This window comes from Silurus aristotelis (genome assembly GCF_946808225.1).
Source record: "Silurus aristotelis genome assembly, chromosome: 9".
In the NCBI taxonomy this organism is placed as follows: Eukaryota; Metazoa; Chordata; class Actinopteri; order Siluriformes; family Siluridae; genus Silurus; species Silurus aristotelis.
In genome coordinates, this window is record NC_139582.1 from 8,483,575 (window position 1) to 8,555,663 (window position 72,089).

General features: G+C 35.2%; 3 protein-coding genes across 3 annotated transcripts in view; 2 read left to right on the forward strand and 1 right to left on the reverse strand.

Annotated features, from left to right (window-relative positions):
- Positions 1–19,220: 19,220 nt before the first annotated feature.
- Positions 19,221–21,782, forward strand: ddx28 (DEAD (Asp-Glu-Ala-Asp) box polypeptide 28). The gene has a single exon (XM_083549781.1). The coding sequence runs from the start codon at positions 19,593–19,595 to the stop codon at positions 21,291–21,293; it is 1,701 nt and encodes a 566-aa protein (XP_083405907.1). The 5' UTR covers positions 19,221–19,592; the 3' UTR covers positions 21,294–21,782.
- Positions 21,783–23,857: 2,075 nt separating this feature from the next.
- galr1b (galanin receptor 1b) lies at positions 23,858–51,837 on the reverse strand. Its single transcript, XM_083550233.1, has 3 exons — positions 51,011–51,837; positions 47,719–47,784; positions 23,858–26,581 (listed from the first exon to the last, which is right to left on the reverse strand). The coding sequence occupies exons 1-3, from the start codon at positions 51,650–51,652 to the stop codon at positions 26,264–26,266; spliced, it is 1,026 nt and encodes a 341-aa protein (XP_083406359.1). The 5' UTR covers positions 51,653–51,837; the 3' UTR covers positions 23,858–26,263.
- A 19,508-nt stretch (positions 51,838–71,345) lies between these two features.
- The window catches only part of LOC310731562 (chymotrypsin A-like), a gene marked incomplete at its 3' end in the record, with an annotated part of 5,057 nt that continues 4,313 nt past the window's right edge, over positions 71,346–72,089 (forward strand). The window contains 3 exon segments of the mRNA XM_083551220.1: positions 71,346–71,522; positions 71,622–71,725; positions 71,903–71,982. Coding sequence (XP_083407346.1) covers positions 71,471–71,522; positions 71,622–71,725; positions 71,903–71,982 — 236 coding nt within the window. The 5' untranslated portion in view covers positions 71,346–71,470.

Consider the following 72,089-nt stretch of genomic DNA (forward strand, 5'->3'; position numbering starts at 1 on the left):
TATGGGGAAAAGTGGAGAGCGAGGTTGGCTCGATGGCGTGTGGGTGGCAGTCTCAACACTGTGACATTTTTCATCCTTTAGCAAACTTTTAATCACATAGCTCTAACCGCTCTAACCACTGCAGTGTTCTGAATGTAAACAGCATTTATCGAATGTTCCCTTTTTGTCCTCAAAAATATTTCAAACTGGTAGTGTAGCCGCTAATAAACACTTTGCTGTATGATGTTTCTGGGGTAAAAATCATCTGGGGGTGTTGTGATGTGTCCCAACCCAAAGTTGATCTTTTTCAATAATAGAAAAATCACTGTGTTTAATTCTTTGAATAGGAATGACAACATATTTTTTATCTGTTTATAGTTAAATGTATGATGTGGCTTCTTTTTTTTTTAAATACTTTTTGGTTGTGATTAACATGTTTAACCACATTTAGGTCCTTGTAATTACCTGAAAATTTAAATGCTGTGATCACACAAATATTGTTTATGTTTTTGGCTAAAAATAGCTCCATGGTTTCACTTGTTTAAATGAAAGCAGAAAAAGTCTAATGCTTTTGTAAGCATTTGTTAACATTTATATCTGGACTGTCATTCAGCTTAAATATAAATGCATGCACCGTGACCAACAGAACATCTGCTATCTCAATTCTAGAAAGTTTGAGGGAAGTGAAACTGTCAACATTTTAAACAGAATACATTAATAGATTGGATCTTTATTGGTTTAATTGCTCCCTATTGTAACACTGCCAGATGCTGAATTACCAGTAGGATTTGTCACACTGATGGTCCACTGATGTACCACACAAAATACAATAGAAAATGCGTCATATTTCCCTCTCGGCTTAAAGACTTTGTAATAAAAAAGTGCAATTTCACTAAAATAACCTCAGACTTTCCTCACTGCTGTTGGCTAATTCAATTTAAATCAACTAATTCAACTACACTTCCCTTCAGCAAGGTATTAGAAATGCATGCATGGTGATGAAACATTTAAATATATATTTTAATTACGGTTCAATGAGAAACTGCAGCATAGTTTTATTTCATAGAGATTATGTCCAATGAAAAACAATTAGCATTCAATTTCCTTATCCTTTAGCAATTTGACCACATTCTTAAAGTGTTCTCATATAATCATCTCGGCTATTAGCCTGACTTTTCAATATTGGAGCTGACAATGTTTTTGTAGTACACTATTTTCAAAATGGTATTCGCAATGGTATTGCAGGCATAAAATAAATAATCTGTAATGATTTGTAATGCAGACCATCCAGCTTCAGTTCAACAAAAACTAATATACACTCACTTTAATAGAAACTGCAGCAGTGTAATGCATTCACTTACTGCAACATTCACAACAAACATCATAATGGGGAAAAATGGCATCTTCTTTTTTTTATTATACAGTGGCATAGTTGTTGGTGTCAGAGAGTCACAATTTCTAGAGTTTGTACAGGTGCGAAAAAACAACAACAAACAACATAAAAAACAGAAAATTCAGTGATCATTATTATAAATTCAATCAGCATCATTACTGCAGGTGTGAGCATCAATTCTGCACACATTCTATGGTAACCCAAATAACCACTCTTTACAACAACAGTGAGCAAAAATGCATCTCATGTATAACACCCCAACATTTCATCATTTCATTTAATCTTCTCCCGCTTATCCGTAATTCGGGTCGCGGGGGCAGCAGTCTAAGCAAATTCCCCAGACACTTCTCAGTGTCCAGGGATCGGGCTGTCAAGGCCCCCGCCTTCGACTGCTGCCCAATCCTCTCAGCACCGGTCCCTTACGGTCCCTCCTGCAGGTGGTGAGCCCACGGGAAGGCGACCCCACGTCGCTCCGACGTCACGGTCCTTGATTTATTTTTCTCGTAAGGGTCCCCTGGAGTATAGAGGGTTAAGGGCCTTGCTCAAGGGCCCAAGAATGGCAGCTTGGCGATACCGGGGCTTGAACCCCCGACCTTCCGATCGGTAACCCAGCACCTTAACCGCTGGAGCCAGCACTCCCCCCCTAACACCCCAACATGTCACATGTTAAGGCAGAGGTGCCCAAAACCGTTCCAGTGAAGGGCCAAATATCAAACTTGATTGAAGGCTGTGGGCCAAAAATTAATTTTGAATTAATTAAAATTTAAGAATTAATATAATGTAAATTTTGTTATTTGCTTAACTAATAGAGTATAATTTTCAGAGTTCTAGCTCAGTGAAACTTTAGTAGAATAAGAACCAATCACATTTATTGTACCTTTTCTTCTTCTTCCTCTTCTTCCTCTTCTTCCTCTTCTTCCTCTATTTCTTCTTCTTCTTCTTCTTCTTCTTCTTCTTTCTGCTTCTGCCAAAGCGAATCCGTCTCCATACCCCCTGTCCTCTACATCTGCCTCTTTCAAACCAAGTACCTGCATGTCTTCCCTCACCACATCCATAAACCTCCTTTTTAGCCTTCCTCTTTTCCTCCTTCCTGGTGGCTCCATCCTCAGCATTCTCCTACCAATATACCCCATGCCCCTTCTCTGCACATATCCAAACCATCTCAATCTCGCCTCCCTCACCTTGTCTCCAAACACGTCCTACATGTGCTGTTTCTCTAATAAACTCATTTCTAATCCTGTCCATTCTTGTCACTCCCAATAAAAAACTCAACATCTTCAGCTCTGCTACCTCCAGCTCCACCTCTTTTACTCAATGCCACTCTCTCTAAACCATACAACATTGGTAGGTCTCACCACAGTTCTATAAACTTTCCCTTTCACTCTTGCAGATACCCTTATCACAAATCACTCCTGCTATCACTTTTCTCCACCCACTCCACCCTGCCGGCACTCTTTCCTTTACTTCTCTAACACACTCTGAATTACTTTACACTGTTGACCCCAGGTACGTAAACTCATCCACCTTCTCCACCTCTTCTCCCTGCTACCGCACCACTCCACTGCTCTCCCTCGCATTCACACACATGTACTTTGTCTTACTCCTACTGACTTTCATTCCCCTTCTCTCCAGCGCGTACCTCCAGCTCTCCAGGCTCTCCCTACTCTCACCTTAAATCACAAAATTATCCGCAAGCATCATAGTCCATGGAGACTTCTGTCTGAACTCGTCCTTCAACCTGACCATCACCACTGCAAACAGGAAAGGGTTTAGAGCCGATCCTTGATGCAGTCCAACCTCCACCTTAAACCAGTTTCCCACCGCACACTTCCTGTACCACCCTCACATACTTCTCTGACACACCTGACTTTCTCATACAATAATCCCATTTATTGTACAATAGAGTTTATTAAGTTTTTCCAAAAGGCAATTCCCAAACCCAGCCAACCCCCCCCCCCCCCCCTTTCTTCCTCTTCTCATATATGGCATGGTGGGCCAAATTAAAGGTGTCCCCTGGCAATCTTTTACCCATGGGCCCTAGTTTGGTTGTCTTTGTACTAAGGCTAATGGGCCACAACAACAGAAGTCCACACCAAAAATGTTTGTTCTATTTATTTATTGATTTAAAGCCAAAATGAAAAAAGATAACTGTATAATTAAACTTAGTTAACCAAGTCATTTAATTAACCATACTTTTAGAAAAAAAAAAACTATAAGTATTGGAATGAGTAATGTTAGGATGTGGTATTGCAATTAAGCTAGTCCCAAAAGGAATGACTTCTTTGTAACCCTATTGGAGGAAAACTTTGGTGGTTTTTCGATTAACGAGTGCAAGTCAGCAATCAGATCTGCCATAACAAGCTCAAACCAATCCATGAGCCCTCATTACTGTGCTCTGGCAAGCGGATTAGAGTGGCCAGTGTGAGTGTGTGTGGCTGTGACCTTGACAGGCAGAACAGTCTGTTTGTGGACATGAACAGCAGAAAACACATTATAGCATCTCTGCATTTTAGCTTCTGGTTTCCAAGGTTGTGTTTATTTAGTTATGATCTTCTAGTTCGTGGATGACCCACAGTTACCGGGCTTATAACTGGTATTACAATGACAATTATTGGCATTAATTTATTAATTAATTCCCTCTTGTTTTACTCTTCTTTTTTTTTTTTCTTTAATCCCATGCAGCATGATAAAGTAGACTTGATAATTGTTAAATGCTACATCATGCTTTTTAGATGAAACTGCTAAAGTATTCTTGCTCATAGCTTCATCCTCTATTAAATACACTGCAAGCTATAAGTAAAGTAAATAATGAAACACATTTTGTGTGTTGTAGGAGTGATCTGGCTTGACTTAAAGCTGAATTACTGATACCATTCCAAACTTCATTGCTAGCATGTCTGATGTGTTTTATTGCTTTCATACCAAAGCAATTTTTTAAAAAAGATATTAGATTTTTACCCATTGATACAATATATGGACAAAAATCGTAGGACACTGGACTTTTCCAGCTGAATGTGGAATTGGATGATCGAAAAGCACATGAATTTTATTATCGGGTGTCCATAGACTTTTCAACACATAATGTAGTTACATGTAAAGTTATTTCCTGCTCAGAGCTATAAACAGTTATTCCCTTACCAGTTTGTGTTTTTTACTCTCTTGAAATTAACAAAAATAATAATAGAGTATAAAAGATACAAAGATAAAGTATTCTGTCTTGAAGACTTGAAAACTTCTTCCAAAAATGTGAAATAAATGTTTTCTTAAAGAAAGCTTCATCATTTCAATAATATTTTTTTTAAAACCATTTTAGCCATAAATAATAGAGAGCATCCATTATGCAAATTCTTGTTAAGTTGTTACTATAGTAACAATAACATATTAGTATGAGTAAACTAGTAATGTGATTTGAATTACAGCTGGAACTCCTGTCTGATCTGCTGTAATAGTAAATTAATCAACACCTTTCTAACCAGTGAGAATTTACCCAGCAAGCACATGCCTTCTTTTGTAACACTCATTTGTCTGAATGAGCCATAAGGGAAAACTGGCAAAGAACCTGGAACAAAGATGCAGACACATACACACACAGTGTGTGCCTTACATAAAAGCCTGTTTGGTCGTGGAGATAGCTTGATAAAGGCATTTTGCAGAGGCAGGAGTCCGAGTGTCAGGAGTCCGAGTGTCAGTGAGTGTGTAGGGGTGTCTGATGAAGAGATATGGCAAATCTTTTTTTTTTCCTATTCTCTCTTCTCTCAGCCTTTGAAACGAAGCTTTTATGTAGTAATCCAGCAGGCATGATTGCTGAGAAACACACACAGCCATTGTGCACCTAAAGTGAAAATGCAGCTCTGAACCCACGGCAGAAATGGAAAACACTAAAAGCATCATTGTCTCTATAGGTATTAGGTGCATTGTGTCCATCAACTAGCTACTCCTGACCTTAGCTTCTAAAGAGCTATTACAGCTTAATAGGTCTCTAGAGTTTAAAAAGAAACAGAATGAGTTCAAGGGCACCCTGGCATCTTCTTTGTCCCTCATGCTGCCTTCCTTTATTTTCAAATCACTTTGTTGTAGGGCTTGCTGCTTTCAATCTTTATAATAAAGCAGACAAACTTTTCACAGACGATTTTTGACGCATATGGACAAAAAGAGCATTACAATCTCTAAACATTGTCAAAATTTTGAAAGCTTATTTAATCATCTGCAAAAGTCTTTTTTTTTTACTTTCTAACTACAAACTGATATACATTGCAGGCTGCAAGTCAATGGGCCATAGCTCAATTGTAGTTGTTTTTGCTTAATGTTTGAACAAATTTAAATGTTGTCAACGACTATTGTTCACTCAAGTGGAGAGTGCAGCCATGAGAAAGCACAACTGTATTTATACACAGTCTGCTCATTTTAGGGGATTTGTTTCCTGACAAGCCAAGTGTATCATTGCATTGTTCATGCACAATAGAACATCTTTCTCTTATCTTCATTAATATAATGACCAAAGTCAATCTGTCAATGCCATGAAAGCACTATTTTTTATTGATGGAAAAACTGATGGACTTCTAATGGAATGTCTGGTGAGCTTAAAACTATAATTCATGTGGCAAACTTTCTGACTGATTCACAACAGCAGCTCACTTTTAGCATTCATTCATTCATTCATTCAAGGGATCTAGCACAGTGGTGTTAGCTCTATTTGTATCTGTGTTGTGCTCAAAGTATTCATATTTGTTTCTTTTCAAGTATTCAGATTAGTAAGGTTTTGACAAAACAAAGAGAAATAATAAAACTACCAAGTAGTGCTTCTTCTATTTGAATCTGTGTTTGTGTCCATTTATTTAATTGTATTTGTGCTTGCATTTGCATCCATTTATCTAATAAACCTAAATAATGTAATGATAATGTATAATATAATTGAAACCACAGTGGATGGATTTGCTGTCTGTTGCAGGAGGTGAAAATACATCATACATCCTGGAAACACATATACATACACACACACACACACACACACACACACACACACACACACACACACACACATACACATACACATACACATAAGCATACACATACACATACACACACATACACAGACACATTCATTTACACCTCTGGGCTAATTAATTCACCAATCCATGCTTCATGAATGGATGAATGAATAAATGAATGAATGAATGAATAAACAAACAGAACCACATAAAAATTGAAGACTGGGAAATAATAAATATCTTGTAAAAAATAAAAATTATCGAGAATGTGTATAAAAAAGAAAAAAGAAATTGACCATCTCATCTCAACAAAGCTGTGACTAGGGAAATTAATTTTAAAATGAGAAATCTTTTATTTAATTCCTCACATGACAAATTGGTCTTAATGCTCAATAACAATATCAGTTTTGTCCTAATAATGGTGATTAGTTTTCTCAGAGTAGCATCTGCAAATAAATTTCTCCTCTGTGATAAAAACCTTGAACATGCAGCTTATAAATGGATAGAATAATACTGATATCTGTCCTTTCCGTCACTTACGGCAAAATGAAGACATTATTAAATTATGACTTTAATCACAGAAAATGATATAATGACATTGTGGCATATTTTAATATTAACTGGGTGTTTATATTGACTGCAGCTGTCATTACAATGGCAAAGTTTTTTTACAAAGTGAAAGGAAATAAGCACATGCTATTGTAGATAAACTTGTTATTGACAATTAGTTTTTCAACAGCACTACAAAACAGCATGGCCTTTTTTAATATATCATTCTTATCATTTAAAAATTCATCGACTTTTGAGGTAAACAGTTTCAGCTGCAATAAAAGAAAAGAACTACAGGCTAAATAAAATATGTAGCGATATCTGTGTAGGCATGTAAATATATATATACATTTCTATCACTTCCATCATTCTATATTCAGTAGCTGTTTGATCTAAGTCTTGGTTGTGGAGGGCCCAGAGACTTTCCGGGAAATACTTTTTTGCTTTTTTCCATAGAGTATATTATATGGCCAAATGTATATGGAAGACTATTTTTGGTCCATCATTTACTAGTATACTATCCTCGAATCATCTGTAAATGCTTTCCAGTAGATTTTTGAGTGACCATGCTTTTATGACCATTAGTGAGATCATGTACTGATGTGTGAGGAGATCTAGCATGTAGTCTGCATTCCAGTTTATCCAATTGGTGTTTACTAAGAATGAGGTCAGAGCTCTGTGCAGAACACTCAAGTTGTTCCACACCAAATTTGGCAAACAATGATTTTATCACTTCATTTATCAATGCTGGAACAAATCTAGGCCACTTAGTTGTTTATGGGAAGTGACCTGAGAAACTGGAGGAAACTCAGAGGCGAAGAATTTGCCAACTGACATTAACCAATGTTCAGAATTAAACCTGAGATTTGATCAAATTTGAATTTAATGATGGGTATTAGGGATGTGCATCTCCATAACTGAGGCCGATGTGATTCTCTAAGCATAGTTAATGATAAAGTAAAGATACATATGAAGCAGCCAAAGATGTGGTGCGATACGATTAACCCCTATTACGAAGCAGTGCAATCAGATTTGGAGGTGAAACTCATACATTAGCCACAGCGGATTAAACAGTGCATCTCATCTCTCTAAGCAATCCCAACTCCCATGCGCACTGTTCTTTCCTGCAATTCCAAGTCGCAGGTCACTTTTCTTGCAGATCTCCAGATCTTATTAAAAGTTTTAGTATATCATTTATAAAATTGAATTTCACTTCATATAAATAAATTAGTTTCAACCGCAAATATGTTAAAAAACGATGCATCGTGATACAAATGCCAACTTGTATCTGATGCACACTTTTTGATGCATCGCAACATTAACTTTTTTATGCCGATGCACCGATGCGAATTGGTGAATGTTACCGTCCCTGATGGGTATAAGAATAATGGAATATGCCATTTACGTTTACAGTTATGGCATTTGGAAGATATCCTTCTTTAGAGCAACTAACCCATACAACCATTTTTTAAACACATGTCCTTGCTCTATAAGAAAAAATATCAGTACATATCAGTACATTTCAACTACCTTAGAATTGCAGGCTACCTTCAAGAAAATGCAAACACAAATGGACATACCTGTGTATATAAAGAATTTTTCAACAGCAACTCCTGCAGCTAAACTCAAAATTAAGACTTCCCGAATCAGTTTTTTTTTTTTTTACAGAAGTACTAAGTTATTAGATAGATAGACAGACAGAGAGACAGACAGACAGATAGATAGATAGATAGATAGATAGATAGATAGATAGATAGATAGATAGATAGATAGATAGATAGATAGATAGATAGATAGAAAGATAAATAGATAGATATCATAAACACTATCAGAAGCACTGACCTTCATTTACAACTTAAATTCTAATATTTGTTCCATGAAATTGTATTCATTTATTCCCAACAGTTTATTCTCTTCATTGCGTACCGTTTCTCTTGGCTGCACTGCTTCCAGTACGTGTATGTGGATGTTAGATTTTTTGTCCAATCAGATTTTCGAGAACTATTTGCTGCCATATCAATTTAATCTGCCGTGGGCCTTTAGATTCGTTAGTGCTGGCCAATGTACCTTAGTCTATATAAAAAATAAATATGTTTCTTTAACCAATTAGATTTCCTATTCGCCTCACAGGGCAGCTAGCTACCTCTGATTGGTTGGTCAGAGTGAAACTGTCTGTGTGTCTGTCTGTGTGTCTGTCTGTGTGTCTGTCTGTGTGTCATCCATCCATCTATCCAAAAGGAGTTATAAAGTCCTGTTTTTGATCACTCTGTGCTTTATATACATTTGCAGTCTAGTAATCAATTAGAATGTCACATGTTTTATGTGTGGAAGGCTATGTATGAAAAAGGCTGACATTTTGTACCACACTGTCATCATTTTCTCCCAAAATCATACATTTTTTTTCATCATTGCTCTCAAATGTATTAGTCTAACCAACATGTCTCACTCTCCAGTTACTTTACACTTACATTACACTGTAATGGATCATAATATTTTGGCAGCAGCAACAAAAAATAGAGAAAAATGCATCAAAATGTGTTTTCAGCAGATGTGACAAAAAAAAAAAAAAAAAAAAAAAAAAAAGATTGGGGGAAAAAAGTCATATATGGGAGATATGGAGCTTATCCATTAGCCACCTCACAGGCCTTTCTGATGTCATTTTCATTTGAAGAGAACACCCAAGGATACATCCCAGAAGAGAATTTCCTGCTTAGATGTTTCTTTTTCATGCCTAAAGAGATTTGAATACTTTTTATGCCCCTTGGACACACTGTATAATAATAATAGTTGGAATATAATTGTTTTTTGTTCAATATACCTATAAATGCTAACATATACAAATCACACTAGTGTACTTTTCTTCCAGTTACTTAAACATGCATGTTGAAATGTGAATTTCGCTTTGATATTATATATATATATATATATATATATATATATATATATATATATATATATATATATATATATATATATATATATATATATATATATATATTATATTATTATATCATATATATTATTTACATATTATAATTAGATGGGGTATAAAATGTAAACTGCAAGTTTTTACAAATCTAAATTAGTATACATGTAGTAAATGAGGTAAACTTTCAATATTCAAATAAAGTTCCAACTTCTTTGAGATTTGTTCCACACTGTTGCATGTGCTGCATTGAGTTCATTACTGAAAGTATGAGATTTATTTGTGGTATGCCTGGCAATTAAAAGCAGTGAAATGCAAAGAGAAGAGAGGAGAAGAAAATTGAAGAACTTAGCATAAGCCCATGAGAGCCAGTGCATCCGCAGCAGTTTATAAACAGGCCACTCTAAAACTAAAAACCCCTGTTCAAAAATAAGAGTTGGAATATTTATGAAGTGTATTCAATGCTATTGAGAAACTCTTGAATTCAAACTGCACCATCTACCACATCTACTGTGGAGTGATGGCTTTAACATCAGAAGGAGACAGATAATAACTGTTGAAAATTGTGAAGGTCACAAACAAATGCTTCCACACACATATAAGTAAATTCTGTGTACATGTGGTAATAAAGTGGGATAATCTTGATTCAAGGCCATACACAATATTTTTGTAGTCTGCCAAAGCCTGTTGTACATAAGCATGTTTGAAAGATTTATTATTATTTGTATTTATTTGTAACTTAAAAAAAAAAACTTTCAGTTAAACAAATAAGTATGAAGTCTCAGGTGTCACAGTAGTTATGAATAAAATCACTAGAAAAAAAAAATTTTTTGACAGAATTTTTAAGGCAATGTCACAGTTACAGTGACATTTAATTTAATACATGGTTCCCTAATCTCCGTTCAAAATGACAAGTCTATACAATATGACTTTCCATTAACATCCTAAAACTGAGTTTGTGTCTGCAAGGCTGAAAATTCAAGCTCACAGCCAGCCAGAGAACCAGTGCTCAGTGCCCTCAGAGCAAGACTATTAACTCTCAGATGCTCAGCTACTCTGTATATGCTTGATTGCGTGTTGCCTAGTGCGAGCTGGTGCCTCAGCAGGTAGTGTAGGTGACTTGAATTTAAAGGTTCTCTTTAAATACTTAGAGTTGCTATTTCTGCAGAGGCTAGTATGGAATCTAAGTCAAATAGAATCAAAATCCAATATACACAAGCCTGGGAAAAAAAGCTGAATTTTATTAGAAGTTACAATGGAAGTTCGAACTGAAGTGATTTAGGGTCATTATGGGTATACAAGTGGGACCATCCACAGTATTCTTTAGGGTATCCATGTGACACCACCCACAGCAACCTCACGGCAGGCTTTAGGCTATTTATCTGGTGCAATTCTTAGAAGCAGAAGCAGCAGGGAGTGATCCTAAAGTGAATGAAGCTTCGAATAGCAGTAGAACATTAGTATAAAACAAGCATTTCTGGAGGGCAGAGGAAGTCAGGATCAGGCAACATTATTCAACCAATCAGCACCTACACGTATACCTATTCTGCTTTATAAAGGATTGTGAGCAGTCTTGCTATGACAGCAAAATTGTCAAAGGTTAAAAGGTCAAAGGATTTCTCTCCTTCCCAGTGAAAAGCTACTTAACTAACCAAAATACGGTTTAACAAGCCTTAAACACTGCGACTATGTCTGTCTAATTAAAATTGAAAGGCTGCTTCTGAGCTGATGGACTTTGTTGGAAAAATGTGTCAAATTATCTCACTGGCACTGTTTACCAAATCTGATTTTTAATCGGCTTATCCATTGCTAATCGTTTGTTTACTGTTGGATGTAGTGCCTTTCTAACCCCTCGAGTAGGCCATTCAAGAGCTGAATGTAATTACTTGGATGTACAAGTTGCAGTTGGAGGAGCCAACCACAGACCCTTGATTCAAGTCCACAATGTTCACATTTTGAAAGTGTATTCTAGCATAAACATTTCTAAACACAATGTTCGCTTCCTGTTTTAATAGCTGCCATGTACACAATTTGAGTGGTGTAAACTGTCATGACGATGAGATGACTTCACCCATAAAGGCTTACCAAGACCAGTATAAGATACAGAATTGCTGCTGGGACTGAACCACCTGGAAACTTGATAAAAAGAAGTGGTTCCAGTTTAGGCACCATTTCCTTAAAAAGCACCTGCATTTTGTTGGACGTAAACTGCTATCTAAGGATTTTGAAGGACCTAAGAGAGACATGCTCATCGTGTGATTGATTCTCAGCCATCTGCTCCCATCTCAGTCTCAGCAGCATAAAGCGCCATTCATATGAAGATCATCCTGTGCTTACATAATTGTATTTACATGGATGCAGGAAAAAGAAAAAATAAGATTTTATGTTAAAAAAGCAGCCAGTTCAAGCTAAATAATGTGTCTGCATGGCCCATGTAATGAACAGTTTTTTTGTCCAGGTTGAATTTTCACCTCTTGCCCTCTTACCCATCTGTTACCGGTCTTGAGATTAGTAAGAGATCCATGTCTGAACAGGATCAATTTGTTAATGAAGATGAATGAATAAATTAACACAGTTCTGAGCTGTTCTTTACTGTTTATTATTTACTGATTAATGATATCAGAGGTATTTATGCAGTGATGAAGGAATAGCAGGTGGGGCATGAGTGAGATAGAATATACTGTACCAAAAAAGAAATATTTATATGGGTGTTTCAGACATGCTAACCTTTAGAGATTTTGCGTAGGAGCTCTGCAACTTACACCAGAATGCAAAAATACACAAGTGTAATTATATTTCTGTAATGAAAACACTATCAGCAAATTTAAATATAAAGAATTTGGAATGGATAGTTACTTCCTCTCATCTCATAGATGTGTAAGATAAAAAAAAAGGATGTGGTGCTTTTAGGGAATATGCTTTTGGCTTATGCTCCATGCACATCTCAACTGTGTTTTTTTACAAAATGTACACATCATTTTTTGTATTTGTAATCAACCTAACTTTGATGATTATTTAGCTACAAGGAGATGAATTTGTTAGTATGAATCTGTTGGTCTACACTCTATGCTTTTCATCTTTGACCTTCAATCCAAGTCCAATCCAAGTTGCACTAAATAAACAACAGAAATCTTATCCTAATACCTTACCTAGTGTCAAGTATACATCAAGAATACGCTGTATACTTTAAAGCCTCTTATTCTGCAGTTTAAACTCCTGACCCTCTGCAGTAAAGTAAAAAACTCTGAAACCTGATCCCATTCTGGCTAGCAAAATCTGTTCAATTTGATTTCTTTTAAGAAACACATCTTTATTAAAAGCTGAACTGTAAAACAATTCCGTCCTCCTGTATAGATTCAGTTCCGCTGCTCTCTTCTGCCAGCTGGCTTTCTGAAAAAAGATTAAGCCTGAGTTTTCTCAGGTGAATGATTATATTCAGCTCACTTTCTCCTAAAGCCTTCTTAGCATGTCTCAATTCTCGAGGTCTTGACATGTGCATCGACCCAACAAAATTGTGCTTCAATATCCTTTAGCATGGTTAAATTTCCAGTGATTACTATAGGTATACAAGCTTTATAGGGATAAGGAGGATTGTGTACTTAAGTCAATTAAGTCCAATAATGAAGTCTGTTCACTCAGCAGTACATATACAGTACACACCACAACGTTTGGACACACCTTCTCATTCAAAGAGTTTGCTTTATTTTCATGACTATGAAAATTGTAGAGTCACACTGAAGGCATCAAAACTATGAATTAACACATGTGGAATTATATACATAAAAAAGTGTGAACTGAAAATATGTCATATTGTAGGTTCTTCAAAGTAGCCACCTTTTGCTTAGATTACTGCTTTGCACACTCTTGGCATTCTCTTGATGCCTACTTTGAAGAACCTACAATATGACATATTTTCAGTTCACTTTTTTGGTATGCATATAATTCCACATGTGTTAATTCATAGTTTTGATGCCTTCAGTGTGAATCTACAATTTTCATAGTCATGAAAATAAAGAAAACTCTTTGAATGAGCTGGTGTGTCCAAACTTTTGGTCTGTACTGTATATATAATATATATATAAACTTTTGGTCTGTACTGTATATAATATATATATATACAGTACAGACCAAAAGTTTGGACACACAAGGTGTGTCCAAACTTTTGGTCTGTACTGTATGTCAGTTTTGTAAGCATTTTTGGGGTTTTGTTAATGATTTATATGGTTATTTATATGGAGCACTGTATTGCTGTTTAGAGGGACTTTTTTGAAGGTGATGGTGTGTAAATGTAGATAAACAAAGTACATACTTGTAAACAAAGCTAGTCTCAAAGCTTTTTGATACCACCTCATATACATTTGACCTTAAGAGCACTTAAAAAAAATATATATATATTTTTATTAATTGATTTTTTAAATGTGGTCTTACATTCACCAAACCAAAAAAACTATTTATATAAAGACTACTAAAATGGTTGATAGCCTGATAACACCAACAAATCGACATATACTGATCATTTTAAATCCCATACCAAAGACTATTTCCCAATTCCCATATTTAACTATTTCAAAGAGATTAATAATTTGATCAAAAGAACTGGGCACTAACTTGGGGAGTTCCATTACTGAAAGAGTAGTCTGCTGAAACTGAACTAAAAGGCCATCGGGTGAATCCTGTGTGAACAGTAAGTGTCAGGGAAATTACCTCATCTAATTCCTGTTTAATTGAATTTGATACAAATTGATTACAGTCAATCCAAGTTTATTCCGTTATTATATACTATATGGCACTCAAAGGTGTTTAGTGGGTTTGAGGTCAGGGGTTTTTGCAGGACACTCAAGATCTTCCACTTCAGTCCTGGCAAACCAAGTCAACATCTACTGGTCTCTTGGTTTAATTGAAAAGAAATTGTAATGCTACAACATAAAAAATATTGTTTAATATTTTGCAGAGGAGTAAAGAGTACCTGAAAATCATACTGCAAAAAAGTTAAAAGTCACCAATTCCAATATGATTTTAGAAAAAATCTAATTTTAATAGTACTTTTGTATTTTACTTATATTAAATGTAAATTCACAGATTCACAGCACTAGTCTACAACACCAAGAAATGTTAGTGAAAAGAGAAAAACAGTTTAATTTCCTAAAATACAAATCAAATTGTACACCCCAATACTGTATAAACTAAGATCAACACAACATCGCCTCTTCTGCAGAATAAAAAAGCCACAGCAGATAAAGCTGTGTTGCAAAATGTAAGTGGTAACAGTAATTGTCAATTAAAATACAGTGGAGCAAAAAAAATTCTTTACAATAAATAAATCTTTCACAGTTTTATTAATCTTGAACTAAAGCAACGTAATGTCTTTTGATGCACAGCTCACAAGTACAGTGACATACTGATTTAATTTGAATTCATTTCAGTGATTACATTTTTTATTTAAATTTAACAAACAATTACAAATTTGGAGCTAAAACAAACAACCAGCACACAAAAGGAAAAATTATGACGTAAATAATTTTCAGATGAATGTGTATTTTCCAGAACAGTTTCGGACGATTATGTTGTCAGTTGCAAAATACTTTTGATTTCCAGTTCTCATTCATCTCCCACACTAGTTTGCAGTGATGATTGGAAAACAATTTTAGAGAGGGTACTTGCTAAATTGGGATTAATACTCACTTTAAGGCTTTACTTTTAAACTTCCTATCCCTATTCCATAATAGCAATCTTAACCATCACTTTTATTTTTCTATAAGCTCTTGGCTCCAGTGTTAAAGGGGAATGAATTAGATGCAGATATATCACGCAGACTATTCCATTTCCCCTGCTTATTTAGTCCAAGCAATCTGAAGCCTTGCTATTCCTCTAAAGCATTAAATCCATCCGAACTCTCAGGCGTGATTGAAATTTATCATAGCATCAGAGAAGATTTTTCTGCCATAAGTATAGTTAATATGCCTCCCACTCACATACAAACTTAAGTAAAGGACATATGATTGTCTTAGTTCATCAAGTATTTGTGTCAATGAGCATATCATTGCCATCAGAATGACAATTCCTTTTGTTTTTGTTCACAAACAAGATCAAAATGTTTAGTTATGTTGTCAGTATGACGGCGCACGGTTTCAGTATTTCTTGATATGATATACAGCAATTTAAATTGCACAAAGTTTTATTTCTTCTGTATGACATCTATGAATTTCAACAGCACAAATGTATTTATATTGATTGCAAGAAACAGGACAGATTTCACCTTTTTACTGTACTGTAATGATGTTCTTTTAACCATTTTGCTATCAATGACTTATGAATAATGAATAATGAGTCAAAGCCTAAATGTTTTGGGGGTTAAAACTATTGATGTGAAAACTATTATAATATATTTAGGTCAACATGAAAATAGCATGAAAACATGAAAATAGCGTGATCACCAGAGCAACCAGCAGTTCTACAGTGCAATACAATGCAGACTGCAACCCAGTGCAAAAAATTAACATATGACTTAAATGTTTGAGCTTAAAGAAATAGACTCTAATACAAAATAATTAACTTTTTTGACTCATATTGTCTGCTGTTTCATTTGAATGAGTACTTAAAGATTTTCAGAAACTAATAATACTGCAGGAAAAAGGTATATAGCCTGTATATGTAACACACACACACACACACACACACACACACACACACACACACACACAGAATATGATGTAAAGTTTTATCTTCTTACTAATAATTCATTAATATTTTACTCTCTTTTCACATTACTTCACTGTTCCTTTCTCCAAACCAGACCTTGGTGTGATTTCATCAGACATCAGATCCCTTGTAAAGAGTGAAACATTTTCATGTACTGTAGAAAATAAGGTTTCCTGAGCTGCAGCTCCTTAACCACTTCCTAATGTAATCAGTATACCGTAGTAGACTTACTGAAGGAACTAGATTAAAAAGGCAAACTGTAATTTTATAAAATGAACATTGTCACCAAAAGAGATAATTATCACTGAGTGGATCATGGAGCGATAATTTCTTTTCATTTCTTTCCAATCTAGCAGAGCTGCTGTTCAGAATAGCACTTTAAAAAAAAAATGTCCATGTCATTACATCAGACTTCAAATTCCGAGTATACAGCGAGGACATTTTTTTGATGTTGAGCATAAAAGATTTCTGAACAACATTGTAGAAAATGTGCAAACTTTGTATGGATAGTTTTTTTTTTCTGTACACAAAAATTAGTGAATTATATCCTATTTCCCTAACAAAGCAAAATCTCCTGCTTGTCTCAGCACAAAATTCATCATTTATAAAAGAAAGTGAGTTTTTTTCTTTCTCATTGTGTGAATCCCTGAGCCACTTCTTTTTTTTAATTTTTTTTTTAATTTTAATTTTTTTACACATGTTGGGATTTTGATTCAAATCAGGCTGGTATATTCAGTCCAGCTTCTAGAAGGATCTAGAAGAGCACCTAAATATTTAAGAAATTATAGTTAAGTGAATTTACTTGCTATAATATTATCTTTGGACTGAATAAAAGTCATTTCTCCTGTTGCTTGCTATGATGTATAACGGCCAGACTATTACATAATTGAGATTGGAGTGAAGCATGCATACACAAATACTCCTGTGAAAAATTACAAGAGGCAATGCATAAGACCAGCACAAGGTTATCTGTGTATTATCATCCCAAGGCAGCTATTAGACATTTTATATATGCATTTTAGAGTCTAGTTTACCCCAATTGGTAACCAACACAACATTTTTTATACATATTCAGACAAACACTCATTTAATTTAATGGGACATTTGGGATACTGCTGTGCCTTTCTTTTAAAATGAAAAAATAACTTCTTTACTGTGTCTGCAAAGAAAACAGATGAGTTTCTTGGGTGAATATTGCAAATACTGTCACTGCAAATATAAATTGCATAATTTGTCAGTGCTTAACATATTGCCAGGTAACACAAATGAGCAGCTGAACTTTAGACAATTTGTTGATGTTAATCTATAAATTCACTTAGTGAAATGAGTGGCATGATGGTGCAGAACGCAACATTGTCACCTCACAGTCTCAGGTTTAATTGCGAGCCTGGTTTAGAGTCTGTGACCAGTGCTTCTCTGGGTTTTTCTGTTTTCTCCCAAAAATTCACAACTTCCTACGCTGAACTGATGAATGAGTGAAATAAATGCAGTTATGACCTGCGTTCACATATGTGACCCACATTCAAATGTTCTGCAATGCACTGTACAGTATTCCCACTTATACTCTTCTACTGCTAAACTCATCCTGCCATTTCTCAGAGTTAAAGAAGGCATGCATCAACAATCTTCTCTGTTCTATCACCTATGTGGTACAAGGAACTTTCCCCTAGAAAACTATAAAGATCTACCTTTTATAGAACTACATAAATTAGCACAAAAAACTTTCAATGATATTCTTACTATATTACCTTTCCAACAGAGGGTTTGGACTGACTGTACTCTTAGACCATTACCTATTGAACAAGTATCATTATACTGTATTTGTATATCGTTTTTCTCAGTTGCTTTAGTGTTTCTTAGATCAAAAATGAAATTACTTGTTCAACCTTCACATTATTTAGTCACTTGTGCACATCATAAAAGCATTTCTTGTTGCTTTGTTCAAATTGTGAATGCTTTTGGTACATTTATTTTATTAATTGTGTACAACTGTCTGCTGTTTCCTACATTATCAGTTGATTATGTCGTGTTGATCAAAATATAATATACTTATTTCACCTGAATTGTTTAAACCCCCAAAACATCTCTGCATCTGTTTATTGTATGTCATTGTATGCAAAATGTTTAAACCTGTTGTCAGAATCTGTCACGTAAAATTTCTATTAAACTTTTTCTTTGGTATGTTTCTTGAATTGATGAATTGGGCAGATGAGTCTTGAATGTCACTAATGAAGGCGAGTGAACAGCATCAGATCAACCAATAATCAAGTTGTTCTCTAAAATATGTCAAAGGTGAATCTCGTGAACCTTCAATTGGCGTGCTTATACAGACAGAGCAAAACACAGAATTACAATTTCTGAAAATGGATGAACAACCAAGAAGAAACTGTGCGCCGTCATACTGACAACATGACTAAACATTTTGACGATCTTGTTTGTAAACAATGACAAAAGGACTTCTTATTCTGATATCAATTAAATAAATGCTCCAAAGCAAATGAGACAAAACTGTAATCAATAAATAATTACAAAATATCATTATTATTCTGTGTTTAATAGGATAGCATATTTATATATTAATAAAGATATAAGCTTAAGACATATTAAATTATTTATTTCAGGATATATGCGTTAATTTATAATAATAATAATTAACCTTTCAACTGTCAACTGCGTCTTTTATACGCGCCATGCCCTGACCGTCTGTAGGGACGTATTACGTCATTAAACAGCGACGGCACTCGTGGTTAACTCGGTTAAATCCTAACTGTCTCCTTCCTCCCTATATAAGTGCACTTCATAGGTTACGACGTGATGTCATTTTTGGGCAGAATGAAGGGCACTAGGTGTGGATTTGGATTTTTTTTCTACCGATTCATGTGAATACTGTTTGGTGGATGAGTGGATGGTGAGCGGTGAATAAATATGGCTGTTTACCGCTGAGAACTCGCCTCGCATTGGAGATCAAGTGAATAGTTGAGTGTTAGCTTGCTGGTGTTCTGAAATGTCACGTTAAATCTTCCTTAGCTAGCCGATTTAGTGTGAACGACCTGTCAGAATGCACAGCGTGAAGTCCACGTGCTTTGGCTTGCTCGCTTCCAGGCAGCTGTTCAGCCCAAATACTTTCATTTCCGGTTCTGGCCGTGGTGCGGTTTGTGTGCAGGATTTATTCTGTAGTATTGGTGGACGCAGGACATCGTCGGCGACGTCTGAGCCGGTGATAATCCGCGTCCCGAGGCGCCTGCAGAACCGCTTAGACAGCGTGAAGCAGGTGAAACGCAAAACCCTTGCTCAGGTGGGCACTGTAAAAGCTGGTAGGCTTCTGATCAAGAGCAAAAACCCCACGCTGAATCAGTCTGTCAGTTACACCCTGGGCAAGTTTGAAGAGCCAGTCCTCACGTCAAAGGGATGGAATAATAACAAATCATTCGGGGACTACTTTATCATCAACAGCACCCAGAGTGCTCCTCCGTTCCTCCCTGAGTTGAAAGAGGAGAATAAACAGGATGGAAGTGAACAAAGAAGAACCTTCAGTCATCTCCGTCTTTCCCCAGAGCTGGTTGAGATACTGCAAATTCACAATATCATTCATCCTACGATTGTGCAGTTGCAGACCATACCCAAACTGCTCCGGGGTCACAACATCCTGTGTGCTGCTGAGACAGGCAGCGGGAAAACGCTTGCCTATCTTCTGCCCATTATCCAAAAATTGCATGCGGAGATGCCTCAGATGGAGTACGGGTCAGAACAGAAGACACAAGCGGTGGTTCTCGTGCCTTCGAGAGAGCTGGCTGAGCAGGTGACCTCAGTGGCCAGGACTATGAGCCAACCGTTTGGGTTCAAGGTTAAAGTCGTAGGTGGAGGAAGAGGAGTCGGGAGCATCAAAGCAGCTTTTAGCTATGGTCAGCCTCACGTTCTGGTTGCTACACCTGGCGCTTTGCTCAAGGCGCTCTGGAGACGCTTTTTGGATTTGAGTGCACTGCGGTTTATTGTAATAGATGAGGCGGATACAATGTTTGACTCCAGCTTTGTAGACATGCTCGAGAAGATCCTTCGGCAAACCCAGGTCGCTGCAAACCCCTCAGAGATAACTGGACATCCTCGAAAAGCACAGCTGGTGGTTGTGGGCGCTACTTTCCCTGGAGGGGTTGGCGAGCTCCTGGGTAAAATGACTGACCTGGGGAACCTGCTGACGGTTAAGAGCCGGATGTTGCATTATTTAATGCCACATGTCAAGCAGACCTTCATAAAAGTAAGAGGCACTGAGAAGGTTCTGGAGCTTCACCAAGCCTTGAAGGAGGCAGAGCCTGAACAGAAAGGTGTTTTGGTGTTCTGCAATTCGGCTGCCACGGTCAACTGGCTTGGTTACACACTGGAAGAGATGGGCTTTCGTCATGTACGTCTTCAGGGAGAAATGCCTGCCTCGATGAGGGAAGGAATCTTTCAGAGCTTCCAGAAAGGCCATGTAGATGTTTTGGTTTGTACCGATATTGCTTCCAGAGGACTCGACACGCATAGAGTGGGGTTGGTCATTAATTATGACTTCCCAGAATCCCATACAGACTACATCCACCGAGCAGGCCGTGTAGGCAGGGCAGGTTCCCCAAGTGGCGGACATGTTCTGAGTTTCATCACTCATCCCCGGGATGTGGAGCTTGTGCAGAGCATCGAGACAGCAGCCAGGAGACGAATGTGTTTACCAGGAATGGAGACAGAGATTCAGAAACCAGTCAAAACATTACCCCAGGAAAGCAAATGATCTCAAAATAACTAATTTCTACTGCTTGTTCATTTGATAGGTAAAATGTGTAATATATTGGAGTGCAGATGCACCACTATAATTCTGCTGGGTTATGAGAATAATATACCTCTTGTAAAGTAAATGCATAAAAATGTATTCCAAGATGTAAAAAAAAAAAAAGGCATTGATGGTCTGTTTTGTAACAAGAGGATGGAAAAGATCTTTCTAATGCAGTCTCCAAATCACAGTATACTACATGCTCATTTATTTTAAATGTTAATCGTACATAAAGAAACATCTCAAACACAGCAAATGTTTTGTGGCTAGAAATGTAATTCCTTTGCCTGTAATGTCCCAAAGGGTGTACAAACTTTTGCACATAATTCTATTTAGCAAATGTGATTTGTAATATTTAGATGAATAAGAAATACAGATTTATTTATTTTTTATTTTTATTTTTTATTTTTTTTTATATGAGTTGAATAAAAAAGCAAAATGATTGTGATAGAACAGTGTGGTGTTGCTCATTTACATCTGAAGACATTGAGGTTATTTATAGTGTTACAAGGTTACAGCAGGATACAAGGACCATTTTCCTACCTGTTTGTATTGATCTTTTTCATGAAGTTGTAGAAATTCTTCTCAGCAATGCAATTTAGGTTACTTGGAATTTTTTAATATTAATTTGTATTAGTCATCATTTGCTGCATTATTTTTTTATTTCCTTTTTTTTTTTTTGGGGGGGGATAAAAGGCTTTGATACATGACTAATGCTGACAATTGTCTATGTATAGCAGGGCATTGCCGAAATAGTGAGGCTCTCATTTCAAGAATGCAAGAAAATATTTGGGCAAAAACAAGATTTCCTGCTTTGCTAAAATCTGGCGCGTGTGTGTAGAGTTTTTTCTTTTACATGGTTTCCACTTTCCTACCCAGATTCTAAAACACCCCATGTTTTAGTTTGATGATCTGGGACCGACTGGCATAATTTGTGTAACACTCACTACTCTGACCATGATAAAACAGTTACTGAAAAGAAACACTATGTTAAAATCTGAGAATTTTGGATTATAAAATATCAATAAACATTACAACTGTAATTACAAAATTACATGGAAGTGATAGTTCAGTAGTTAATTCTCGCTCAGTGGATTACTTATTGGAAGGTCGGGGATTTAAGCTGCGGTATCACCAAGCTGCCACTCTTGGGCCCTTGAGCAAGGCCCTTAACCCTCTGTGCTCCAGCACTTTTCACTCTGACCCTAATTTCCTAAAATCTCTAAGGTATGCGAAGGAAGAATATTACTGTGTTGTAATGTACGTGATCAGCAGAGAGCCGTTATTATTTTATAAAATTCTGCTTTATTAATTCTAGGACAATTTGTATTAAGTGATGATTTCCCACCTTTGAGGCTGCAGTGAACCTGCATATGAATATTTATAATTTTCTCCCACTTTTTTCAATTAGGTTTAAATAAAACCTTTTATTAAAAAATATATAAATGTAGAAAATCTGGATTTCTGGATTCCAGCCCAGTAGTGTTTCCAGCTTTTATTCACGTTCATTCTTAATGTTTTTAGAGAGTGTGACGTTTACTGCGACTCTACTATATAAGCAGTTTTGTTTGAAATAATGACTGTAGTGACGAGAGAGGGATGAAGGATGAGTGCACAGTCTGCCACCCACTGTTTATTATCACAGAATAACAGCAGGGTTGCCATGGAATAGGCCTATATTTAAAGTGACAGTGCATGACGATGAAGGAGCTTTTTGGAAACCTCACTCACAGGCAAAATAAACAGAGATAAACTCTGATGTACTTCGTTCCAAGCCAGTATCGTGCTCAGTCATGGCTTCTAAACAAGTCTTATTTGCCTTCAGCTGTGGAGTAACGATGAAATAAAGCAGCCATTGTGCTTACATTTTGCTAACTATTAAACTGCCATTAAATCATTCCACATTTTTAGGGACGCAAAGAGTTCTCTGCTTGCTGTCAGGTTTCTGTCTCGTTGCTTCCAGGTCTGTTTCGTATCCGTTCCACATCAAAGCAGGAGATACCCAGACGGAGTCTGAGGTGCAGGCTAAAAAAGCCTTTTGGTGAAGGGATCTGCTTTATTTAAGCCCACTAGTCTTCTTGCCTTTTACAAGTTTGTCTCATTCTTTGAATGCTTAAATATTATATACTGTATATATATTTATATATATACACAAAACAAATTTGTGATTACAGTTTATAATTTTAGTTTTTAATTATAGTCAATATAGTGTGTTTAAATTAAAAAAGTTCATTAAAAGGACATTTGTAACAATGAAATAGCACTTGTGGTTCAGTGACTACATACTTCTGTGTATGATATGATTGTATACATATTACACAGATTTTCCATGCTTTAATGCCATGTATTCTGGCAAAGACAAATTATACATGAAAATACTCTTTATACATTATCTACATAATTACCTTGTAGTGTTCATATATGTAAATTAGTTGAAAAAAATAAATAAATGCAAGTTCTGTGTTGGATCACATGGCAACTAGAGACATAAAAAGATGACAGATATAAGCATCTCTGTTTTGTTGTTTTAATTGAAATTTTTTCTCAGTTGCTTTTGGAGCATTTCTCAAATCATCCTTAATATTTGCAATTCAGCAAGTGCATTCTCAAAACAATTTGTACAAACAGCACAACACATTTGTTTTCTTGCAAAAGTCTGTACTTTTCTTAAAATCCTTTTTTCATCTCTCAAAAGTAAGTATTTGTGTCAATGAACTTGTTATTCTCATCAGAATGAAAAGTCCCTTTGTCATTGTTCAAAAATAAAATCATCAAAATGTTTAGTCATGTTGTCAGTATGATGGCGCACAGTTTCAGTATATCTTGAAATAAACTACGGTTTAAATTACACTGATTAAAATTGCACAAAACTTACATTTCTTCTGTATGGCATCTATACATTTTAGCAGCACAAATTTATTTATTTGATTTATATTAATTGCAAAAGACCGGACAGGATTCCCACTTTTACTGTACTGTAATAACGTCTGTTCATTTCTTGGTTGTTCATCCATTGTCAGAATTGTAAATTTGTGTTTTGCTCTGTCACCAAATGAAGGTTCACAAGATTCAACTTTGACCTATTTTAGAGAACTAGTTGATCATTGGTTGATCTGATGCTGTTTGCTTGCCTTCATTAGTGACATTCAAAATTAATTTGCACCATTCATCAATTCAATTCACATTTACAAAAAAAAAGGTTTAATAGAGATTTTAGATGACAGATTCAATGAACTGATGCTAAGATGTTTTGGGGGTTAAGACTATTATGGTGAAAATAGTATAATATATTTTGATCAATATGACAAACAACTGATAATGTAGGAAACAGCAGACAAATTGTACACAATCGATTAAATGAATGTACCAGAATATTCACAATTTGATCAAAGCAACAGCAGTCAGATTTTGTACATTTTCAATCATTGTATTCCAAACCATAGTTTATATCAAGAAAATGCTAAAACTGTGCACCATCATATTGACAACATTATTAAACATTCAGATGATTTTGTTTGTGAACAATAACAAAAGAAAACTTATAGTCTGATGGGAATGACATGTTCATTGACACAAATACTTACTTTTAAGAAATGAACTAAGGATTTTGAGAAAAGTACAGGCTTTTGCAAGAAATTCAATGTTTTGTGCTGTTTGTACAAATTGTTTTATGAATGCACTTCCTGGTTTGCAAATATTAAGTATAATTTGAGAAATGCTCCTAAGCAAATGAGAAAAACTGTAAATCAACCCAAGAACTATTCTTTCTCTAAAATAGGTCAAATCTCGTAAACCTTCAGTTGGTGACCGTATAAAGGCAAAACACAGAATTACAATTTCTGCAAATTGTGGGAGAGTGGGAGTGGGAGAGAGGGGAGTGGTAGCTCAGTGGTTAAGGTGCTGGGTTGCTTATTAGAAGGTCAAGGGTTCAAGCTGCCACTCTAGGGCCCTTGAGCTCTATATCGTGGCTAACGTGTGCTCTGACCCCAGCTTCCAAAAAAGCTGGGCTATGTGAAGAAAATAATTTTACTGTGCTGTAATTGTGCATTTTCAACCTTTGTAATCCAAACCGTAGTTTACATCGGAAATGCTGAAACTGTGCTCTGTCATACTGACAACATGACTAAACATTTTTAATATCTTGTTCATGAACAATAATAAAAGGATTTGTTATTCTGATGGCAGAATGTTCATTGACATTAATACTTACTATTAAAAGATGAACTAACGATTTTGAGAAAAATACATCCTTTTGCAATCCATTGCGTGGTGCTGTGTATACAAATTGTTTTGAGAAATGTATTTACTGAGTGATTCATGAAATGCTCCAAAGCAAATGAGAAAATCTATAAAACTATTTTTCCCCCCCAAGAGATGTTCATTTTTAAACCCAACATTTTTTATTGTATATGTATTAGTGTGTGGACATTACCTAATAAACATTATTAAGGAAATTGTGTTACTGTCTATTCATTTTTTTTTGTTGATGATGGCAGACTAAACATTACACAAAACAGTGTTAACAAGTCAGTTAGCAAATTATGGCACACAAACATCGTAGAGTAGCATATTCAAATTAAGTTTCACTGTGAAAAAAATATTAACACTGCAGTCACTATTCACTGAGCCACACCAACATGAAAGTTTCTTTTTCAGTTATGTAATTAAAGTGTCACTGCTCTGGACATGTAAGCCTCTCTTGAAAATGTCTATGCTTTCAGCTATCAAGACTTCTTAGGAATAGGTAACTGTGGAATGTTTTCAGTGGATATATTTACAGCCTGCGGATGTGCAAGTCGTAGACGCACTGCTGTATTTTCAGCTTGAATAGCATTAAGAGATTGAACGTGAATTGAATGATGAATTGAAGACCATTTTTAGGTGAAACAGCAGCTCAGTTTTAACTTCACAGAGCTCGTCAGTCCTTTCTCTCACACATTGGTGGTGGAGTGTGTGGTGGAGAAATTCTCCATTCTGAGCCGTGCTATTTTCTTCACCGGCGGGGGCGAGTAGAAGAGATGGCAGGTGAAGACCTGCCGACAAGCCTTCCGGAAGTTCTCAGAGAGGAAGGCGTAGAGAATAGGGTTGACACAGGAGTTTCCGTAGGCCAAGCAGTGTGACATGATGCGGAATGCAAAGGAGGCATCGTTCAGGGGGAACTCTCCAAACTCCACCCACATGGCAATGATATGGTGTGGCATCCAGCAGAAGAGGAATGCTGCGACAACCAGCAGCACTGTCTGGGCTGTCTGAGAGAGAGAGAGAGAATGAACCCACTGTAACACAATATATTCACATAGTATAAACTACATAGTTGCATGTCTGGGTTTTACATATAGCGTAGCATTATGTAGAAGACAAAGCTCTATTAATGAAACCTCCAATTTTTACTTGTAACCTTACGTATAACCCTTTTTGAAAGGTTATAGAGTTCTATGCAGGGTTCCCTCTAAGAAATAAACCATAGAACCCCAAATGGTGTTAGATGAATGCATACACGCAATCACATTACTGTACTGGACTGTGTTAGATCTTAAAATGGCCACTTTAAGGATTCTTTGAATGATTAATGGTTTAAGTGAAGAATTTTGCTTTACCTCTGATGTAGCCTTTCAAATTATATGACCTACTCTATGAAGTGTTTTCACAGAGAAATAAATCAGTGAAAACACATTGCACACACTGGAACAACACTTCCTGTAGCTGGCTACCAGGCGCAATCCTGGGAATAAAACATGGTAAAAGAAGTAACCAAAAACCCAATGCTGACTCTGGTTGGCTCCAGAGATCATGTGTGTAGATGAGATGGAAAAAATTGTACAAAAGGTCCAGCATTATTACAACACTCCACTGATCTGGGCTTTATAGCAGATTGGCCAGAGTGAATACTTTGCTTGGTAAAAGATACATGAAAGACCCACAGAATTTTCAAAAAGAATTCAAAGCATATGCTAATATGTGTCTTGCAAAAAAAATGTAAAGAACAAAAAGGAAAAGAAATGAATGCTTTCTGTATGCACTGTATAACCTCTGTGTGTTTCTTCAACTCATAAACCATAGGTAGCCTTATGGGTGCTAGATGTATGCTGGCAAATAATTCAATGAATCTCTTGATAAGTAAAGGCTCCAGCTTTCTTACATAATCACTGATGTTTATGTGTTAAATAAAAAAATGTTTGGATGGTTATAACATTAAGGTTTATTAGCTGTTACTGCTGATTTTATATAAAACTTTTATTGGTTTCCCACAATGTTAGTCATTACATGTGACATACTAGGTCAATGAGAAAAACCTTGGTGTAACAAGCATCAATGAGATTTTATCTGAAAATTAATCTATGTAGCCACTCTTCCTTTATATACAAGGTTTAATGAAAAACAAAACACTAATGCATTCCTATGGGAAAAGCCAATGCCAAAACTGTACCCTCACCACAGATGGATAAAGCTAAATCCCAAAAAGCTATTAATAGCAAAATATGTGCCTTACAATGACAAATGACTCACTGGAAACTAACACAGAATTGGCTTAATTAGTGAAATAAATCAGCACTGGAGATGACTAACAATTTGTTCCACAGTGTTTTTTGTCTTCTGTGTTTATTATTCAAAGAAAATGAACCTTTAGTAGATTGGCAGCTGTTGGCAGTGTTTGCGAGCACTTTGTCACTTGAGCACGTATACCCAAGCTCGTTCTTATGCAAATATAAATGTGACCATATTATAAACAGGACTCAGGAGGAAAAAAAGACAGAGAGGAAAACAGTAGGAGAGAGAGAGAGAGAGAGAGAGAGAGAGAGAGAGAGAGAGAGAGAGAGATGACATTATAGGTAAGATGAGCTTGGAAAATGTGCCTTTTAATATTTTATAAAGATTTTTTTTTTAATGTTTAGAAAACAATTAACTCTGCCATTAGAGCACTAGATTTGGGCGAGACGAGTCTTAGACAGTAAAAAGTTTGACACAATTGGAACTTTAGCACTTGATTTTTTTTATTTTCCCCCTTTAAAGAAAATAAACATTCTTGTTTTTGATGTCTCTGTGAGCTGCTTTTTACATATTGGATGAAAATAAAATTAAAATGTTCAGATCCATCTGAAATTAAATTTTGATACAATATAAAAACAAATAACTTAAAAACAATTGTTTAAGGCAAAAGAGTAAAAAAGCGGGCAAGTAGAACACGAAAGCAAAGCAATAGAAGCATGAAAAGGATCCAACTACTGATCCCACGCAATCTGTTTAATTCTGTGTTTGTCAAATCGTCAGCTCTAGTGACGATTTGGCATTCCCACAATGTTTTTGGTTCTATGAAGTAATGTTTTTCATCCCAATACTGGTGACACTGACAAATGAACAGCCTAAATGCATGGTGCAATGACTTCACTGATATGTTGTATCTCCAATCTGAAAGGTAATGATGAATTTACTCTGGGATAGGACTGTATTTATTTATGTTCTCTAGATGTTTATCACAAGTTAGTTTTGTATGATATGCAAAAAAACATCTTGGAAATGAATGACCATTTTTACTGGGAAAAAATACAATAATAAAACACCTGACACCAACCATAAATCAGGCTTGTAGCTTTTGGTTTAAATATACAAATATTGTAAGCATTATGTAGAGAGGAAAAAATAGTGTCTCTAAAAATTAGGACAATAAATCTTTATAAAATTTTGTAGGCAAGTATAAGTTTATTGTAGTTAAATTTATAATTTTGTTTCAGTAACATAACCAATGTTAAAGTCAATGAGATTATGGATTAAAAAGATCACACAGAAAAAAAACACACACAAGAGAGTGTGGATGTCCCCTGTATTCTCAAAATTTAGAGATTATGTAAAATAAGTACTGTATTGCATCTCAAATATATTGTGAATAATCAACATTAGATTCACATCAGCTGGTTATGAACTGTAATAAATCTATCCCAGTTGTAGCAGGACATGCTACATCTTAACACTTGACATTAAGAAAAATATCTGGTTATTTACTGTTTATATCAGGTAAAAAAAATTCTGATTTACCATCAAGTTTAATTACGTCTATGTCAACGTGTACTAACAGTGATGTGATAATTTTGACCATCTACACTTTAGATCTTTATATATTTCTACCAGGCATAAGATTATGACATTATAACATTATGAGCGGTGAAGTGAATAACACTGATTATTATTTCCTCAAAAATTATGTGTTATAGGCAGAAAAAATAGGCACGCATAAGGATTTGTCCGAGTTTGACAAGAGCCAAATTGTGATGGCTAGTTCTTGTGGGTTGTTTCCCCGGTCTGCAGTGGTCAGTATCTATCAAAAGTGGCCCAAGGAAGGAACAGTGGTAAACCGGTGACAGATTCATAGGCAGCAAAGACTGGCCTGTGTGTTCTAATTCAACAGACGAGCTAAATGCTGCTTAAATTGCTGAAGAAGTTATTGCTGTTAATGCATTAATGGGTAAGGACTGTTTAGTCAGCGAAAGGGGGACCAACACAATATTAGGCAGGTGGTCATAATGTTATGCCTGTTCTGTGGCGATAAAGTTATGCCTGGTCATGTATATAGTCGCAAATTGTGTTCATGAAATTTATAAATTAGATAGATAAAATGTCTTATTAATTATGAATTAAAATCATAACAAGCATAAAACAGTACTTTAAGAACATATTGTATTCTCTAATAACAAATAGACAGCATAAGCAAAGTCAATAGGTTCAGTAACCATACCTGTATATTTTGTTGGTTAAATCAAAAGTGTGATAATAAAATGTGAAAAAAAGACCCTAAAGAATTAAACACACTAGTGTATGCTGTTACATGTAATACTCTATAAAGAAATGGTGGTGTTATTAATTAAAGAATTACACGTCATATATGCTTTATTACATCTCATTTTAAATCTTCACCTCTAACTGGTAAAAAAGCTCTGACATTAGAGACTCCTTTAATAAAATAATCACCTGTTCATCATCAAATTTAAAAAGATCTAATATAACTAACATACATTTATAAAGTGGGGGGCTAATCCAACTCCCTTATACAGCTGCAATACATTTTACTTTGTGTTGCAGATTATCCCATCGTGCAGACGCTACCGTTGTCTCAGAGCCAGAACAAATAGACTGAAAAAAAAGCTTCCTTCCCGTGGCTGTTTCTGCACTGAACAGCTAAAATGGCGTTAACAATCACCACTGCACTGTCACTTTTCTTCTGTGTTTTGCACTATTTTGCACCACTTTAAAATCATGCATCCTTGCACCACCCAAAAACTCAATCATTACACTTCTGTATGTCCATCCATATTTACTCTGTTTATTCTGTGTATGTATATATATATATATATATATATATATATATATATATATATATATATATATATATATATATATATATATATATATATATATATATATATATAAATATATACAGTATATATATTTATAATGACATTACTTTTGTACAGCTATATCTGTCATACCACTTCATACTGTATCATACTTATATAAAAACCACACTATATATACCCTTATTCAGTTATATGTACATATTACTACACCTTCTGTATAACCTCATACCCTTATTTATTACACTGCCACTTGTAAATAAGCTATCTATGCACTTCTGGTTAGATGCTAACTGCATTTCATTGGCTCTGTACATGTACCCTGCACAATGACAATAAAGTTGAATCTAATCTAATTATTAGTATTAATATTTTGATAAATAGACATCAATACATGGAAATTACTGTATCTACAATTATCCACAACAAACGAACCAACAACTGTATGTGAAATAAAGTAAAAGTCAGTTTATTATGCTTAGATGGCATACATTTAGTGCACTTACACATGAACATCATGTGACTAATAAATAAAATTACTAAATTGTATAATGGGATATTTATCAAATATTTGTTTGCCATTGTAGTGATATTCATTGAATATAAATATTCATATAATGAATAGCAAATAGACCTAGTTACATGACGCTCACATAATCACATTTTTCTGTAAGTACTGCAAGGCCTCGCAGGATACTTTGGATGAAAAGTGAAACTTGCATCTGACATTTACCAATCATGATTGTCTGTGGCATGTAAAATGTGTGTGTGTGTGTGTGTGTGTGTGTGTGTTTGCAAGACCTATGATTAGAAAAGGAACATATTGTATTTTAATGCAAAACATGACATTTTAGGGGGATATACTGTATGCACTCCTAGGGATGTCTATATTCAGATATTAATCTGCACATAACAGAAGTGTGCATGCTAGTCCCTTTGCTGATACCCCAAACTTGATAAGTAAAGTTTTGCTATATATTCTGAATATAAATGAGACTCTGCTCTGGGCAATTCACATTTATTAGTCATTTTGATACTGTTTGCTGAGTAATGATGGTCTCACAGAAATTAAAAATAAATAGTCTCTAAACTATTTATTATTTATTGTTTTCTTATTTTGTTCTTTTTTTTATTGTGTTTTATTTTAAATAATTTCATTACACACCTTTAAATGATTTCATTACACCATTTCTAATTCTTTTGTATTAAATTTTTTTTTATCTACCGTATATTTCATTTGAAGTATATTTCAGAACAGAATTTGAGCTAATCTGTGTAAAAAAAAAAAAAAAAAGTTTATTGTAATTATTATAATAATCATAATAATCATAAACATTTGTACTGTATGTTGGTTTGTGTAACTGTAACAGAGTTTAACCTTCAGCTTTATTTAGCAGGTTTGACTTAAAAAAGATAATAATTTTACAATTAAATGTTAATATTAGTCCAAAAAGCTTCTACATTGTCATATGCTGGAATGAAACAATTTTAAGCCGAACAGTGTAAAATATTTTAATAAATAGCGTACAAGCGAAGAGTTGGGCATGCCAGGTTTAACCACGTGAGATAACTGTCATTTATGGGTGCATGAATTTATAGTCTTGGCTAGAAAGAAACGCCATTCAGAGTATTGGTAAATCTAAAATAATTACTTTTAAAATGCTGGTTATCAGGAAAGTGATGTGGATGCTAAACAAATCAAACCTTGCACTGATTTGATTTTGTCAGCTTTAAAAGTCTTATGCTTAATCATGTACTAGCACATTTATATTCACCAATTTGAAAAACATAAAAAGCTGCTGCTTTTTTTCTAGATTATTGCATACTAAAAACACCTCCAGTTGTTTTGCCTGAATTATTAGTTATTAGCTGTAATGCAGTTGTTGATGTAATTGCCTACATTTTCTTCTAGCTACCACCAGTATCATTTTTAAAAGAAGTGCTCTCTTCAACATGCTTTTCTTTTACATTTGACCATATTTCTATATCCTCACTATGGTTCTTTACAATTAACAAAGGCAGCACCAGTGTAACCTTCACCTTGATTTGTATAAAACTGCAGATGCAATTTGAAACACAAGAGAATCTATTTGAATGAATATGCAATAAGCTCAATATAGTCATGTTAAATTCATTGTTGTTTTGTAACCTTTTTTAAGGTTACAGCAAGTTTCATTTTAGTCAGCTAGTTTTAGTCAAAGTTGTACAAGGACTGTATAATGTAAGTCAATTAAATACCTTGAGCTAACATCATAATTTCTGTCAGTGAACTGTTTCTTTTGTAGACATGACACTACAAAGTAATTCTAGATGGTTTTAGGGGCCGTGCAGCTTACCAGACAACTACATGGATTCTTTGTTAATGAGACACCTTAACCTTGTGAATGTCAAGCCAATTCTCAGTTCTTGTCACAGAATACATAAAGAAGATGTGAAAATTTATGCTGGAGCTCTTAGTTCTCATTCTCCATACTGGAGCCCCCCTGGAGACACGACTTACTGTACATTGTAGCTTATAAACAATCTGTACCAATGTTCAGTCATCACATCAGCAAAACTCACGAGCTCTTAGGCATTATCAGGGTGTTAGATATTTGTCTATAGGGCAAGCACTCTTAGTATTCCACTCAATGCTACTTTCATCACTAGGCTGATGACAGCAAATGTAGACACATTCAAATGAGAGCTTTTCCTGACAGGAGCACAAATGACTGTCCTTTTGAGAGAGCAGAACAAAAGCACGAGCATGGCCTGGTCATTTCTAAATGACTACTGAGATTGTCAGGACACCTTGTGTGAAAAGTACCATTATCTGATAACCAAGGTTTTGTGTCAGCTCTTTTTTTACTCATGCCAGGGCAAGGTAATTTATCCATGTCAGTCAGTTGAAAAATAATTCACTAGCCCTGGAATATTTCGTTATATAGTATATAACTATAATATATCATATTATTAAGGTTTTCAGTAAATCTGTCTCTGTTACATTATAGCTACTTTAAAGTAAGTCATTTGTTTTGCAGAGCATTAAATGCAACTATAACTGCATTTAAAAGTGGTAAATGTTTATTAATATTAAATAAATGTTGTAATCATATGTAAATTGATGTGTTATAAGAGTAAAAATTTACTTTTATAAGAAAATAGCATCATATTTGCTAATGGACTATTTTACTCTAGCAGCATGGCCTATGGCTTATGAGTGCATTCCTTACACAGTATAAAAAAACTTAAAAAAGTATATATTTAGCAAATAATAGTATATAAAATATGGGTTTGCATAAATCAAAATTTACCAACAACCAGTAACTGTTATAAAACCCTAATTCTCAACCACCACCACGGCCTTCCTATATGGCCGACCCAGACTCTTACTCAAACTTACTTGTAAGTTTGTTTTACATAACATTAGTATATTCTGATATTTATATTTACTGTATAATATACTGTATCATACTGTATGAAATCAGATTATATATCTGATCATATACCATGCTTGGTCTGAATACTCAAGTCTGATTGGCTGGAGGGTGTGTCTTCAACCATTCAACACACAAGAATTTATTATATTTATTTCCTTTTTATTTATTTTTTATCTCTGTTCTAAATCTGAACATGCTTTTTTTTTTTTTTTATCTGTAACCACAGCAACATAAACGGTTGATATGGAACAGATGCAGATAATTCACACACAAGCTCGCTCTCTCTCTCTCTCTCTCTCTCTCTCTCTCTCTCTCTCTCTCTCTCTCTCTCTCTCTCTCTCTCTCTCTCTCTCTTTCTTTCTGTATCTAATTATTTTTTATTAAAAGTAATTCAAATTACTGTAATCATATCACACTACTGTATTTCTGTGTATGATTTACACCAGGCAGAATTCAAGATCTAATGACCCCTATAACAAATAAAAATTAACCATTATTTTTGGATCAATGACAGCTTTATTTAGTCTATTCTGACAAATGAACATGGCATAAGCATGTAATGCATTCATATCATTTAATGCACCCCTAGCTGTATATTATCTTTTATATATCATATAATATTTCGAACTTTCGAAAACATAATTTTCAGGAGAAAAAAAACCCTGAAGACAGTTACGGGCATTTGTGAAATTTTATGGAAATTCCACATTGAAATTTTACACTTTGGTTGCCCTTGATGGCTGTCCTACTGTGAGTGCCTTTCATATGTTAATGTATGAGAATGTGAGGGGGGGGCATGCTTTGTTCTCAGACCACAGGGCAAAAATGGCAAAAAGGTCGCTCTATTCTGTAGGCAAAGCAGATAACGCTGTGTAATACAAGAGTAGGCTTTAGTCATCTTATTATACCATAAATCACATAAGGGTTAAGTTCTAATTAAATCACTATATTATGCCACATGGTATAATCTCATAGTATATACATTTTAATTAACATTTTAGTGAGTTTAGTGCTTGGTCAAAACTCCACCTATATTACACTTTTATCAGAGAGCAACTTTTATTAATTTTATTAGAAATCATTCGTGGTCATTCAGAAACTTAAAGCAAAATTATTTTTATGTTATTTCATGTTAATCTGAATTGGCAAAATATATGAAGACACTTTGTGAAGTCTTACATTTTCACAGGCATTAAACATGCATGGTGGGTCACAGTGCCAGTAATTACTGTCAGCCTTTCCAAATAAGAATGCATGCGTATTACAATAATCTTCACTTTATCAGAGGTGTCTGGGCCAGTTTTAGGCCATCTGCCCACTAAGTGCACTGACTCCCCTCCCACTCTGGGTCGATATTCAAGACCTTTTTGAAGCATCTCTATTTTCTACTCCTTTACACCTACTCATGCTCCTAGTATGCTGGGCTTTAAAGAGGGAAACTTCTGTATTTGCACACAGGTGATGGCAAAAAAAACCCTTTTTTGATTATACATACTAAAAGCCTCATGGTATAATAAATGACTACAATGTTCTATAATGCTTTTTATTAGGGTTCATGAATTGAACGCAACACCAAAAATTGATTGTTATTTTTACACACAAAAAAGTGTAAAATCCTAGCAGTGTTAAACAGCAGTGTATCAATTTATTTATTTGTTATGTTTTATCTGCATCATATTACTCACAATTAACACATTATTAATACATTTGTTTGGCTATCATTGATAAAGGGAGCACAAAAAAAGCATAAGAAAAATGCACTGAATGGCTGCAGCTGATTTCTTTTCAGCCTAGAGTGTAGCTTTTCGGTGAACAGTCATGACTTGAAAAACTGACTACATTTGCTCATTATTTAGGCTGATATTGACTGTTGTATTGTATCTTCAACAGAAATTAAGAATTCTCACATAAAATACAGCTGTACTTCATGCTCCCAGTGGAATTTATAAATGCTTTAGGAGGAAAAAATAGATAGACCAAACACACTGTTTGCACAAAATTCTAATTCACATCGATGGGATCTCATGATATTAAGATTTACTTAACCTAATTTTTTTAATACTTGAAGCATTTATAGCCTTCAAATATGACAACTAGCTGTCACCAGTACAACCAGCAAGTGTGACAGGAATGTTGTACAAACAATGTAGATAGCATGTTAGGGGAACTTCCTCTGATAGTTGGTTTACCGAAAACTGATAATAGCTTTAGCAAATCCTGCCATTTAATGTACAAACAGAGAGAACAATGCTGGGTTGTTATCTCATACTGAATCCAGTATGAAAACCATATTTGTATAGCGTTGCATGCCCTATTTAGCATCATCCTGTTTTCTGTTTCATATGTGTTTTTTGAATATCCCATTCCACACTTAGTCCACATTTGTTGTTACAAAAACCTCCACTCTTCTGGGAAGATGTTTCACTTACATTTTGGAATGTGGGGGTTAAACTTTGCTTGTTCCGCCACAAGGGTGTTAGTAAATTTAGGTACTGATGTACTGATGTACACCCGCTAGTGGGTGGGATCAGTGGTGGCAAAGGTACACACATCCTTCTTTTAAGTAGAAGTACAGATACTCATGTTTTAAAATACTTGAGTAAAAGTACTAAAAGTACCGATTATACTCTTTTACTTAAGTTAAAGTAAAGAAGTTTGAGCTTAAGTAAAAAGTACCTGTTTTAGTGTCACACTGGTATCTGGACCTCACATAATATTAGAGCTTTTAATTGATTAAAATATTTAATCGTGATTAATCGCACGATTGTCTTGAGTTAATTAATTGCAACATAATCACACATTTTTATCTGTTCTAAATGTACCTTGAATTAATACTTTCCAATTTTTTGTACTCTAATCAACATTGACAAATATTAATGCTTTAAGCAAATGTATGTTTATTATTCGTAAAACCAAACTCAAAATAGAGCATGATGACAATATTCTTGTAAATGTTTAAAAGTAATTATGGTGTATTAAATTAGGTAAATTATCAGGACACTAAACAGAACCTTTACAATGTTTCCACACATTTTTTATATCTGAGTAAAGAAAGGACGTTGTGGATAATCGTGTGTTGCACTGAAGGTTTAATTTCGCCCCTTTTATATTTATTTATATATATATTTTTAATAAAAATGGTCAAACAGAAATACGCGCTGCGCTGCATTAATCGCGCGTTAATGAAACCAGTGCCCTTAAAATGAATTTGCATTTTGACAGCCTTGATAAAAAAAAATTATACAAAATAAATACAGAATTTTGTTACCTAATGTATGTATCCAGGCTGAACATCCACTATATAGACTTTCTGTCTTGCTCATTGTTATGTTCATAAACTAGTCTACGTCTGTGGTGTGTGAGAGCCAGGGAATTATACACCAGTGGTAGATTGAAAAAGTTGTGCAATGACAGGAAATCGTTTGATAGGCTGAAAACAGCGTGCAATGAGAAGAAAAAGAAATTGACATTTTACTTAATAGATTAAAGTAACGAGTCTGGTTTGAAAATCTAAGAAGTGAAAGTACAGATATTTGTGTAAAAATGTATTATTTAAATAAATAGTGATGTAAAGTAATGAAAAACTAAAAAAAGGTACAAAAAAACTACTTTAGTACAGTAACAAAGTATTTGTACTTCGATATATTAGCATATACAGCAAGTGAACACTATGTCCTCAAAGTTAATGTCAAGATGACGGGGTCGGAGCATCTCCCTAACTGCAGCTCTTCGTTCGAGTTCTACAGTGGTCGGTACCTATCAAAAGTCGTCCAAGGAAGGAACAGTGGTGAACTGGCAACAGGGTCATGGGTGGCCAAGGCTCATTTATGTGGGGAGCAAAGGCTGGCCCGTGTGGTTCGATCCAACAGACAAGCTCCTGTAGCTCAAATTGATGAAGAAGTTAATGCTGTTAATGCTCGATAGTTCAGGACTGTTTTAGCAGCAAAAGGGGAACCAACACAATATTAGGTAGGTGGTCATGATCTTATGCCTTATGTAAACCATAATAATAGAGTTTTCTTTGTGCACAGAGGCATTGTCATCCTGGAACAGGTTTGGGTCTCCTAGTTTAAGTAAAGGCAAAATGTTATGATACCGCATCCAAAGACATCCTATACAATTGTGGGCCCATCTTTCATCTTTCTATCAATTCAAGTTTCACTTTAAAGAGGTAAAGAGTATTGCAAAGTATAACACAAACATCATCTGAAATTTCCAACCAGCAAAAAGGAATGAATATCTGTCAACTAGAACAAGAGGATGAAGGCAGAAAATGCGGGTCTCATGCTTGCACTATCGTCAAACCTCACTTAGGCTTTTCACCTGCATCTTGAAGGCACCACTGCTTTTTTTAACAGTCTGACTAGATTTTTCTTTACTCTTGCAATTTGCAAATGTTGGTACATGAGAGGAAGATGGCTGTAAATCTCAGTTTACTTGCCATTATATGATCATTTACATCAATACCTGAGCAGTAAATCAGCCTCTGACAACTTTGATATGTATGAATGGAATAAAGGACTGAGTTCAGGCACTGTAATTTAATAGAATAGTCATTTCTAACATAATCTATGTATTGACCCTTTGACAGCTAAACCAAAACACTAAGACCACCTTAAACCCTCCCCTTCTCTGTCCCATGCTCATTCGAGTCCTTGCCTTTTTGCCTTACAGTTTAATTTTAGCTATTCTCCTATTCTGCTTATTTTTGCAACAGTGCAACTATATTTGCAATACTTACAGTTGCCAGCAAAGATGATTTTAGGTGCTGCAAAAATTTTATCAGAAAGGCACACTTGCAATTTATCCCGAAATCCGGACAGTTACATAACCATGCAGATTAAATGTAATCCACAGTTTAACTGAGTTAAAGCGACCTGGGGAAGGACAGTATCTATATTAAATTTAAACAGCAGCACAGAGAGTAAAAAATATACTAAAGAAATTTACATTATAGATGACATATAAGGAAAAAATAGTAAAAAAAAAAAGGAAATAAAGAAGAAACAGATACAGTAAGTGTGTAATATGGTAATGCAGTATATTGTTTTGTGTAAGCACTGTAAACGTCACTGATACGCCAGACTTTAGGTAAAATGAAGTGACATCGAAGTTGGTCAAGTTCAAATATATTCTAAAAGGTCTTAAAATGGTTAGACTGTAAAAAGAATCTACATATGTACTAAAACATCTCTTCACACAACACTTCCTATTAGACAAAATAATATATGATGGTCCTATCAACTAGGTTTATTGGGGATTTTCGTTGTTGAATGTTAATGCAACCTGGATAAACATTACATAAAATGTTTTCAGAATATCTAATAAAGTGATTGATGTCTTTGGAACCAAAAGTGTTGGAGAATTGTAATCTGTAATATTTTGGCTCAGCAGAACAACAGAGGTGAACTAGAAAATTTATTTTTACAAAAAGTGTATATATGTGAAATTTGATATGAATTTTGTCTGCAAACAACAACAACAAAAGAAAAAAACAAGCCTGACTTCAAAGCAAAATGTTCACTGGATTGCTTTTATGTTAATCAATCGACATGGAAAACAATCAAATGTGAATTGTCTTTTCAAGAGCTAAATGCTGTTTTTGAACAGTGAATCTAATTCCTGTTGCATTGTGCTGCACAGCTCTAAGCTGTACTCTGGATCATGGCAGTAGCTGGAGAAGAGGAGGAGGGCCTGAGTATCATTTTAAATCATTTAAACCCTTAATTATCAAACTTTTCAGAATTATTAGTAAAACATAATAAAAGTGCTCAAATGAATAGTAACTTCTAAACAGGCGAAACAATACTAATGTTTTGATGACGACAACAGTTACTCTATCATTGTGTCACTTTTGTGTTTTACAGAAAATTAACAGCATAGGGATATTGTGACAGGTTACCACTTTAAAACGGATCAATTGTTCTGTAGTTTTGTTTAATATTTACTAAAATTTTCAGAGATTAACAGACATTAAAATGTTGTACATTTTAACCATTTACATGACAGATCATTTTATTTTATTTTATTTCATGTTTTTACTTATAACAGCTATAAACACCCATTCTATCACTATCTGATTTTCTTGTCATGTTACTAAGAAACAGTTGAATGTGAAGTCCTGTTGGTGGAAAGATGGTGGAAAACTGAACATGGTATCCTTTACCTTCACAATTTTTGCTGAGGTTCCCCACATAAATGTTGAATAAATGTTTCCTTAGAAAAAACTGCACCATATCAGTGATAGCATTTCATGTATAGTATCAATATTAATGCAACACGTAATATATTAGAAAGAGAACATTAATATAAATCTGTCATTTACCTTGCAGCCAAATCTAATTAGAATCAAAAAATGAACTTTGATTTGGTATAAAAAAATATTAATATTAATATAGTGGGAGATATATTTCTAAAAAGTTTTTTAACTCTTTTCTCATAATGCGCTTCTTAGTAACAGTTTTAACTAGAATAAACACATACTTCTCTGTACAATTCTGTCTAAACATTCTCGTTAACAACTTTCTTTCCATTTGAGTAGATTACTCAACAGACCAGAAGAGATAATGAAAATGAATAACTGATAAAAGTTTGAAAACCCCTTCGCTGAGTTAATGTGTTGAACCCTGTAGATAATCTCTGGTATGATGAGGTACCATTATCTAAATAATTTACATTACTGCATGTGACTGGAATAGCTGCAATTGAAAATATCCTACAGAAGCCGTGTTGCTACGTGTCCAGAAAAAATCTTACTGAACTTTGACCAGATTTTTTAAAAACATATAATGCCACAGTATTTATCCAAAAGATAAAATGCTGTGGTCTATTAAATATATAAAGTGTATTATTTTTTAACAAAGGTATTATCATACATACATACTGACTATAGACTATATTGAAAAGAATTCATCTTCAACTTGAAAGTATTTTTTTTATTTCAAATTGTTTTTTATTTTTGCTAATGGACCATTTAAAACATGTCACAACTTGGCTAGATTTGTCAATCTACTAGAATGAGTGTGAAAAAAGTTTTGTTAACTCAGTGACCTTCTCTAAATGCTTATGTATTTTAATATCCTCAATTTCTTTTCATATCATGAAAGCAAGGAGAAAGGTTTTACTAATTAATTCAGAAACATTTTGAGTCACAATATTTAAGAGAACAAATTGAGAGCAGTAAAATTGTCTGCTCTCTTACGTACTGAACATTAGGACAGGTCACTGAATAATTAACCTTATGTTTTTCTTGCAAGAAATACTCTATGAACAAAATATTTCACAGCAGTTAACTCTAATCTAATTTTCTATGTGAAAGTCCTGGTTTTTAGATAAATATATAATATATAGGTAGAAGATGGATGTTATAAACTGGATAAAATGGCAGACAGGTCACAAAATCCATGAACATTAGAGCATGTAGAGCTGAGGTGGATCTCAGATACTGTTATCAGTAAAATACAGAATTGTATGGTGATTATACAGTAGTTGGTCAGCAGTGATTCAGTGAGTCTGTATTATAGTGTGAGGTGCACTAAAGACATTTTGGATGTCATTGTCATTTTATCAAAAAAACACATTGAAGTAATCTGCAGCTATAAAATGACAGACTATTGCTTAGTTTTTTGTTGTTTTGCTCTATTTATCAGCTCCAATTTACAGCGCCCATCAGTGGACAGGCATCAAAATAAGGCCTTTGACAGAATAATACACTGTAGACAATATTTTTTTTTTATGTAAGAAGGCATATTTATAAGTGAAAGAGCAATTAGAGTAAAAGTGACTGATTTTTTTTTATTATATAAATTATAAAAAATAAAGTTAGTTAAGACACTAGTCAATCATGGGTGACTTCTTACCTAATTGTCATGAACATTAAAGAATAGAAACAACTAGTCTCTAGTCTCCGTGTGTCCCAATGGAACATGAATTCTTATTTTTCTATTATCATTTATTCTTTTTACTTGACTCTAGTGTCAGAGTGACAAATCAGAGGCCCTATGGAGCTGAGAAAAGGTCAAGGTAACACATAATTGCAGATAAATAAAGAAGCCTTTTAAGTAATTAGTACAAATGAAGGGCAGGGGGGGATCTGAAATCAGTTCAGTTTTACTTAACTGAATCATTGGTTAGAATGCTGGTTAACAAAGAAATTAATGTAGTCAAACAAATATGAATGCAGCAATTCATCTTATTCCTAATATAATGCACAATCAATCTGCCCCCCCCCCCCCCCCTTATTTTTTTACAAACCTCTCTGTACACAGTGGTAGAAAGTCTCTGCTAATATGTTTAATTTTTTTTTTTATCTTACCATGTCATGTCAAATGTTTTTCTATACCTAAAGCTAATAAAGTTTTTAATTTGGTTAGTACAACCACTCTTCCAAATATCTTGATCTAAATTAGGAAATTATTTGTTACATTTGAACAGTTTTATTTAGTTGTCCAGTGTAACAGGTGGCTAAACGTGACTGCATTAGCATTTAAGCACCTTGTCACCTGCTTCATGGAAATAAGCAAAGGCATATGATGTTGAAAGCTGAACTTTTTTGTGTAGACATTATTGTGTATGATAGACATCATTAACCTCTATAACTCAAAAATCCTCTCAGACATCCTGTCAGGTTAGCTTGTGGAAACTAGCTTCTACAAGGCAGTGGAGTGAGTGAAGTGCATTATCGAAAGAAATCAACTAAATCATTTACTAAAAACTTTTAGGAAATTATATATTATGGTACTTTTAACCTGTCCATTATTGTCTGTTTTTGTCATGTATAAAATATATATTTTCTGGTACACAGCCAATTCAGTACATACAAAGCAGCCCTAAATGAATAATTAGAATTAGCACACTTGAGCACAATATATTTTGTTCTTGAAGGGTGGTTTGTTAAGAGTAATACATTTGTCAAACAGAACAGATAGCCAAGAGTTAAAGTGGTGGCTGGGATAGAGGGTCCTAAAGCAGCCATACATGAATTACATGGTCCTCTTGAAAAATATTGAGGAATGTGGGTGTTACACATATGGCTGAAGAGGGAACAGTATATCAAGACTGTGAGTGGACTGTGTTTTTTGGTAATTCAATGGAACTGCCTGGCTTTGTTTCTGCTGAATGAATTCTTCTTCTTTGACACCACAACCCTGGATACTGAACTTAGTTTCTTCTTTACTTGATATTTTAACCTTGTTATTGGATGTGTTGCTATTGCTAGTAATTGTAAATGTAGTATCTACATTAGTACTGAAACACTGACAATGATCAGCTTACTGGTTACCCTGTGTAACCTGTGCTCAGGCTTGTAGCTCATTATAAATCCCACATGGTTGCTATCGGTCCAATCCAATTGCTTTCGAAAGCATAATTAAACAAGCATATTATGTCTGTTTCTTATTAGTAAGATTATTAAAATAAAGGTTTAGACTATCAAAAATTCTCACATAGAGCCCTTACTCTTGGCTAGTGTGTTGATTTATTGGACACACAAGGTGTAGTTTTTATTTATGAGATTTTATTGGCATACTTTATTATTTTTTGCCAAGTCTTTATAGTACTTAATTTTCTGAGGTAAGCGCCATTATTTACATTTATTAAATGATACGAAAAATAAGATCAGAGTTCAACTCTGGTGCAGGTCCTCACTGTTCTCATGGTTTACTAATATTTATGGTTATAATGATTTACTATTGTGTTGCGGTAAAGTGCGTAACCAAATGTGAATTATTCCAAAAACACAAGTTGTATATCTGTCACATGTGTGTCCTTGAACAAACACATAATTTGTATTAGAACAAAAACTAAATGCTTGGAGGAAAAGCAGTGTTACTAAAACTGAATAATGCACTTTCATTTCAACACCCAGCAATCTAACAGTCATAAACAGATCAGAACAGAAACTCTAAGGATTTGGACTGTAGATAATGTCAACAGTCTGCTACACTGACTCAAGACTTACATCAGGACTTGCATCTGCTCACAATCACTGCACACCTTAACATCGTTTATCTGTAATAAATGGACATTTGGAGCCACCCAGATGAGGATGGGTTCCCTCTTGAGTCTGGTTCCTCTCAAGTTTTCTTCCTTATACCATCTCGGGGAGTTTTTCCTTGCCGCAGTCGCCACCGGCTCGCTCATCAGGGACAAACTTAGACTTATAAAGTGTCTTATTCATTCTTTATCACCACCTTATCTGTGAAAAGCTGCTTTGAAAAAATTTTCATTGTTAAAAGTGCTATATAAATAAAAATCAACTGAATTGAATAACTGACATGTTTACACGTCTGCATCTCTAATTGATCACCTAAATGAATAAGACTGGACTTTTGGCTTTTGCAAAAACTCTTTCCATAACGTTGACTCAGAGGTTCAAAAGGTCACGTACACAGTCCTACTCAATAAATAGCGAAGATAACAGTTCATGAAAACAGCAAACAATTAGCTGGAATAGTGCCATGCTACTAATGTGGACGCAGTCAATAATTAAACAAAGCCTGAAGAATAAAGCTGCCATGAATGCTATTCTTCTAATGGCCATGTAGTATAATATTTAAAATGGGTGGATAAGCTGTATTATATGTATTAAATAATTTTGCTAATAGGGTTTGCTCAGAATAGCTGTCAGAAAAGGTATTGTTATTGTATAAGTGTTCACTAGACAATTTGCAAACAACACAGGATAAGTGGATGGGTGAGGGTATTTGTTGAGCTAAGAATAATTATGACTTCATGTACTATGCTACAGTTTCTCTATTTTCTTGAAAGATTGGATATAGTCAATATACTCTTTAAAAAACATGAAATAGCGTGCATTACGTTCTTGGGACAAGTAATACTTTCACTCTCTCTCTTTATCTATGCATTGATCTACGTATATTGAAATCATCAGGCAGAATCTGACTTCTTTGTTACAGTTGAATACTTATAACTGGAAATCAAGGTATTTGATTTTACCTCACATTCTTTCAGATGTAAAACAAAATTTTGAGCCTAGATTTCATTTGAAATGTAAGTGTTTTCACATATACACTCCAGAGCAAAAATAAATATATTAATTATATATTATATATTACATTCAACATTTAAATTTTTATTGTGATATTATCATTGTGTGCAAGAAAACTGTAAAAAGAATATAATAAATGCTTCTAGCTTTTTTTAACTCCAGCAAAAGTAAATCATCAAATAGTGGCACAGGAGTCTCAGAAGTGTATTTGTTTCATACTTGCTCATTTTATAAGCAATAATTTTTTTGTTAAAACAATTAAAACTTTGGCCCAGATTTTCTTTTATTATTTGCCCTAGTGTGTAGTTCTTCTTAAATTAACTTTTTAAATGACCTCAGAAGTTTTAGTATTTACATTATATATATATATATATATATATATATATATATATATATATATATATATATATATATATATATATATATATATGAATCAGTTCTTGAATTGATCTACTTGTTTTTATACCATGAACCTTCACTGAATTATTGAACATTTCATTTAAAATTTTTGAATGATGAAAAAAAATATGCAGGAGAGCCTTCATGCCACAGGTATACATGTACGAAGTTGGCATAGACAGAATACATTCATACGCCTCTTAAACTCATCCACTTTGCTTGGAACACCTATACATTTATGGAATTATGTAGCCAGCTAATCATGTTGCAGGATTAGCAAAATACATAAAATCATGCATATACAGGTCAATACCTTAATGTTCAGGTCATATAATCAGAGTATTTTTAGAAACTTCAGATCTCCTGAATTCAGACAAAACAATCTCTACTGTACTCAAAAAGTGTCAAAACAGGAAAGGAATATTAGAGAAGAATGGCCAGACTGGTATGAGCTAAAAGAGAGGAAACATAAATAGCAATGTAAATTAGCAATGTACACACTACATTGAACCTTGCAGGGGACAAGCTACAATAGCAGAAGACCACAGAAAAGTTGGACTCTGCTCCCGTCAGGTAAGAGCAGGAATTTATAGTACAGTATAGTACAGTATAGTAGGCACTGACTCACCAAAACTAGACCCTAAGGACTGATAAAAAAAAGACAACGTGATGTTTTAGTATTTTTAACTTATGGCTTGTATGTGCATATTATCTATTGCATAGTAATATACTAAAACCTTTGTTTGTTAATAATAATAATAATAATAATAATTATTATCATTATTATTAATATTAATATTATTATTATTTATTTTACTACTTTCTTATAATTTAAGCATAGCTTAAACATTACAACTTGCTTGGAAGCTGGGTTTAGAGCTGGGCTCATATGCTTAATGTAGTAAAAGAAATAATCAAAAAGTATCTTTGAGTAAACCATAAATTTTAACGTTTTTATTCCAGTGTAGTTCAAAATATGTAACAAGGACAAGCATTTAATACCATGCAGACCCTTAGTATGTTGTTAATGTGCTTAAGGGTATTATAATTTCCCTACATTTTCTATGTTATTAGCTGTTTACAGACAAATGTGATCAACTGTGGCCTTGAACACTGACCCATCGTTCCCCAATTTCCTGTTAAGGTAATAACACAGCAGTGTAATGCAGCTATAATTGGCACCTGTTGGACTTCAGACTGTGTTTTCCCCTGGGGACAATTCAATAAATTCACCTCTTAGACATTCAGTAGTTAATGTAAGAGGTTTCCACAAACCCACTGATTTGGAAAGAACTGCACTTTTCTGATTCTGCACACACAAATCTCAGGGGGAAAAAAATATAAAATAAAAATAAAAAAATAAAAAATTCCCAGCCCATAATATTCACTGATTGCTGTCAGAAAATGCAACCTTTGCTGCAATGATCCAAGGCTGCTGATGCGTTGCTATAGATACAGCCCTCTGTAATTTCATTTCTGCACTAAAAGCTAGCTTTCTCTGAAACATTAGATGTCAATTTTACCTCATTATAATAATTATAGTCCACCCCAAATCAGGTGGTTGAGAGCGACAAGTAAATATCTTGCATACAGGTACAGAATATCTTACTCTTGCTAATTATTAAAAGCATTTTTTTAAACTCCAACACCATCTCACGGTAAACAAGGTGACCTCATCATGACTGATAACAGAGCCGCTTTTAAACATTCTCTATTAAGGCTCATTAGCTGTAGAAAAGACTTGATGCCACAGATGGAAGTGTATGAAATGGCCTCAGAGATGTATGGTTCAATTAAAAATATAGCTGGCGTGCATTCATAGCATCTGGTTTAAATGTGTTTCAGTCAGAGTGGAGAAGATTGAGCGATCAAGTAAAACTGAAGTACAGCGCTCTCATGTGTGCGTGAGTGTGTGAAGAATTTTAAAGTGCAGATTGCTGCTTCAACTCTAGTAGCTTGTCATACAGTCTGATACTACAGACATCATTTTAGGCCAATCATACTAACAGCACGCATAAAATTAGCAAACTTGTTGAATTTTTCAAAAGGAAAAGTCAATAAATTAAATTTCTTATTGCTAAAGTGGTGAATAATGCCATATAAATCCATGCTGAAATATTTTTTATGACATAACATGCAAAGCATAAAAGAAAAGCTATATTTTTTTATCAGTGTTCAACAAAAAACAGTATATGCTTTAAAATGAATACCCTTACCTTTCTCTTTGAACGTTCAGATTTCTTGGACATGTTCTTTATTTTTTTATGAAGGTGATACAACACCTAGAAAGAGTGGAAAATAATTCAGCATTGAATCTCAATATATAAAAAACTATCAAACAAGAAGAATGAGATGTAAAGAAATGCCACATTGCAAATATGCTATATATATATATGTATGTGTGTGTGTGTGTTTGTGTGTGTGTGTGTGTGTTTGTGTGTGTGTGTGTGTGTGTGTGTGTGTGTGTGTGTGTGTGTGTGTGTGTGTGTGTGTGTGTGTGTATTGAGATTTTTGATTCCAGGTTTGTTGATGAATTGATTCATTTTCTATAATAGTTTAGATAATACTTTTGAACAGTAAGGTTAGGTTAAGTTATTGTCACTATCAGAGTACAAGCACAAAAATCTATGAAATGCAGTGAGCAACCAACCATTAGTGCAACTGGCAAAATAATTAAATTAAAGTATGAAGTTATACTTATGAAACACTAAGCAGGTAAATGTGCATATCAATGCATGTAGCATATAGATTACGTTGAATAAATTACGGTGCAGTAGGTTAAGGTAGAGATAAGAGTATGATGCATGTAATATGATGCAGAACAGTATATATACCGTAAATGAAGATGTGCAGATGGTAATAATGTGAAAATGGCAATGTAATATAAATGTTTGTTATAAATCGTTTTGTAAAAAAAAAAAAGAATGAGATAATTGCAGTATAATTGCTGTTTAGTAATTGGAAGATGTTCCACAAAATTAAATATAACTATAAACAATAGAAAAATTGCCATTGTCTTTACTTATATACTTTCCATCAGTGGAGAATTACTGTGTTACAATGGAAATAAAACACGTCAGGATGTGCTACTATTGGAAACTAACCAACTAACAATTTATCATTGATTCCTATAACTGTCCTCAAATGTTTTAATCCTTACTAACAGAGCAATTGTCAGTGCAGCCCTGCCTTTCCCTTATTCAGGCACAAAGGCCTTTTTCAACATGAAAAGAAAGCGCCATTTGGCAAAACACAATTTGTACGGATTATATTTACAAAAAACATGAACGGAGTTCATCATTTAAGTCGTGAACATTTTTACTGATGTGTGTCTATTTAAATGCCCCTGGTAATCATGCTAATAGATATACTGTTTATGGACCCAATCAGATACTGACCTGTTTCGTTGTGAGGCGTACACATTTGGAAAATATAATTTGCAATTGTAATCCAACTCTAGCCATTTTTGCTTGCCATATTTTCCACATTACTTATATTACACTTTATTAGGAACATCTGTACTCTGCTCATTTGTGTGATTATCCAATAAGCCACTAGTGTTACAGCAGTATAATGCATACAAATTATGCAGATACAAGCCAGAAATTGCTATTACTGTTCCCACCATACATTGTCCATGCACAACAATCTTAAGAATTCACATAGAATGGTGCACAAAAAATAAAGCAACAAACAAAAAACTGCAGTTCTGCACATCATAAGAGAAGTTAAAGGCACAGGACTAGACTTGCCTGAAAGACAAGTTAAATAACCATTCTTTACCGTGGTGATCAGAACAAATTAAACCTTAAAATGCTTCTACATTTGGTTTCAGTCTTGTCAAACAACAAAAGTGATCATAGGCATGGATTCACTGTAAAGTCTGGGCTGATTAGAAAATTGCATAAATTAGCAAGGGTACAGGTGTTCCTATTAAAGTGGCCAGTGTGGTTACGTTACAAAACTGGAAGATTTTTGACTAAATACAAATAGTGTTTTCTTCAATTCAGTATTTTTTTTTTATGTCAAAAGAGCAGTGCATATATATTTCTTTTTCACACACACATTAAAACATTCAAATGTAATGTATCATATTTTCATATTGTATTAGACATAAGCATTTCTCTATATTTATATATGTTTTAATTTCATAGGCTTATTTGGTGTTTTTCTTTTCTTATCAAGTATTTCAGCCAATCCCATCCTTTATCAAATATTCTAGCCAAAAAAAATGTAAATGTTATATGTCAGTATAGAAAACAGCATATGTTGTAAGGACCAATTCTTTAAAACTTTTTAAACATAATGACAACAAATGTGTTTACTTTTACTAAATTTGCAAGTTTACTAATTTTTTGCTCTTTATAGAACTTTTAAAATTGTATAAACATTTGATTTCATTATTTGATTAAGGCTTCTTTGCTTAACAGCATTTATTTGTATACCCTAAAACGTGTATGTTTTTGAAAAAGATGACACTGATTCACTAATGATTGATACCATAAGAATCTATTGAATATATAGCTATATTGACAGATCAGGACTTACGGCACAAATAGTTAGATTATATATATATCATACCATAGGTTTATTCACAACTTAACAAGTGTCATGACTGTCTTGAAGACATGAAGACAATTGAATGAAATGTATACTGTAAATATTAGCAGATTTGAAGTTTTTTTTTAACCTGGGTTAAAAATAATGGTGGACATGACAGGATTAAAAAATTAAACATCAGAGAAAATGTCCTGTGATTATTTAAGTCTTCGTGGACTCAAATAAACAATAGTTAAGCAAACATTCAATTCAGAAACGAGGAGAATTTTTAAAAAGAAATTTTTTAGAAAGTTTATTACAGGATATTACTGCACAAATGAGCTCTGTCCTGTCTTTAATATTTAACTCCAGTTTGCACTGCAGAATGTGTGGGATTATGGTTTGCAGTTTGAATAGTGTGGGATTGATGACTCCGAAAACATTTACACTACAGCAGTGCTCTGGTGTATGTTCAGGCGTTTGACCTTGTGGAGGAGGGCTTTTTCACGCCTCGGCACCTTCGCAGGTTAATTACCGTTCGTACGCTTTTATAAATACGTCGTGATCCCCATGTGGGTGGACGGAAGAGCTGGTTGTCTTTACACCCTAGATCATCAAACCATCTTCTCAGACCCAGCATCATGGTGTTTGTCAATAATGATCAGAAACGGTTAGACTATATTTGAGATTGGACTGCGTTCTCCGTGCGCAACGCGCGCAATTTGGTGAAACACACTTCCCTGGCACGTGCCAACTTAGAAATAAAGGCACTGTTTTTATTAATTTATTGGTAAGATGTAGTCTCTGGCTGTGAGAATGACATTTCTGCTGAGTTCATTTCATCTCCAATTACATTTGATTTAACTCATCAGTCAGGTGTGCTGGCTGATTGTGCTCCATCAATAAAGATAATGGGATCAACTTAGAGAAGCTACCACCAGTGTGCTTCACACTAATAATGGAACTTACCTTGGTGTAGCAACATGTGATCAAAAGCAGAGGTAACAGATAGCCAATGACCAGGATGGTCACTTTGTAAGTGCGCCTGGCCACCGGTTCGGGCCAGATCTCCCAGCAGAAGGAACTGTTCGGGGCTTCCGGGTGATTAGTCAGAATCTGATGTTGCGCCACGGGCACGGCAAAGACGAACGACAGCGCCCAGATCACGCACACCCCGGCAAGCGCGTTTCTGCGGTTCCGTATACACGGGGACTTCTTAGAGAGCACCACGGCCACGTACCTGTCCACGGACATGGCGACGAGCGTAAAAATGCTCACCAGCATGCTCAGCGTGAACACGTAGTGCACGAATTTGCACAAGAATGCGCCGAAAACCCACTCGGGTAGCGAGTAGATGGTGGCCTGGAAAGGCACACAGAAGAGAAGGAAAGAAAGGTCTGCTATGCTGAGGTTGAGGATGAAAATGTTGGTGGTGCTTCTCGAGCGCTTCGACTTGATCCTCCCGATCACCACCATTACCAAAGTGTTCCCGACAATTCCTAAAAAAAAGATGCATCCAAATATACCCGGAACGATCACCACCTCCGGACCGAGAGCCTCGATTTCCGACTCATCCTCAATCCACAGAGATTCGTTTGTGGATAAACCCATGCTCCTGGTGTAGTTTATTCCACTTGAAAAAACATAGGTCCGATTGTGTCCTTAAAAATACAGACGAAATATACTTTTCTGGCAAAAAAAGAAACTCCAGATTCCGGCTAGACTGTTAGATGTTGTACTGGGGAAGATGGTCCAAGTCTATTGCGCGTTGTAGACGGATCAATGTGTGTGAGATAATGTGCGTGTGTGTCAGTGCCGCAGCTGGAGTGTGTTCTGCACGCGTAAAATGCAGCCGTACCTGTCTCCAAGACGCACGGCGAGTCATCGAGGAACAACGGAGAGGTTACGGGTTTTAGGAGACTTCTCTCACATCACGTGGAATAAACTTGGGAGTTGTTTTTATTGGGATTAAAATGACGAATGTTGAAGTGCAGCTTCTTTCTCAATGTGTGTGTGTGTATGTTTGTGTGCGCGCGCGCGCGTGCTCGAGTGGGTGTGTGTATGTGCTTTTACAAGCTTCGTTGAACTTTGAAAGCGTTAGACACCTCCAGTTCCATAAAACCAAAGAGGACATTTATGCTTTTCTTGTATTGTCCAACTGGGGACAAAGTACATACTTAACAAGGTGCAAACAGCAACAACTTCAACAGCAACAGGCATTTGACCTTGTGGTAAACTTCAGGCACGTTAAGCTACACAATATTGCTGTCATTTGAACATTCCTTCATTGATATTATGTTTTTTTTGGTGGGTTTTTTGTTTGGAACCAGTTACAAATATTTCACAATGATATCATGAAATTTCATTACTAATTTAACCTTTCTGTTATATTCTATGAGGTTCCACAGACCTCAAGTTTTGCATGTGCTACATTAAAAAGTATTCCCAAACAAACTGTTTTTTATAATATTCAAATAAGAAAGATGATATTTTGTGTACAGAGAGCCAAAGTACTGAGCAAAATATTGGATCAGTGTGAACACATTATTATATAAATCAAATTAGTCATAAAAACCAGCCAGTCTTTGTTTAATTGATAATTTTAATAAATGTTTAAGTTTGTATATGATATATATATATATATATATATATATATATATATATATATATATATATATATATATATATATATATATATATATATATATGCCTATAATTATGTCTACATTTGACAGAATACAAATAAAAAAGAAAGAGATTCATTAGCATCAATAGCAAATACAATACTGTGCTGTCAATCAACACGTCTAATAGATTAACTATTGTTTGGATGCATGCTAAGGCTTTTAATTGCATGCACAAATATAGGCAATATAAATCATAGAATGAATCAGTTTAATTATGGCTCTGCTTCAGGGCATTTGGTGTTTACTATCACTTATAACCTAGTCAAAGAGCAGAAAGAAATATAAAAGAGAAAGTCAGTGAGGTTCTTTTTTCTTTCCCCAGTGCGTCAGAACGTCATACCTGAGTGAATTCATCAAAAGATAAAAAATAATTGCATATTTTCAGAAGTCATACATTAAGGTGCATTTTTCTTAGACCTGGTTATAAATCACTTTCCACATTGTTGTTGTTGAGATATGCATTCCCATATCAGAATGTCAATTTTTTTGCAGCTGTTTTAAATTCACTTATGATGAAATATAAACCCGATCCTAAAAAAGTTAGGTTACTGAACAAATTGTGAATAAAAAAGGAATGCAATGATGTGGAAGTTTAAAATTTCAATATTTTATTTAGAATAAAACATAGATAACATCAAATGTTTAAACTGAGAAAATGTATCATTTTAAGGGAAAAATAAGTAGATTTTATATTTCATGCCATCAACACATCTCAGAAAAGTTGGGACAAGGCTATGTTTAACACTGTGTGGCATCCCCTCTTCTTTTGATAACAGTCTGCAAACGTCTGGGGACTGAGGAGACAAGTTGCTCAAGTTTAGGAATAGGAATGTTTCCCATTCTTGTCTAATACAGGCTTCAAGTTGCTCAACTGTCTTAGGTCTTCTTTGTCGCATCTTCCTCTTTATGATGCGCCAAATGTTTTCTATGGGTGAAAGATCTGAACTGCAAGCTGGTCATTTCAGTACCCGGATCCTTCTTCAACGCAGCCATGATGTTGTAATTGATGCAGTATGTGGTCTGGAATTGTCATGTTGGAAAATGCAAGGTCTTCCCTGAAAGAGACGACGTCTGGATGGGAGCATATGTTGTTCTAGAACTTGGATTTACCTTTCAGCATTGATGGTGCCTTTCCAGATGTGTAAGCTGCCCATGGCACACGCACTCATGCAACCCCATACCATCAGAGATTCAGGCTTCTGAACTGAGCGCTGATAACAACTTGGGTTGTCCTAATCTTTTTTAGTCCGGATGACATGGCGTCCCAGTTTTCCAAAAAGAACTTAAAATTCTGATTCATCTGACCACAGAACAGTTTTCAACTTTGCCACAGTCCATTTTAAATGAGCCTTGGCCCAGAGAAAACGCCTGCGCTTCTGAAACATGTTTAGATATGGCTTCTTTTTTGACCTATAGAGTTTTAGACAGCAATGGTGATTGGCACAGTGGATTGTGTTCACCAACAATGTTTTCTGGAAGTATTCCTGAGCCCATGTTGTGATTTCCATTACAGTAGCATTCCTGTATGTGATGCAGTGACGTCTAAGGGCCCAAAGATCACGGGCATCCAGTATGGTTTTCCGGCCTTGACCCTTATGCACAGAGATTGTTCGAGATTATTTGAAACTTTGGATGATATAATGCACTGTAGATGATGATTACTTCAAACTCTTGGCAATTTTTCTCTGAGAAACTCCTTTCTGATATTGCTCCACTATTTTTCACCACAGCATTGGGGGAATTGGTGATCCTTTGCCCATTATGAATTCTGAGAGACACTGCCACTCTGAGAGGCTCTTTTTTTATACCCAATCATGTTGCCAATTAACCTAATAAGTTGCAAATTGGTCCTCCATCTGTTCATTATATGTACATTTAACTTTTCTGGCCTCTTATTGCTACCTGTCCCAACTTTTTAGGAATGTGTAGCTCTCATGAAATCCAAAATGAGCCAATATTTGGCATGACATTTCAAAATGTATCACTTTTAACATTTGATATGTTATCTATATTCTATTGTGAATAAAATATAAGTTTATGAGAATTGTTAATTATTGCATTCCTTTTTTATTCACAATTTGTACAGTGTCCCAACTTTTTTGGAATCGGGTTTGTACATTTAAACTGAATATTTATTTGTATCTGACATCTGAATAACTTCACTCTCAAACAATGTGGGGTAGTGTATCAGTTTAGGAGACATCCTGGTTATTTTTGAAGGATTTTCTACTTGAGCCAACAACAACATAGATACTAGAGCAAGAAAAATGCATGGTGGTCTAAGAAAACCTTTCATTGGATGACATTTCGACATTTTTGTGCTGTGGATAATTTATAGAACAAATAATTAATAGATTATACATATGCAAACATATGTGGCTATGCAATAACTTATTCTATGCCTGACATTTACTGAGTTATTAAAATTTTTTAGATATATTTAAAAAATAATAAAGAGATGGTACTGCCGGGTTTTTTTTTTTTTTTTTTTTTTTTTTTTTGTAATGGCTTCTTACCAAAATGCTTTTGCATTAAGATAGCTCAGACAAGACATTTTTTTGCATTCCTATAAACAATAAAAACAAATAGTGATATTAACACAAACACACACACTGTACATTTTCTAACTATTTAAATTACATACAATGGGAGGGAGGGGGCTGCATGTACAAGGTTTCTAACAAAACTAACAGAAACTGTCCAATTCTGAATTGTTCTGTACATGCAATGATTACACTATATTTCCACATCATTTTAGTAAAATGTATTATTAATGAATATTAAGCCCAATTTATTCAATGTATAGCATCATCTGACACTATTCTAGATTGCTCTATACCGTAAAATAAATTAGGTCAGAATGAGGACTCAGTGTCTTGTGTAATTAATTCTATGTATTTAATGGATCTTTCTTGTTTTTTTGTTTTTTTTAAATTGGTGCCATCTTAATATAGAAAACCCTTCTACCAAACATTTAATTTAAAGTAAACTATCAAATTACACAAAATACACAACCAGTGCTTGTGACTCCTCAACAAATGTACCACAGATGCTCTTTAACTCTGACTGAGAACACTTCAATCCACACCTGGAGGTCCTGTGAAGTAGCTTTTTCCTACTCTGCATGAACCTTGCTCCAAATCTTGAGACTCATTTGCAAACAAATTCACAGCAGGTTCCCCATCTTGATTGTGTGCTCTGTATTGCAGATAAGCAATAAACATTTCTAGGACACTACTGTGCTAATTATGCCATGGCCTATTTATTAACATCACCAATTTTTAAGTAAAAATTAGATGCTTCTCAGATAATAGACTGTCAAGGTGTTGCCAGTTCTTGTGAATCCTAATGAAGTGCTTGGAGACAATTGTTTGAAGATATTGAATGTGCAGTGTTTAATTTGTTTAGAATAAACCTACTGTTAGCATGTGTTAAAGCTGCAGACAGTGTTAAAGGTATGTAGCTTGCCTAGAGCTAAAATAAGCTACACAGGCGATACTCTGCTGGGGAAAATGTGGTGATGTGGTGGCTGTTTAAATGACCCTGTCAAAGGATTTTCATTGAGCTTTTTAAGGAGCATTTTAACAATTCAAACATGTGCACTAGGCAGGTAAGTGTTTGGATTAGAGTTGGCCTCTGAATGTGATGATTTTAAGAGCACTAGCTCCTTTTTAAAATAAAAAAATAAAAATAGAAATGACTAAAAAATTGGTGTAGAGGCTTGACGACAACAAATCCTATTAAGCTGACAGCAAATAAGTCTCTAGTTTAAATCCGAATCAGCAAGATTGTTCAAAGCAGAAAGATTTCTTTCATTATAACCTGCAAAAACCCTTTAACGCATAGTGAAGTGTTCTCGGATGCTGCTTACAAGAGTTTTCTGTTTAGATGATTTCACTCATAATGCAGTTTAAATGAAGAATTTCATTGACAAGCAGTGACTTATTTTAAAGGTATTTTATGGTTGTAAGGATTAAAATAGTGATGCACTGATCAGTGATGGATCAGGATCAGTGATGATATTGACCTGAAATGCAGGATTGTTATAAAATTGAATCTTTAATTCTACTTTGTGCTATACATTTGTGTGATGTCAATTACACAATCCTGACACTAAAAATGTAAATTATTTCAAAGAATTTTAGAATAAACTAGCATTTAAAGCTTCCAGAGGATGTTATGTAGGAATTTGATTAATGGACTTAGTTTTCAGATCTTGGTATTATATAGACAATTAACAAAAAAAATGGGATAATTTAATCTGTAATTATTCTCTAACCAAACTTGCCGCTTACAAGTACATTACTTAAATGAACTGATAATGTGTTCTAAGAAATACATCCATGAATGGGATGTTTTTCCTTTCACATGAGCACAAGTGAGCTGGGATATTGCTCCAATCCATCCATGCATTTACATCCTTCCTTTTTTCATCATTAGTAAGTGCCTGGAGTAATTTAAATACCCACTTTGGATTTTAACTAAAATCTAGTTGCAAAAATCGAACAGAAATAAGATTATGACCACCTAACAGGCATGACATTATGACCATCTGCCTGATATTGTTTTGGTCCCCCTTTTGCTGCTAAAACAGTCCTGATCCATCGAAAATTAACCGCATTAACTAATTCAGCAATTTAAGCTACAGTAGCTTCTCTGTTGGATTAGACCACACGGGACAGCCTTTGCTCCTCATGTGTATTAATGAGCCTTGGCTGCCCATTAACCTATCACCAGTTCATGACTGTTCTTTTCTTGGACCACTTTTGATAGACACTGACCACTGCAGCCTGGGAACAGCCCACAAGAGCTGCAAATTAGGAGATGCTCTGATTATCTCTTCATCATGGTACCCACTAATAGTTTGGTGTATACTGATATTGTGTTAAGTCAATCTGTAGATAATGAGAAATAAAGAATGAATTTAGGACTAGTATGCACTTCTTTGTGAACACACTGCCTGACGATTTACGTAAATCCTTAATGCTTGAACACTTGAATAATAGAGAGAGATCTTTAAAGAAGCAGAAGGAAATGAAAGAGAAATCACAAGGCTTTGAACTTTGGATTCTGATGTCCAGCAGTAGCCCTTAAACTCACCAACTCAAAAGACTTAAATGCCCCAATTTCTGCCAAATTTTGTCTACGTGCGTGTGTGCACAGAATATCAAAGGTCTGCAGTTCTTCACCTGTTCTCTTTTTTGGCCAGAATCGAAGCCATCTGCACATGACCTATTTTAGTCAGACTATGCAAAAGATAGATGATTGAATGATTGATTGAACCAATATTTGTTACAACAGGTTTACTGACGGAGCTATTTTGTGTTTTGTGTATTGTGTATTGTCCTGCACTGTCCTGTGCTGTCTTTTGCACTGTTTGCACCAGTTGCACACATGCACTTTATGGCCCTGTGTTTTTCTGTTTCTGTGATTGTTGTTTTATGTTGTTGTATGTAGCACCTGGGTTCTGGAGGAACGTTGTTTAATTTCACTGTGTACTGCATCAGCTTTATATGGTTGAAATGACAATAAAAGCCTCTTGACTTGACTTGACTTGACCCCCTTCTGTTTTGCCCATGATGCAATTAGGCAGAATGATGTCATGATAGATGTGTCATGTTTTTGCTAACACCTTCCTCTGGGAATACTTATTAACGCTTGCTGCTTTATTGACTACCAGAAGTACCCATCTTGTCCCTGAAAGCACCTGTTTTTTATTATGGAGGTCTACTAATGTAACTCACATACATTATAAAGTTCTAGCATTTCCACATTGGGAATCTTTATTCATGTCCCTGTAAATGTTAGAGTATGTGGTTTCTTGGCAAAGTTCTCCATCTCTGTCTGTCATTAGTTAAAAACAAAAGGTTGTTGGGAAATGTTTCTGGACCCTTACCTCTTGTGGGAGACAGTTCTTTCTTCACAGTGAGCACAGAGGCCACAGCAATATCTCTGCTTTATATCTCTGCCTTTCTCACTTTGTCTTGAACATAATAGTGAGATGTGTTGATCTCCAGGGGCTTTTTTTTTAAAGCAATTGGTAGATGTGGGTCATTGTGTTCTAGAGATTAACCTGACTAAATAAAAAAAAAAACTGCCTGAAAAAAGTGAAAGACTTGTCTCCTAGTTTGGCATCTGGAGACAAACATCAACAACAACACCTAGAATGATGAGAGAACAATTACTTCAGCACTATTCTCGCTCTTTCTCTTTCTCTCTAACTTACTCATTTTATTTCCATCTTCTTTTGTTACACTTCTTTTGTGTACACATTGTGTCTGCCTGGATTAGCTAGAACTGGGGACTCATAGGTCATTTTTTTCAAACAATAGTTAATTTTCCCTGACAACATATTTTGAAATTTTCCAGGCCAACCTTAGCCAGAGACCTCCCAAGAGGAAGATGGATAATTATGAGCATAAACATGTACGGCATGCAGTCCAAGTTTAATATCCACGTTTGGGGCCGTTGAAAAAAATATTAAAGAGCAAGTATGTTTTTTAAAGTCAGCAGGAGAGAGGTCAGGGAATAATATTGTGTACTTTGTTTGTTTGACGTAGATGTCTTTAACCACTTGACAACAAATTATAGTGGTTGGGACTCGTGGGTAATAATCAAATATAAAAGATCAATATAACACATTCTGGTCAAAACAACACCGAACTAAATAACTAAACACAAGGCAAATTAGACTTTATACTCTAATTATATGGTGGTATGTTTTGCTTTGCTGAAAAACAATGCTTTGCTTGATGGATTGTATATTAATAGAAACTGACATGCCCTTTAATGGTGCCAATGAAACATTACCTAGTTGAATTTATTTAGTTAAATCTTTATTTATATAGAAATGATCCACAATGTGATACCGACCTGTGATACTGGCACCAGTGGGATTTAGCCCTCACTTAATTTCTACTTAAAGCAGCACTTAGCACACATTAATGCCTTTCCTCAAACAGATCAGGATCTAAACATTTTAAGATCGATGCAAACACCACCATGATCATTTAATCATTAATCAACTTGATGCAACTGTGCCATATAGCTGAATGGTATTCTGGAACACTGAGTCCAAGATATAGTGTCTCGAACTAAATGTAATTTTTTTTCTACAATTGGAAAATATCTAGTTAGAAAAAGCTTTTGTTCTATAGTTTTTTTGGAGTTAACCATGAAATCTGAATGTTATCACAACTTCAGTAACATTTTATAATAGCAATTATATGTCCCTGTGATTCCAGCATTAGCTCTATAATCACAAATATTTCTATATCACTATAAATATCACTATAAAGATATTTGTCATGTTTGCTTTAAGATCAATCTGTCCCATTTGATATGCTTTCTGTATAGGTAAGTTTGTACAGTTACTGACTGTATAAATAACAATGACAATAAATTGGACAATAGTTTGTCCAATCCCCCTCAACCTTATCCTTTAATGCAAAGATATTATTTGTGTCATAACTAAATCTCAGTACAGCAGTGACACTGATGTAGTAGTGTGTGTGATGATGCAATGAGGTGTAGCTGCAGTTCAGGGAATATGTAAGCATAACCCTTTGTTTCAACCAAACACATATATCAAAACTCAGCCATATTCCAAATGCATAACACTAATGCAGAGAACAAATAATCCAATCAGATTAGTTTTTCGTATGATTAACTCCTGAGATGTACAACATTGTAAATTCTAATCATTTGCTACGAAGCCGGAATCACAGAGACGTTTACTGGTAATAGAAGCACCCTCTGAATAATATATAATTAATGAATAATGAATGAACAACAAATAACCAAATTCAAGAACGAGACAGAAAAAAGAAAAACTCTACAATAAGTCTCATCTTCAAGCAGCAGATGTTTTTTTTATTGAAAAAATGGCTTCAGTTAAAATATTGTACATGTTGCCTAAAACCTTTGCCCCAACAGACAGCAAGAAAGACAGAGATGGAGAAAAGGTACAGTTTAAGGTTGTGCCATTCTACTTTTCATTTGTGTAATGAAGAAGCAGTGGCACACTTGCGCTCATGACTTGTGTAATTAAAAGAGTGCGAGTGAGCGCAATGATGAATGATGATAACTCATGCTGCTTTTAATTTAATTACAGCTTATTTTAAGAATGTTCACACTGGTAAACACACTGGTAATGTGTGCATGATTCGCTCAATAAATCCACAGGAAATAAAGTCTCAGATCTAAAGAAATAAAAGTTTGTTTTGTTGACACTAATAAGGATCTATTCATTAAAAGCTAACAGGTTTGGTCTAGACATTTCGTGAGGTTTCTGAATAAGATCATCAATAGCGTGTTAACACTCAAGTGTGACCCAAATCCCAGCAAGCAGAAACCCTGGACTGACATAAGCCATGTGGTTTAGCATTAGGCAGCATCAAAAATAAACTCGAGCTGTGAGTTGAATTTGATTGTACCTATTCCATCTGGAACATTCAATTCCAGAGTCTGAGCAAGAGCATGTATACAACGAACATTCAAATAAAAATTGTAGAAAAAAGCTATATTTTGATTTGTTTAAATTTCCTTTTGTTTCTTATGTGCACAGAAAATGTGCTGCAGTTGTACACTCCTATCCAGACAAAAGACAAGATGCAAGAAGCATGCAAAAGCAAACTCTAAGCATGTAAAAATAATAATAAATTGTTACTAATGTAAATATTGTATCAGTATAAAATGGCATAGTGGGATATTGCACATACAATATGTGGAATCACTCAATGCATCAATTATAACAACGTGTAAGTGTAAAGGTAAATGCTTAAAGAGCAGTGCATAGAAGGTAATATGGGTTGTTTTTGTGGCTGTATTATTAGTTAGTTTAAAAGTCACATGGCTTGCAAAAAGAAACTCTCTGGTACGAGATCTGATGCTGCGATACCGTGCCTGAGGCTGCAGCCTGAACGGTCCATAGTTTGGGTGGCTGGAGTCTCTAATGATTCTTTGTGTTCCTCACACACTGCCTATTTTAGATGTCCTGGAGGGAGTGAAGCTGACCTCTGAAAATGGGCTTGTCTGTCTGCACCATTCTCTGCAGAGTTTCACAGTTGAGGGCAGTGCTGTTGCCATATCAGGCAGTGATTTCAGCAAGTCAGGATGCTCCACATGGTGCCCTTGTAGAACGCTGTGGATGTTGCAACTCATACCAAACATCAGTTGTCTAAGAAAGATGAAGTGCTGATTAGTTTTCTTCACCACCACCTCAGTATGAGTAAACATAGGACATGGTGAACAAACAGACACAGATTAGGAAATATATGAAATATTTGAAACCTGTAACTTTTTAATTGGAAAAAAGACAGGAGGCGGAGCTGGAGGTGGCAGAGTTAAAGATGCTGAGATTTTCATCGGGTGTGACGAGGGTGGACAGGATTAGAAATGAGTTTATTAGAGGGACAGTGCAGATCGGATGTTTGGAGGCAAGGTAATAAAAAGGTGTTTTTAAGATGGTTTGTTCATGTGCAGATGAGGGACATGGGGTAGATTGATAAAAGAATGCTAAGGATGTAGCTGCCAGGCAAGAGGACAAGAGGAAGGTCAAGAAGGAGGTTTATGGATATGTTGAAGGAAGACATACCGGTGGTTAATTTGAAAGAGGCGATTGTAGAGGACAGGGTAGTATGAAGGATGATACGCTGTGGTGACCCATAATGGGAGCAGCTGAAAAACAAAGAAGAAGAACTTAAATTTATGTTTTAGTATAAAATGGTGCTACAGTGATGGAAAAGACTATTAACTACTAGCATATTTTTAATGGTTATAATACAGATTTTTGTATTTTAAATGTTAAAATCAATGAATAATATATAACAACAAAATCTTTTGGTTTTAACAATTAATTGTGTCACTAAATCGTCCCATCCCATCCTTAATTGCTATGATCAATAATAAGCATAAATAAATAGAAACAAAGTTATTTAACCCTGTGTGTTTGGGTGTAGCAGGGTAGGATTGAAATTGGGAAACAATAGTGTTCTATTGTTTAAAAATATCTTATTAAAATAAATAAAATATTAAAATCAGCATTATTCATTCATTCGTCCGTTCGTTCGTTCGTTCGTTCGTTCGTTCGTTCGTTCGTTCGTTCGTTCGTTCTCGTTGAGTAAGCACTTTATCCTGGTCAGTGACATAGTGGACATGGAGCTTATTTAGCAAAATTATAATTATTGACATTTTATTATTATTATTGCACCTGTTTAAACTCCCAGATTTAAATAATTTCACTATATCAAAACACATTTACAGCAACTACTGTGAATAAAGTAAATGGAATAGAAATGTACAACAGCCACAAGAGTGGAAAATATGTGTTTGGACCTGCTGACAAAGTGGAAAAGTATGTTCATATTTAAAACTTACATTTTATCAGTAAAAATGCTAGATTATGCTAATAAATACATGTAAACATCATCATAGGTATTTATGCAAAAACGAGTGCTAAAATCTGTGATTTACAATTTGTTTTGCAGCTGAATATATACAATTACAGGTGAAATTTAACGCTGGTGCAGATGGTGTATCGCCATGCACAGTTTGAAGTTTAATCCAATACACCTGATCCAATTTATGGACAATTTAACTAATAACTGTTCAGCTGCAGGGAAAATGTCCAGCTCTACAATGCAGTACAGAAAAGTGAAGAGAAAATCCTAGTAATAAATAGAATATATGTAGTTACCTAAAATAAATGAAACTGGCACAATTGCATCCTTGTTACTTTTGTCTATGGTCTTCATTCAAGAGAGTTATACACTGACTTCTGTTCCTCTGTTGTCTTGAGAGATTTGTACAGCATCATAGAAGTGCTACTTGTTTTGAATTATATGCATCAATTTATCTCTTCTGTCTATTTCTCAGTGTACTTCAGACTTCAACAAGTGACCATTCAGAGCTCTGCACCTTAAATCAAACCTAGGCTGTTGTCATGGAAATCCCTGATTCTGTTTTCTATCTTGTTTAGAGGACTCGAGGACCCCAGGGTTTAAAATTACTTGAGTGAAATTGGTTGATTTAGTGCTAGTGACACTTATGTACGCCAACGACAGCGCATTTCACAAACAACCCAATGGCCTCATAACGCCAACTATAAGCAAAGCAGCTCGTCATTCTCATCGTTGCTTTGTTGACAGCAGTTCACAGAGAACAGATTATTGGTATCATTTGCTGTTGGCCTGTAGGCACTGGTGTTTGTATGTGCTATATAACGTGTGGGTATCAAATGCAAGAGAGGCCTGGGGCTAAATGTTGTACCTGATCTGTAACAAAATTGCACATTTTGAGTTTAATGCATTGATTTAATTTCACCTCTCGCCTGAATTGGTATGCTTTAACATAGATGCCATTTGGAGGTTAACCATAGACAGAGAAAATTCATATGTACAACACAAGGAACATTAATAATTTAAACTAGCTATAAATCGTGCACAGGGGACACATTCTCAATTTGTATGCAATTTATCAGAAGCAATATGGACAACCAGCGCCTCCATCTGGGATAAGTGTAATATTGCAGGTTTGTGTTTAGATCTCAACTTGTAGCACTACAAATTAAAAACAAATATTCAGGGTAAAAAGGATATATAATATGAATGACAGTGTTGCCAAAAAAAATCCTCTTAGACTCTCTAAACAGCAAAAGTGAAAGTAAAAAGTGAAATCATTTTTTTTATTTATTTTTACAAGCAACATGACAACAAAAATTAAAATAAATAAATGAATCTAAAAAATAAATAAATAAATAAATAAAAAATGGGCTGCTCCCATTAGGGGTCGCCACAGCGGATCATCTGTCTCCATACCACCCTGTCCTCTACATCTGCCTCTTTTACACCGACTACCTGCATGTCTTCCCTCACCACATCCATAAACCTCCTCCTTGGCCTTCCTCTTTTCCTCCTACCTGGTGGCTCCATCCTCAGCATTCTTCTACCAATATAATTCATGTCCCTCCTTTGCACATGTCCAAACCATCTCAATCTCGCCTCCCTCACCTTGTCACCAAAACATCCTACATGCGCTGTCCCTCTAATAAACTCATTTCTAATCTTATCCATCCTCGTCACCCCCAACGAAAACATCAACATCTTCAGCTCTGCTACCTCCAGCTTCACCTCCTGTCTTTTACTCAATGCCACTGTCTCTAATCCATACAACATCACAGGTCTCACCACAGACCTATAAACTTTCCCTTACATTTTTGCAGATACCCTACTATCACAAATCACTCCTGTCACTCTTCTCCACCCACTCCACCCTGCCTGCACTCTTTTCTTCACTTTTCTAACACACTCACCATTACTTTGCACTGTTGACCCCAGGTACCTGAATTCCTCCACCTTCTCCAGCTCTTCTCCCTGCAACCGCACAACTCCACTGCCCTCCCTCTCATTCACACACATGCATTCTGTCTTACTCCTACTGACTTTCATTCCCCTTCTCTCCAGCGCATATCTCCACCTCTCCAGGCTCTTCTCAACCTGCTCCCAACTCTCACAACAAATCACAATATCATCCACAAACATTATAGTCCAGGGAGACTCTTGTCTAACCTCGTTAGTCAACCTGTCCATTACCACTGCAAACAGGAAAGGGCTCAGGGCCGATCCTTGATGCAGTCCAACCTTCACCCTGAACCAGTCTGTCGTTCCTTCTGCACACTTCACTGCCGTCACACTGTCCTCATACATGTCCTGCACCACCCTCACATACTTCTCTGACACATCTCTGACATACAATACCACAACTCCTCTCTTGGCACCCTGTCGTACGCCTTCTCTAAATCCACAAATACACAATGCTATTCCTTCTGTCCTTCTCTATACTTCTCCATCAACATTCTTAAAGCAAATAAGGCATCTGTGGTGCTCTTCCTCGGCATGAAACCATACTGTTGCTCACAGATGGTCACCTCTTCTCTCAGCCTGGCTTCCACTACTCTTTCCCATAACTTCATGGTGTGACTGATCAACTTAATTCCCCTGTAGTTACTGCAAGACTGCACATCTCCTTTATGCTTAAAGATCAGTACCAGCACACTTCTTCTCCATTCCTCAGGCATCTTCTCACCTTCCAAAATCCTGTTAAACAATCTGGTCAAAAACTCCACTGCCATCTCTCCTAAACATCTCCACGCTTCTACCGGTATGTCATCTGGTCCAACCGACTTTCCACTCTTCATCCTCTTAATCGCTGCTTTCACTTCCTCCTTACTAATCCTATCCACTTCCTGCTTCACCAACTCCACATCATCCAACCTTCTCTCTCTCTGATTTTCCTCATTCATCAGCTGCTCAAAATACTCCCTCCACCTTCTCAACACACTCTCCTCACTAGTCAACACATTTCCCTCGCCATCCTTTACTGCTCTAACTTGCAGTACATCCTTCCCAGCTCGGTCCCTCTGCCTGGCCAATCGGTACAAATCCTTTTCTCCTTCCTTAGTGTCCAACCTCTTATACAGCTCCTCATATGCCTTTTCCTTGGCTTTCGCCACATCCCTCTTAACCTGCTGCCGCATCTCCTTGTACTCCTGCCTACGTTTCTCATCACTCTGTCTATCCCACTTCTGTTTTGCCAACCTCTTTCTCCTTATGCTCTCCTGCACTTCCTCATTCCACCACCACGTCTCCTTGTCTTGCTTTCTATTTCCAGATGTTACACCAAGTACTTTTCTAGCTGCCTCCCTCATCACTCCTGCAGTAGTTGCCCAATCATCCAACACCTCTTCAACACCACCGAGCCTCTGTCTGACCTCTTCCCTGAACCTCACACTACACTCTTCCTCCTTCAGTTTCCACCATCTTATTCTTCTTTCAGTCCTCACTCTCCTCCTCTTCTTCTTCGCCTCCAAAACCATCCTACAGACCACCATCCGATGCTGTCTAGCTACACTGTCCCCTGCCAACACCTTACAGTCTGCAATCTCCTTTAGGTTGCATCTCCTGCATAGCACATAGTCCACCTGTGTGCACCTTCCTCCACTCTTATACGTCACCCTATGATCCTCCTTCTTCTTAAAATAAGTGTTCACCACTGCCATTTCCATCCTTTTAGCAAAATCCACCACCATCTGCCCTTCCACATTTCTCTCCTTAAAACCATACCTACCATCACCTCCTCATCACCTCTGTTCCCTTCACCTACATGCCCATTATAGTCTGCCCCAATCACCATCTACCACTTCATCTAATTCACTCCAGAATCTTTTCTTCTCCTCCATCTCACAGCCAACTTGTGGAGCATAGGCACTGATGACATTTATCATCATCCCTTCAACTTCCACCTTCACGATCATCACCCTATCAGAAACTCTCTTCACCTCCACTACACTCTTACTGTACTCTTCCTTCAGAATCACCCCTACACCATTTCTCTTTCCATCCACACCAAGATAAAACAGTTTAAATCCACCTCCAATGTTCCTAGCCTTACTCCCTTTCCACTTGGTCTCCTGAACACACACCAAATCCACATTTCTCCTCTCCATCATATCAGCTACCTCTCTCCCTTTACCAGTCATAGTACCAACATTTAAAGTACCAACCCGAACCTCCACTCTCCTACACTGCTCCTTTTCCTGCCGTCTCTGTAGACGTCTTCCTCCTCTCCTTCTCCTCCTTCGGCCAACAGTAGCCCAATTTCCACCGGTACCCTGTCGGCTAACGATACCTGTGGCGGTCGTTGTTAACCCGGGCCTCGACCGATCCGAAATTCTCATTTGTGATCCGCATATTTGATTTGGCACATGTTTTACGCTGGATGCCCTTCCTAACGCAACCCTCCCCATTTACCCGGGCTTGGGACCGGCACTAAGAGTGCACTGGCTTGTGCATCCATAATGGCTGGGTTATATATATATATATATATATATACAGTGTATATATATATATATATATATATATATATATATATATATATATATATATATATATATATATATATATATATATATATATATATGTGTGTGTGTGTGTGTGTGTGTGTGTGTGTGTGTAAGGGAGGCTCTATTGCGATGGTTAGGTTATGTGCAGAGGAGGGACAGGGGGTATATTGGTAGGAGAATGCTGAGGATGGAGCCACCAGGAAGGAGGAAAAGAGGAAGACCAAAGAGGAAGTTCATGGAGGTGGTAAAGGAAGACTTTTGTAAACATTTTTATGATCGCCTTTTATTGTTTATGATATAATGACTATTACAATTTGCTATATTTTTTATTACTTTATGTCGATTTTTGTTTGAAAGCTGCAGATTTGTTAACTTGTACTTTTAGCTGTATATGTGTTTTTCCTGGATCTTTATTGTTTTATTGTCTAAACAGAAATAATAAAAATAATAATAGGATGGATATTAACGTTGGCTAAAAATCTTCAGGAACTGCAGTATTAGCATAATTTTCAAAACAAAAATAAAACAGTGACCTTGTGACATTTCTATTATTCTATAATCATCTCTAGCATTATAGCATTACAGCATAATGGTATTTCATAATGAGTTTTCTGTTACGGCTTGCTTGAGAGGTTGATGTGCAGCTATCATCATCATCATCTTGTTGTGTGTGATTATCTTTGAAAATATGTCATTAAAATAATATTTTCTGTATAAAGTAGGACGTGATTGGCTTCCACTTCTGCCGTGGCTCTCTGATTAACAAATGCTGGGTTTTATCTGCTGCCTACTGCAATGTAAGGTGAGCTTACCATATGTTTAAAGGTAAATAATAAATTTTATTTGTAAAATATACATGAACGTTCTTAAGAATCGGCTTAAATGAATATATTGTTATTCCCACAAGGCGACCTGGTACATACTAATGAATATAATTTATTATTTGATTGCAATTATTACAGCTCTCATGCAGCCTGTGTATTGAAGCCAATATCCTTGTGTATATGAGCTTTAATTAAATTTTGTTTTCAGTGAAAGTCTTCTCATTGTGTGGTCTTCGGTGAGCATAATTGGTCTGCTAATTCTGAAAACGTCCTAGGGTTAGGAATAAAAATGTTTTGAAAATCTAGCAAAAATCTAATGCAATTCCAAACAAAAGTTTTTATTTTTAAACATGAAAAAAAAAAACACACACACACACACACACACACACACACACACACACACACACACACACACACACACACACACACACACACAATAAAAAAACAAGCCTTTGTATAAATAAAAATCTTTGCAAATCTATACAAATTTTAAATAAAAGGGATTATTTATTCTAAAAACTGCACAAAATATATAAAAATGTAATAATTACACAACATATTTTTTTTATTATTTATTATAAAATAAAGAAATATGAGGAAATAGTTAGTGTATACTGTGAAAAATTTATGAACTAGTCTGTGAATGATGTTGAATTACGTCCTTTGTGGACTTATAGAAAATTTTAATCAACTGGGTATTTTTTCTGAAAATAAAAAGAAAGTAAAGCTTTAACAACTTTAATGAACTAAATCACATAACATAAAATGTACAGTTCAAACCAGCACTTAGTCTAAGTCTGGACATAGAAGATCAGTAATTACCAAAATAGCTTGAAAAACTGTAAGATAAAATAATAAATATCAATAACTATGATTTTTTTTTTAATTATTTCTGATATTATGAACATTATGGAATGGGAAAACATCTGACAAAAATTTAAAGAAAGCAATTGGAAGCAAAATCTTTCCTTTTCAGTTGTGGTGCCATTGCTTTACTTTAATACCATTCCTATTTGACCTTCCTATCCTGGATCAGGTTTTTAAACACCCCAGGTAAAAAATTATCATCATCTGCAATGACATTCTGGCATCTCCTGACAGATTGCTGCTCTTCTGTCTCCTGTGTGTGTGGCTGGACCACTGATAATTTCCCAGGTGGAATGATATGTATGAACACAGGATGGGGTCTGATCAAATTCTTTCGCTTTATCAATTTATTTATATGTATTTTTGACAATTCAGTTTTCAACTTCTTCTATTTCCTGTTCCAGCATATAAGGCTTTACCTCTACTGAACACTGATACTGTTTGTGTATGTGCTTATAGGGTTATGTAAATACTAAAACAGTAATCTGAGCTGGTGCATCAGAGTCCTGATTTCTTGTTCTGATCCCGCTTTTCCTCTTTACTGTGTGTTACAGGGTGACTCTTACTGTATGTCCCTCTGGTGTGCACAAAGTCTGGAGCTTGGACTCTTCTTTGTATTGTCTCCTGGAGCATCCCTGGTGTCCATGCCTTTGTTAATGCTCTCTGGTTCGGGAACTGTTTCTGTTCCATCACTGCTAACTAAATCATTAAGTGAAACTTTTAGTAAAATACATGTAATTATGCTCATATAAAAATAAAATGTTGATATAATAAATATTACTTTATATTGCTTCCACTTTTAAAACGTACTTTCGTCCACTAATTTGTAATACGCTTCATAAATATTTGAAGGCGAGACAAATGACAACCTCAAAACAGTGACATAAATTAGAAATTATATGATATTATATATAGTTATTCTGAAAGGAATCCAAACAGTTACATACTTTAATGTAAGTTATTATCTCTATATTAATAAATCATTCACAGGGACAGTAAGTCTTACAAGTCTTATAATACACTATAAGGCTAAAACACCTAACCATCAGACTCATATATTCTTTTTCAACTGTTGGTACAAAGAAGGCATAAACAAAGAAACAAACAAAAAACTAATTAATGAATCAAATTATGGTGATAATAATAATACAATAGAAGTAAATATACATGTAGTCATTGTATCCCTATACTGTTTTTCTAAAGGAATATGCACTATAATTAAACCATGCACATTATGCACACAGTGTACAGCTTAGAGATGAGAAAATGCACAGGCCATAAACTGTAACATTCTAAGAGAATCAGCATGAAAAAAATCTGTTAGTGACTTTTGTACAGTTATATGTTAATGGAAACAGACACATATCTAAAAGTGTGCATGTAAAAAAAATTATATATAAAAAGCAGGAAAAAAGTAAATGAAGAGACACAAATTCACGTATTTGTACGAATGAATACAGCTGCACTTTTGTAATACACATTGTGTGGGAAATTAACAGATGGTTACTTGGAAACACAAACATGTAACAAGCAATCTCAAGGATTTGGTAACAATTTATTTGAATAGTCCAATGTAGACATACTAAACCAGCCATTAGGGTTGCACGAGGCAGTGCACTCTAAGTCTGGTCCCAAGCCTGGATAAATGGGGAGGTCTGTCTGTCTGTCTGTCTGTCTGTCTGTCTGTCTGTCTGTCTGTCTGTCTGTCTGTCTGTCTATCTATCTATCTATCTATCTATCTATCTATCTATCTATCTATCTATCTATCTATCTATCTATCTATCTATCTATCTATCTCTCTCTCTCTCTCTCTCTCTCTGTCCGTCAGTCTGTCCGTCCGTCCATCCGTCCGTCTGTCCGGTTATCTAGCTACGTGTGTTATGTGTCTTTACTCATATGTGTCTTTACTCATCTATTATTTTTACAATATTAAGCTGAATCTTATCTCATTTATAATATGTGATTTTGGCATGTCTGTGAAAAGATTGATTTCAAGGACAAAAGACATATGCAGACTTTCCAAAAAAACAACAACTTTGCTTCCTTTACAAGCTGTACATTATCCCACAGGTTTGAGATAAGATATTATGTTTAGGGCCTGGTGTGAGGTACATAAAATGTCCTCAGACTGAAGCAGAGTGAAGCTAAAATCATGGCTCTCCTTAGGATCCTCTCCTGCGTTGCTATTGTCAGTGCTGCCTATGGTAAGGTGTAGGGAATCTCATTTACTGTTGTGCTTTTAAAATTTTGTAAAAAGAAAAAAAAAAGGTACTAAAAATGTAATGTGTATATCTGTCTCTCAGGCTGTGGAGCTCCTGCTGTAACTCCAGTCATCACTGGGTATTCCAGGATTGTAAAAGGTGAGGAGGCAGTTCCTCATTCCTGGCCCTGGCAGGTGTCACTGCAGGTATGGTGTATGGTATCTTTTCTCATTTTACCAAAGTTAACAAAATATACATATTAAAACAAAAATAATATATATTTAAAATGATTTTTAGTAATTTTTTTGTTTTGTCTGTACAGTGAAATAAATGCGAGATGAATGTTGTCCAAGAAATATTTTTGTAATTTTTTGTGGTTACAGGACCAAACTGGTTTCCATTTTTGCGGTGGCTCCCTGATCAATGAATGGTGGGTTGTGTCTGCTGCCCACTGCAATGTGATGTAAGTCTTGTTCTAAGATTATCATTATACATAAATATATATATATATATATATATATATATATATATATATATATATATATATATATATATATATATATATATATA

Coding starts and splice junctions, on each gene's coding strand:
- ddx28 (XM_083549781.1), top strand. CDS start 19,593: ATGCACAGCGTGAAGTCCACGTGCTTTGGCTTGCTCGCTTCCAGGCAG.
- galr1b (XM_083550233.1), bottom strand. CDS start 51,652: ATGGGTTTATCCACAAACGAATCTCTGTGGATTGAGGATGAGTCGGAA. Junction 47,785..51,010: donor TCACATGTTGCTACACCAAG/GTAAGTTCCATT, acceptor CACTCTTTCTAG/GTGTTGTATCACCTTCATAA. Junction 26,582..47,718: donor CTGAACGTTCAAAGAGAAAG/GTAAGGGTATTC, acceptor TCTCTCTCTCAG/ACAGCCCAGACAGTGCTGCT.